The sequence below is a fragment of the Staurois parvus genome, unplaced genomic scaffold, assembly GCF_062004578.1.
Source record: "Staurois parvus isolate SC_StPar_1 unplaced genomic scaffold, SC_StPar_1.0 ptg003175l, whole genome shotgun sequence".
In the NCBI taxonomy this organism is placed as follows: domain Eukaryota; kingdom Metazoa; phylum Chordata; class Amphibia; order Anura; family Ranidae; genus Staurois; species Staurois parvus.
The window spans coordinates 1-55,674 of NW_028320971.1; the positions used below are offsets into that span (position 1 = coordinate 1).

The following is a 55,674-nucleotide window of genomic DNA, read 5'->3' on the forward strand; positions in this document are numbered from 1 at the left end:
TTGCAGTCTGTCCAGCGTTGCAGGAGAGTTTCTTGCTGTTGTGTCTTCCTGCTGCTTGAGTTCAACTGCTGTGTTTAACTGCATCGCACTCGTTCAGCGCAGCACTCAATCAGAAGCAGCACCCCCATCAGTGACTGTGCCCCCCCATCAGTGATCTGCCCCCCATCAGAGACTTGCCCCCCATCAGTGATCTCCCCCCATGAGCTGATATAAATTTATAGGGAGATGCTCAAATGAGCATTCAACTCCACCCCAATTAGAAGCTGATCAGGATCACATGAATAGTGGGGGATGGTTCTCAGGGAACAGGCTACAGTCATAAACTGGGTGCAGCTGGAGGTGAGGACTGGTCATCACACAGATATAAATACATTATACATGGTACATTCCCGGGATCTGCGGATCTCTGGTACATTCCCGGGATCTGCGGATCTCTGGTACATTCCCGGGATCTGCGGATCTCTGGTACATTCCCGGTATCTGCGGGGAACTCGGGTATATTGGTGTGTTTGGTGTCAGACGTGGGACTCACCAGGATGGCCAATCCCGTGGACAACGTGTGGATTCTGCGAAGTTCGGCCGGATTGGCGATTCCAGGCGGATATTCGGCTTCGGAACTTTTCAGGAAGGTGGAGCCCAAAAAGATGAGAATACAAAGGGAAAGCCCCGCCGCAGGCAGCAGGAGCAGCAGCATGGCCTCCACCGGCCTCCACCGTCCTCCTCTGTCCTCCACCGTCCTCCTCTGTCCCTCCACCGGCTTCCACCGTCCTCCACTCCAGCCCCTGCAGTCACCTTCCTGGAGCCGCACCTACAGAGATGTCACATGACCTTCCTGTCGGGTCACATGAGTGTCACACGTGTGTCTTCTGTCATGTGTCTGGGAGCATTCCTCACATATTAGCTGCATGCTCTGCCATGTCCTGTACATGCTGTATATATACTGTGCTCTGTGTATACATTGTATCATCCATGGCTCAGCTGGAGGGACTTTGGTCTTTTTTTCAGCCCGGACCAACCATGTAACAATGTAACTCTGTAACTCTGTAATCATGTAACTCTGTAACTCTGTAATCATGTAACTCTGTAACTCTGTAATCATGTAACTCTGTAACTCTGTAACCCTGTAACAATGTAACTCTGTAACTCTGTAATCATGTAACTCTGTAACTCTGTAACCCTGTAACCCTGTAACAATGTAACTATGTAACTCTGTAACTATGTAACTCTGTAACTCTGTAACTATGTAACTCTGTAACCCTGTAACTATGTAACTCTGTAACAATGTAACTCTGTAACAATGTAACTCTGTGACTCTGTAACTCTGTGACTCTGTAACCCTGTAACAATGTAACTCTGTGACTCTGTAACTCTGTAACAATGTAACTCTGTAACCATGTAACTCTGTAACTATGTAACCATGTAGCTCTGTAACTATGTAACCCTGTAACTATGTAGCTCTGTAACTATGTAACCATGTAGCTCGGTAACTATGTAACCATGTAACGCTGTAACCATGTAACCATGTAACTCTGTAACCATGTAACTCTGTAACCCTGTAACTCTGTAACCCTGTAACCATGTAACTCTGTAACCCTGTAACTCTGTAACTCTGTAACCATGTAACCATGTAACCCTGTAACCATGTAACCATGTAACTCTGTAACCATGTAACCATGTAACTCTGTAACCATGTAACTCTGTAACTCTGTAACCATGTAACTCTGTAACTCTGTAACCATGTAACTCTGTAACCCTGTAACCATGTAACCCTGTAACCATGTAACCATGTAACTCTGTAACCATGTAACTCTGTAACCCTGTAACCATGTAACCATGTAACTCTGTAACCATGTAACTCTGTAACCCTGTAACTCTGTAACCCTGTAACTCTGTAACCCTGTAACTCTGTAACCATGTAACTCTGTAACCCTGTAACTCTGTAACCATGTAACTATGTAACTCTGTAACTCTGTAACCCTGTAACCCTGTAAATATGTAACTCTGTAACTCTGTAACCATGTAACTCTGTAACCCTGTAACCATGTAACCCTGTAACCATGTAACTACCATGTAACCCTGTAACCATGTAACCATGTAACTCTGTAACCCTGTAACTCTGTAACCATGTAACTCTGTAACCATGTAACTCTGTAACTCTGTAACCATGTAACTCTGTAACTCTGTAACTCTGTAACCATGTAACTATGTAACTATGTAACTCTGTAACTCTGTAACCCTGTAACCCTGTAAATATGTAACTCTGTAACTATGTAACCATGTAACTCTGTAACCATGTAACTATGTAACTCTGTAACCATGTAACTCTGTAACCATGTAACTCTGTAACCCTGTAACTCTGTAACTCTGTAACTCTGTAACTCTGTAACCATGTAACTCTGTAACTCTGTAACTCTGTAACATGTAACTCTGTAACTCTGTAACCATGTAACTCTGTAACCATGTAACTCTGTAACCATGTAACTCTGTAACTCTGTAACCATGTAACTCTGTAACCATGTAACCATGTAACTCTGTAACCATGTAACCATGTAACTCTGTAACCATGTAACTCTGTAACTCTGTAACCATGTAACTCTGTAATCTTGTAACCATGTAACTCTGTAACCATGTAACCATGTAACTCTGTAACATGTAACTCTGTAACCATGTAACCATGTAACTCTGTAACCATGTAACTCTGTAACCATGTAACTCTGTAACCATGTAACTCTGTAACTCTGTAACCATGTAACCATGTAACTCTGTAACCATGTAACCATGTAACTCTGTAACCATGTAACTCTGTAACCATGTAACCATGTAACTCTGTAACCATGTAACTCTGTAACCATGTAACTCTGTAACCATGTAACTCTGTAACTCTGTAACCATGTAACCATGTAACCTGTAACCATGTAACTCTGTAACTCTGTAACTCTGTAACCATGTAACCATGTAACTCTGTAACCATGTAACTCTGTAACTCTGTAACTCTGTAACCATGTAACCATGTAACCCTGTAACCATGTAACTCTGTAACCTGTAACCATGTAACTCTGTAACCCTGTAACCATGTAACTCTGTAACCCTGTAACCATGTAACTCTGTAACTCTGTAACTCTGTAACTCTGTAACCATGTAACTCTGTAACCATGTAACTCTGTAACCATGTAACTCTGTAACCATGTAACTCTGTAACCATGTAACTCTGTAACCATGTAACTCTGTAACTCTGTAACCCTGTAACTCTGTAACCCTGTAACTCTGTAACTCTGTAACTCTGTAACTCTGTAACCATGTAACTCTGTAACTCTGTAACCATGTAACTCTGTAACCATGTAACTCTGTAACCCTGTAACCCTGTAACTCTGTAACCCTGTAACTCTGTAACCCTGTAACTCTGTAACCCTGTAACTCTGTAACTCTGTAACTCTGTAACTCTGTAACCCTGTAACTCTGTAACTCTGTAACTCTGTAACTCTGTAACCATGTAACTCTGTAACCATGTAACTCTGTAACCATGTAACCCTGTAACTCTGTAACCCTGTAACTCTGTAACCCTGTAACTCTGTAACCCTGTAACTCTGTAACTCTGTAACTCTGTAACTCTGTAACCCTGTAACCATGTAACTCTGTAACCATGTAACTCTGTAACCCTGTAACTCTGTAACTCTGTAACTCTGTAACCCTGTAACTCTGTAACCATGTAACTCTGTAACCATGTAACCATGTAACTCTGTAACCATGTAACTCTGTAACCCTGTAACTCTGTAACCCTGTAACTCTGTAACCCTGTAACTCTGTAACCCTGTAACTCTGTAACCCTGTAACTCTGTAACCATGTAACTCTGTAACTCTGTAACTCTGTAACCATGTAACTCTGTAACCCTGTAACCCTGTAACTCTGTAACCCTGTAACTCTGTAACCCTGTAACTCTGTAACCCTGTAACTCTGTAACCATGTAACTCTGTAACTCTGTAACCATGTAACTCTGTAACTCTGTAACTCTGTAACCATGTAACTCTGTAACCCTGTAACCATGTAACTCTGTAACTATGTAACTCTGTAACTCTGTAACTCTGTAACCATGTAACTCTGTAACCATGTAACTCTGTAACCATGTAACTCTGTAACTCTGTAACTCTGTAACTCTGTAACTCTGTAACCATGTAACTCTGTAACCATGTAACTCTGTAACTCTGTAACCATGTAACTCTGTAACCATGTAACTCTGTAACCATGTAACCATGTAACTCTGTAACCATGTAACTCTGTAACTCTGTAACCATGTAACTCTGTAACCATGTAACTCTGTAACCATGTAACTCTGTAACTCTGTAACTCTGTAACCATGTAACTCTGTAACCATGTAACTCTGTAACCATGTAACTCTGTAACCATGTAACTCTGTAACCATGTAACTCTGTAACCCTGTAACCATGTAACTCTGTAACTCTGTAACTCTGTAACTCTGTAACCATGTAACTCTGTAACCATGTAACTCTGTAACCATGTAACTCTGTAACTCTGTAACCATGTAACTCTGTAACCATGTAACTCTGTAACCATGTAACTCTGTAACCATGTAACTCTGTAACCCTGTAACCATGTAACTCTGTAACTATGTAACTCTGTAACTCTGTAACTCTGTAACCATGTAACTCTGTAACCATGTAACTCTGTAACCATGTAACTCTGTAACCCTGTAACCATGTAACTCTGTAACTCTGTAACCATGTAACTCTGTAACCATGTAACTCTGTAACCATGTAACTCTGTAACTCTGTAACCATGTAACTCTGTAACCATGTAACTCTGTAACCATGTAACCATGTAACTCTGTAACCATGTAACTCTGTAACCATGTAACTCTGTAACTCTGTAACCATGTAACTCTGTAACCATGTAACTCTGTAACCATGTAACTATTCGGAGACTTTGGATTTCTCGATTCGGTCACTTATCTATTCTCTCTGTATGGATGTCAGTGGGGAGCGGCTGATGGTCATAGATGGGAATGGCAGCCAATCAGATTGATATCTTCAGCTTATCCAGTTAACCCCTCCCCCTCCAGAGGATCCCCCCATTCCCTCCAGAGGATCCCCCCCCCCTTGCCCACCAGAGGATTTCCCCTCCCTCTCCAGAGGATTCCCCCCCCAGAGGATTCCCCCCCCAGAGGATTTCCCCCCCCCAAAGGATTTCCTCCCCCCCCCCCCAGAGGATTTCCCCTCCCCCTCCAAAGTCTTCCCCCCCCCAGAGGATTTCCCCTCCCCCTCCAGGTAATCCCCCCCCCCCCAGAGGATTTCCCCTCCCCCTCCAGGTAATCCCCCCCCCCCCCCAGAGGATCGAATGTTAAAAGCAATTGACAATTTTCATACAACTTTCATCCATTCATCGAATGTTTACCCAATTTTCGGACGACTTTCCTCGCACACCCTGACATGCACACGCGTGTGCCGGATTCGCATTCTCCCCTCAATGTGTCAACAGAATTGAAAGTTCCAGGAAATGTAACAAAATCTTTTATCTCCTCCAATCAAAACAAATCGATCTTCTGCAGCCCATAGATGGCACCAAGAGGATAAATGACCGATTCCTCCAATCACACACTCCATGTGGACGGGGAATCCCTCCCACCGATCTATGATAGTGTGCCAGTGAGGAGACTCCCACCATCACAACACATCGATCAGCACTGCAGGCTGTATCCAGCGGCATGGATCTGACAGGCTGGTTGTACAGAGATCGATCGGTAAATTCAGTGGCCATACATGGCTCGATATTCGTCCGGTCTCTGCTGAGCTGGCGGGGGTTCGATCCGTCTATGGCCGGCTTTAGTTGTGTCCACCGGGAGTTCGCTCTCCCCCCTCAGCCTCTCCTCAGGTCCCAGAATTCGCTCTCCCCCTCGGCCTCTCCTCAGGGCCGGGAGTTCGCTCTCCATCCTCGGCCTCTCCTTCTCAGGACCGGGAATTCGCTCTCCCCCCTCGGCCTCTCCTCAGGACCGGGAATTCGCTCTCCCCCCTCGGCCTCTCCTTCTCAGGACCGGGAATTCGCTCTCCCCCCTCGGCCTCTCCTCAGGACCGGGAATTCGCTCTCCCCCCTCGGCCTCTCCTTCTCAGGACCTGGAGTTTGCTCTCCCCCCTCGGCCTCTCCTTCTCAGGACCGGGAATTCGCTCTCCCCCCTCGGCCTCTCCTTCTCAGGACCGGGAGTTCGCTCTCCCCCCTCGGCCTCTCCTTCTCAGGACCGGGAGTTCGCTCTCCCCCCTCGGCCTCTCCTTCTCAGGACCGGGAGTTCGCTCTCCATCCTCGGCCTCTCCTCAGGTCCCAGAATTCGCTCTCCCCCCTCGGCCTCTCCTCAGGACCGGGAGTTCGCTCTCCCCCCTCGGCCTCTCCTTCTCAGGACCGGGAATTCGCTCTCCCCCCTCGGCCTCTCCTCAGGACCGGGAATTCGCTCTCCCCCCTCGGCCTCTCCTTCTCAGGACCGGGAGTTCGCTCTCCATCCTCGGCCTCTCCTCAGGTCCCAGAATTCGCTCTCCCCCCTCGGCCTCTCCTTCTCAGGACCGGGAGTTCGCTCTCCCCCCTCGGCCTCTCCTTCTCAGGACCGGGAGTTCGCTCTCCATCCTCGGCCTCTCCTTCTCAGGACCGGGAATTCGCTTTCCCCCCTCGGCCTCTCCTTCTCAGGACCTGGAGTTCGCTCTCCCCCCTCGGCCTCTCCTTCTCAGGACCGGGAATTCGCTCTCCCCCCTCGGCCTCTCCTCAGGACCGGGAATTCGCTCTCCCCCCTCGGCCTCTCCTTCTCAGGACCGGGAGTTCGCTCTCCATCCTCGGCCTCTCCTTCTCAGGACCGGGAATTCGCTCTCCCCCCTCGGCCTCTCCTCAGGACCGGGAATTCGCTCTCCCCCCTCGGCCTCTCCTTCTCAGGACCTGGAGTTCGCTCTCCCCCCTCGGCCTCTCCTTCTCAGGACCAGGAGTTCGCTCTCCCCCCTCGGCCTCTCCTCAGGACCGGGAGTTCGCTCTCCCCCCTCGGCCTCTCCTTCTCAGGACCTGGAGTTCGCTCTCCCCCCTCGGCCTCTCCTTCTCAGGACCGGGAATTCGCTCTCCCCATTCGGCCTCTCCTTCTCAGGACCGGGAGTTCGCTCTCCCCCCTCGGCCTCTCCTTCTCAGGACCGGGAGTTCGCTCTCCCCCCTCGGCCTCTCCTTCTCAGGACCGGGAATTCGCTCTCCCCCCTCGGCCTCTCCTCAGGACCGGGAATTCGCTCTCCCCCCTCGGCCTCTCCTTCTCAGGACCGGGAATTCGCTCTCCCCATTCGGCCTCTCCTTCTCAGGACCGGGAGTTCGCTCTCCCCCCTCGGCCTCTCCTTCTCAGGACCGGGAATTCGCTCTCCCCCCTCGGCCTCTCCTTCTCAGGACCGGGAGTTCGCTCTCCCCCCTCGGCCTCTCCTTCTCAGGACCGGGAGTTCGCTCTCCATCCTCGGCCTCTCCTTCTCAGGGCCGGGAGTTCGCTCTCCCCCCTCGGCCTCTCCTTCTCAGGACCGGGAGTTCGCTCTCCCCCCTCGGCCTCTCCTTCTCAGGACCTGGAGTTCGCTCTCCCCCCTCGGCCTCTCCTTCTCAGGACCGAGAATTCGCTCTCCCCCCTCGGCCTCTCCTCAGGACCAGGAATTCGTTCTCCCCCCTCGGCCTCTCCTTCTCAGGACCGGGAGTTCGCTCTCCCCCCTCGGCCTCTCCTTCTCAGGACCGGGAATTCGCTCTCCCCCCTCGGCCTCTCCTTCTCAGGACCGGGAATTCGCTCTCCCCCCTCGGCCTCTCCTTCTCAGGACCGGGAATTCGCTCTCCCCCCTCGGCCTCTCCTCAGGACCGGTGGGAGGTGCAGTTTTGGTTGCACACCTTCTTGGTTGGGCCGTTAGTAGTCGGGTGTGATGCACGTGAACCCAACATACGTGGCACAAACATACCAACACAAGTGACATGTGCCACGTGAACCCAACATACGTGGCACAAACATACCAACACAAGTGACATGTGCCACGTGAACCCAACATACGTGGCACAATGGATGTACAGACCCGAGTGGACCCAACGCCAGCAGGAACACCGTTCAGGATCCAGGACAGCTGGAGCCCCAATGAGGGGGGGGGGGGGCCCTAGAGACGTGTAAGCTGTCCTGGATGACGATTCTGCTGGCGTTGGGTCCACTCGGGTCTGTACATCCATTGTGCCACGTATGTTGGGTTCACGTGGCACATGTCACTTGTGTTTGTATGTTTGTGCCACGTATGTTGGGTTCACGTGGCACATGTCACTTGTGTTTGTATGTTTGTGCCACGTATGTTGGGTTCACGTGGCACATGTGTTGGTATGTTTGTAGCTCGTCATACGACCGATGGACCCGCGGGGACAATGCATGCGGCTGCTGCGCCTTTCTGTGCAGTAATCTGGTCTCCTCCGGCATGCAGATCCCCCGCCTGCCTCCTGCGCTCTCACTGACCTCTATGTTGCCCCCCCCTCTCTGCATGCCTGCTGGGGGGGGATGGGAGCCAAGTATTGTAAAAATCCAAATCCTCAGCAAGTGGCTGGAGATTTGGATTTTATCCCCCCCCCCCCTCCCCCTCCCGCGGTGCCCTGAGCTGCCCTATGCCGGCCCTGCTGGTAGACGCTTTATTTCGGCTCATCATCTGTCCAGAGCGTGGGGGGGGGGAGGGGAACCGCGGTTGGGGGGTTCAGCCCGGGACGGCCGCTTCAGGTAAATGCGATTTGAAGTTTTTAAATCAAAGATTGTCTCCCAGAAGTCTGTGGTTCCTCCTGCCGTCTGACGCCGAGTCGTCCAAACATGAGCCTGAAAAGACGGGATTACTGACGTCCAACCAAGAAGTCGTTCACCTGAGTGAACAAATCTGCTCCGCCTGTCCTGAGAGCGAATTTCCAGCCCAGACTGCGGGCGCACCCCACACAGTCCGCAATCGGGTGTCAGACAGGCGGCCCCTTTACATGGGACTCCCCACAGAGGAGAGCGAGCTGAGTGCGCACAAGGCGCCTTCACACCTACGCAGTTTCATCCATTTCTGCAGAGCGTTTTTCATGCGTTTTTGACGTATTTTCTGTGTTTTTGGGGTTTTATTTCAACTTGTCGCTGGGCAGAATAAAACACAAAATGCATCAAAAACGCACTTCATGCTTTTCTGCATTGAAGTCTATAGAAACAAAAACGCAATGTTTGTGTTTCAAAGAAGGCCCCGCCCCTTTCCAGAAAATGCAGCGGGTGAAACGCAGCACACTCCTGAACCCTGCGCTCCGTACGCACCGCACCCCTGAACCCTGCGCTCCGTACGCAGCCCACTCCTGAACCCTGCGCTCTGTACGCACCGCACCCCTCAACCCTGCGCTCCGTACGCAGCCCACTCCTGAACCCTGTGCTCCGTACGCACCGCACCCCTGAACCCTGCACTCCGTACGCAGCGCACCCCTGAACCCTGCACTCCGTACCCACCGCACTCCTGAACCCTGCACTCCGCACGCAGCGCACCCCTGAACCCTGCACTCCGTACGCACCGCACCCCTGAACCCTGCGCTCCGTACGCACCGCACTCTACAGCCGTGTCCTCAGATCTTGTTTATTTGTAACCGCTCCCCTTTTACTGCATGGCACTTGAAGTCAAAGCTGCATTGTTTCAAAACGGGGTCGGGGTGGAGCAAGGGGAGGGGCCAGGGGTGTGTCCAACGGCAGAGCCATGAGTAAGGTTGAGGGTAGAGGGGCCCCATCATGTAGGCAGTATGGGCCCCATGATTGGCACACTCCCTGGAGTGTCAGCAGAACGCCTTTCTATTGCCAGCTCTGAGCTCTCCCTATGTCTGTATGAAGGGAAGATCGGAGCCATTCCCGGGGCCAGTGACTCTGATACACCGGATTGACTGGATGGAAGACCAGGGAGCCCACTTTTCACCCCCCCCCCCCCCGTTTTACTGTTGCTGTTGTCTGATCTGTAATATTCTGTATGTTCTGTTTTCTTACGTTTCACATGGGGGGGGCCACCAGGAGGCGGGATCTGCTGAGCAAGTGGATGACAGGTCTGTATCTGCACTCTCCTGTATGGGCATCACATGTACCCACCTGTCCACTGACTACCACCCCTCTGTCCAAGTATACCTCGTCCCCCGCCACCCCTCTGTCCAAGTATACCACGTCCACCACCACCCCTCTGTCCAAGTATACCACGTCCCCCGCCACCCCTCTGTCCAAGTATACCTCGTCCCCCGCCACCCCTCTGTCCAAGTATACCACGTCCACCGCCACCCCTCTGTCCAAGTATACCACGTCCCCCGCCACCCCTCTGTCCAAGTATACCTCGTCCCCCGTCACCCCTCTGTCCAAGTATACCTCGTCCCCCGCCACCCCTCTGTCCAAGTATACCACGTCCACCGCCACCCCTCTGTCCAAGTATACCACGTCCACAGCCTCCCCTCTTTCCAAGTATACCACATCCACAGCCACTCCTCTGTCCAAGTATACCACATCCACAGCCACTCCTCTGCCCAAGTATACCACGCCCACCGCCACCCCTCTGCCCAAGTATACCACGCCCACCGCCACCCCTCTGTCCAAGTATACCTCATCCCCCGCCACCCCTCTGTGCAAGTATACCACGTCCACCGTCACCCCTCTGTGCAAGTATACCACGTCCACCGTCACCCCTCTGTCCAAGTATACCACGTCCCCCGCCACCCCTCTGTCCAAGTATACCACGTCCAGAGCCACCCCTCTGTCCAAGTATACCACGTCCAGAGCCACCCCTCTGTCCAAGTATACCACATCCACAGCCACCCCTCTGTCCAAGTATACCACGCCCACCGCCACCCCTCTGTCCAAGTATACCACGTCCACCGCCACCCCTCTGTCCAAGTATACCGCATCCACCGCCACCCCTCTGTCAAAGTATACCGGGTCCCCCGCCACCCCTCTGTCCAAGTATACCACGTCCCCCGCCACCCCTCTGTCTAAGTATACCACATCCACCGCCACCTCTCTGGTCCAAGTATACCAAGTCCACCTCTATCCCTCTGTCCAAGTATTCCACGTCCACAGCCACCTCTCTGTCCAAGTATACCACACCCACCGCCACCCCTCTGTCCAAGTATTCCACGTCCACAGCCACCCCTCTGTCCAAGTATTCCAGGTCCACAGCCACCCCTCTGGCCAAGTATACCACGTCCACCGCCACCCCTCTGTCCAAATATACCACGTCCACCACCACCCCTCTGTCCAAGTATACCACGTCCACTGCCACCCCTCTGTCCAAGTATACCACGTCCACCGCCACCCCTCTGTCCAAGTATACCACGTCCACCGCGCCCCCTCTGTCCAAGTATACCACGTCCACTGCCACCCCTCTGTCCAACTATACCACGTCCACAGCCACCCCTCTGTCCAAGTGTACCACGTCCACTGCCACCCCTCTGTCCAAGCACACCATGTTTGTAACTTTGACCGTAAGCCACATAGGTTTGATTTTTAGCCTTTTATACTTGTTGCCACGGGGATATATTCTGCAGTGTGGTCACATACAGTATTTATGAAGAACTCCCATTTCTGTGTCGTGTTCATCGATGCCAATATTCCCTCCCAGTCTAAGTCTTGGAGAGCTGCGCTGAGCCTTGGAGAATTAGCTCTCTTAAAGTTGAGCATTTTTATTTTCCCCGTATGTACTCGCTGTGTACAGCTAACAATGAATGAAATCATGTTATGGTCACGGCTACCCAGATGTTCTATATATGGACATTCGTAATAATCTCTGCATGGTTGGAGATGACCAGGTCCAGCAGAGCATCATTCCTAGCTGGGGCCTCTATGACCAGGTCCAGCAGAGCATCATTCCTAGTTGGGGCTTCTATGACACAGGTCCAGCAGAGCATCATTCCTAGTTGGGGCCTCTATGACACAGGTCCAGCAGAGCATCATTCCTAGTTGGGGCCTCTATGACCAGGTCCAGCAGAGCATCATTCCTAGCTGGATCCTCTATGACCAGGTCCAGCAGAGCATCATTCCTAGTTGGGGCCTCTAGGACACAGGTCCAGCAGAGCATCATTCCTAGTTGGGGCCTCTAGGACACAGGTCCAGCAGAGCATCATTCCTAGTTGGGGCCTCTATGACCAGGTCCAGCAGAGCATCATTCCTAGTTGGGGCCTCTATGACCAGGTCCAGCAGAGCATCATTCCTAGTTGGGGCCTCTATGACACAGGTCCAGCAGAGCATCATTCCTAATTGGGGCCTCTATGAACTGAAGCATACAATTGTCCTGTAGTAGGTTTATACATTTTTCCCCTTTAACTGTTCCTGCAGTCCCATTACTCCAGTCACTTTCCGGGTCGTTACCATCCCCCATTATTATCACTGTCCCAGCCCTTGCAGCCCTTTCCATCTGTGGGAGGAGCTGAGTCTCCACCTCCTCATTAACACTGGGAGGCCTATAACAAACTCCAATGATGACCTTTGTAGTACCGCCCCCCATGTGCAGCTCCACCCATAATACTTCAGCCTCATCACACTCTCCATCACCTAGGTCCTCTAACACTCGCTGAGATCACTTCTCACATAGAGACAGACTCCACCTCCTTTCCTGTTCCAGACTCCACCCCCTTTCCTATTTCCCCCGTCTCTCGGAAAGAGAACCTAGCCAGGAATATGAATGGCCCAGTCATGTGAGGAATGAAGCCAAGATTCAGCAATACCAATCCAATCCTAGTTCTCTTCATTCACCAAACCTTCCAACTCACCTATTGTGCTGGGCACACTTCTGGCATTGGGGAACAAACACTTCATTCACTGACACCTTGTTCATTCACTGACACCTCCTTCATTCACCGACACCTTGTCCATTCACCGACACCTTGTCCATTCACCGACACCTTGTCCATACACCGACACCTTGTCCATTCACCGACACCTTGTTCATTCACCGACACCTTGTCCATTCACCGACACCTTGTTCATTCACCGACACCTTGTTCATTCACCGACACCTCCTTCATTCACCGACACCTCCTTCATTCACCGACACCTCCTTCATTCACCGACACCTCCTTCATTCACCGACACCTCGTCCATTCACCGACACCTTGTCCATACACCGACACCTTGTCCATACACCGACACCTTGTCCATTCACCCACACCTTGTCCATTCACCGACACCTTGTCCATTCACCGACACTTTGTTCATTCACCGACACCTTGTCCATTCACCGACACCTTGTTCATTCACCGACACCTTGTCCATTCACCGACACCTTGTTCATTCACCGACACCTCCTTCATTCACCGACACCTCGTCCATTCACCGACACCTCGTCCATACACCGACACCTCGTCCATTCACCGACACCTTGTCCATTCACCGACACTTTGTTCATTCACCGACACCTTGTCCATTCACCGACACCTTGTCCATACACCGACACCTTGTCCATTCACCGACACCTTGTCCATTCACCGACACCTTGTCCATTCACCGACACCTTGTCCATACACCGACACCTTGTCCATTCACCGACACCTTGTCCATACACCGACACCTTGTCCATTCACCGACACCTTGTCCATTCACCGACACCTTGTTCATTCACCGACACCTTGTTCATTCACCGACACCTTGTCCATTCACCGACACCTTGTCCATTCACCGACACCTTGTCCATTCACTGACACCTCCTTCATTCACCGACACCTTTTCCATTCACCGACACCTTTTCCATTCACCGACACCTTGTCCATTCACCGACACTTTGTTCATTCACCGACACCTTGTCCATACACCGACACCTTGTCCATACACCGACACCTTGTCCATACACCGACACCTTGTCCATTCACCGACACCTTGTCCATTCACCGACACCTTGTCCATACACCGACACCTTGTCCATTCACCGACACCTTGTCCATACACCGACACCTTGTTCATTCACCGACACCTTGTCCATTCACCGACACCTTGTTCATTCACCGACACCTTGTCCATTCACCGACACCTTGTTCATTCACCGACACCTTGTCCATTCACCGACACCTTGTTCATTCACCGACACCTTGTTCATTCACCGACACCTTGTCCATTCACCGACACCTTGTTCATTCACCGACACCTTGTCCATTCACCGACACCTTGTCCATTCACCGACACCTTGTCCATACACCGACACCTTGTCCATACACCGACACCTTGTCCATTCACCGACACCTTGTCCATTCACCGACACCTTGTCCATTCACTGACACCTTGTTCACACGGATTTTATGTATTTTTTATTTTCATACAAATGGTACCAATTCCACGGGTTGTTACTAACATGGGAACCTTCTTACCACCTGCCAAAGCCCTCCCCCCATCTTCCCCCATTCCCCCCCAATAAGTACTGACCCCGGTCTGATCCGTCTACCCCATTATAATCGAATGTTCCCTCCCCCCTCCATCCTCACAGTCCAGGACACACCTCAGGCATCTTTTATGAAGGCCACAATACTGTCCATGGCCCGTACCCCCGATGGGCAGTCCCACTGGTCGTAGACGCTGATGAGCCCATGGAAGCCATCTTTGACATGGTCCCAGGTGACGGACACCCCATTGTCCTCCAGGCGTTTCTTGTAGAGGATCCCCTCATCGCGGAGAACATCGAACTCACATGTTAGGATATAAGATTTGGGGAGCAGGCGAAGGTCGGCGTCCTCGGCCAACAGAGGAGAACATGGAGGTTCAAAGACTCGTTTGAGCTTCTCATACAGATTTTTGTCGAAGGCGGCCATGGCATGCGGCGTGTAGCCCGCGTTCCTCATGTACCCCGCAACCTCCTCCGGGATGTGACCCTCACTCAGCCACTTGGAGAACTTCTTCCTCACATCCGGGGGGACATGGCTGCCATTCAGCATGGCTCTGGACACAGACAGGTCTCCCCCTACATAGGTCAGGAGGTAGAACAGGGTGCGGTCTCGCAGTAGGAGGGGCACGGCGCGGTTCTGTTGGTAGGAAGGTAAGTTGAAGTCCACCATCTGGACTACGGGGTAGATCATCATCTGGGCCAGAGGTCTGGGAATATCCTGCCTGGTCACCAGAGCTTGGGACACCCCAGCCGTGAGATTCCCACCGGCACTGTCCCCACCAAGGATGACAGACGCGGGATCCACACCGAACTCCAGCGCCCTCCTCAGGAAGTGGATGGAAGCCTTCAGGCAATCTTCATATGCAGCCGGGTAGAGGTGCTCCGGGGCCAGGCGGTACCTAAAGAAACGTCAGAGAGTTATGAAGGACTTCAGGGTGTCATCATCACCCAAAGACTGTGCGCAGGGGCCCTTCCAGGGGACATTCCAGGGGACCTTCCGGCAGATAGATACTGTTTATGTCTGGGTCCCTGCCGGGTGTCTACTACCTCCCACAGCCCCCCCCGACTATGCCGCCACCTCTCTAGAAGGATGGCACCATCTTTGTTTAGGCATCATCCACAATCACCATCTACTTCCTGGACTCAGAGATGACGCAATCATGGGAATGCTGGTGCCTGTGCAGCTCACAAATGTCTGACACAGATCAGCCCCTGCTGCAGCTTCCCACCTCGTGACTTGCTATAGTTACAATCTACAGTCTGATCACTGGGGGAGGGGAGACTGAGGAAATGACTCCTCCTACTTCTACAAGGTTACAATGTACAGTCTGATCACTGGGGGAGGGGAGACTGAGGAAATGACTCCTTCTCCTTCTACAAGGTTACAATGTACAGTCTGATCACTGGGGGAGGGGAGACTGAGGAAATGACTCCTCCTACTTCTACAAGGTTACAATGTACAGTCTGATCCAGGGGCGGACTGACAACTCATGGGGCCCCCAGGCAATAGGGGATCATGGGGCCCCTGTGTCCTTGCCCAAAATCAAAAAAGCCTATGAAAAAGGTACCAGGGGCATCTCGTGGGACCCCCTACTGACCCCAGGCCCTCGGGCAGTGCCCAAGTTTCCAAATGGTCAGTCCGCCCCTGGTCTGATCACTGGGGGAGGGGAGACTGAGGAAATGCCTCCTCTTCCTTCTACAAAGTTACAATGTATAGTCTGATCACTGGGGGAGGGGAGACGGAGGAAATGACTCCTCCTCCTACAAGGTTACAGTGTACAGTCTGATCATCCCAGAGCACCACACCGAGTGCAGTGCAGAGGGACTACGTGTAAAGTTGGGTCTGTAGTAGGGAGTCACATAGGCCAATTCCTCCTCTCCTGTCCCATGCTGGGTGACACCACCTGCACCCCACCTCTTATCCCGTCTGGGGGTCTCCAGAGTGGTGCCAGCAGCAGGAAAGAAGAGATGTGCAGGTCAGTGTGAAGCCAGGCATCGGGCATAATAGTACAGGGCTGCTTTCACACTGACCTGCTGCGGTCTACCCACATTGCGGGTGCAGGGTACCAGCGACTTTCCTGGGTTGGCTGCGCTTTGCCATAGACGTGTATTATGTCCTGCGGGTTTGTCGCACTTTGTTCTAGCGCACCAAATCTCCTGAATACAGAAAGAGCGCCACCCGCAGGACATAATACACATCTATGGCAAAGCGCAGCCAACCCAGGAAAGTCGCAGGAGCGCCGCGCTGAACCCGCGACGCAGGAAAACCGCAGCACAGGGGGCTCAGGACAGTAAGGGTTCACTTACATTTGCAGTTTAGGGGGTGGTAAAACACCATAGTTAAGATTAGTTTTTACTACCCCCACCACAACCGCACCCCCTTTAGCCACACCTCCAAACTTCTGAGATGGGAATGAGGGACACCTATTAGCAAATATTTGTAGGCTTAGGACACACCCCCTGCCACGCCCCCTTAAAGGAGAATTATACAAAATAATTGATTTGTTTTTTCTACCAATTCATTTCCTTTATACCAGAGAGAGGAGGAGGAAGGCGGGCCGAGGGGCTGTCCACCCAATCAGGGACAGCATGACTTTATACGCCCCGTCATGGCTGGAGGGTGAGCTATACGCCCTGTCGTGGTCGGTAGGGGGAGTTATACGCCCCGTCATGGTTGGCGGGGGAGTTATACGCCCCGTCATGGTTGGCGGGGGAGTTATACGCCCCGTCATGGTCAGTGGGGGGAGTTATACGCCCCGTCATGGTCGGTGGGGGGAGTTATACGCCCCGTCATGGTCGGTGGGGGAGTTATACGCCCCGTCATGGTCGGTGGGGGAGTTGTACGCCCCGTCATGGTCGGTGGGGGAGTTATACGCCCCGTCATGGCTGGTGTGGGAGTTATACGCCCCGTCATGGCTGGTGTGGGAGTTATACGCCCCGTCATGGCTGGTGGGTGAGTTATACGCCCCGTCATGGCTGGTGGGGGAGTTATACGCCCCGTCATGGCTGGTAGGGGAGTTATACGCCCCGTCATGGCTGGTGGGGGAGTTATACGCCCCATCATGGTCGGTGGGGGAGTTATACGCCCCGTCATGGCTGGTGGGTGAGATACGCCCCGTCATGGTCGGTGGGTGAGTTATACGCCCCGTCATGTTCGGTGGGTGAGTTATACGCCCCGTCATGGCTGGTGGGGGAGTTATACGCCCCGTCATGGCTGGTGGGTGAGATACGCCCCGTCATGGTTGGTGGGTGAGTTATACGCCCCGTCATGGACGGTGGGGGAGTTATACGCCCCGTCATGGCTGGTGGGGGAGTTATACGCCCCGTCATGGCTGGTGGGAGAGTTATACGCCCCGTCATGGCTGGTGGGTGAGTTATACGCCCCGTCATGGCTGGTGGGTGAGTTATACGCCGCGTCATGGTTGGTGGGTGAGTTATACGCCCCGTCATGGTTGGTGGGTGAGTTATACGCCCCGTCATGGCTGGTGGGGGAGTTATACGCCCCGTCATGGCTGGTGGGGGAGTTATACGCCCCGTCATGGCTGGTGGGGGAGTTATACGCCGCGTCATGGTCAGTGGGGGAGTTATACGCCGCGTCATGGCTGGTGGGGGAGTTATACGCCCCGTCATGGCTGGTGGGGGAGGTATACCCCCGTCATGGTTGGTGGGTGAGTTATACGCCGCGTCATGGCTGGTGGGGGAGGTATACCCCCGTCATGGTCGGTGGGTGAGTTATACGCCCCGTCATGGCTGGTGGGGGAGTTATACGCCCCGTCATGGCTGGTGGGGGAGTTATACGCCCCGTCATGGCTGGTGGGGGAGTTATACGCCCCGTCATGGTCGGTGGGTGAGTTATACACCCCGTCATGGCTGGTGGGGGAGTTATACGCCCCGTCATGGTCGGTGGGTGAGTTATACACCCCGTCATGGCTGGTGGGGGAGTTATACGCCCGTGAAGTGAAGTGAATGAGGCTGCTCTGCGATGTTGTACAGCCCGGCACACAAGGGGTCACACAGACAGCGTTGAGTTGTTTTCTCACCACCTGCTGTAACCTCTTGGACCCCGCAGAGGCATGCAGTTGTGGGGCGCTTGCAGAGTGACCCCATTTACTTCAATGGGTCTGCTTGGCCGGCGGTAGCACCCACCAACAGCAACAGAGGGCGTCATTCCGGCTGCAGCATTCCTGCTTTGGCTGCTGCCTCAGCAGATAAAGGGGGTAGGGATTGGGGGCGGTAAAACAGTGACTGTCGGTTTGTGGCCATATTTTGCTGCATAAACAGTGGCTAAGAAATGAGGACTTCTCACCCGACTGACACCAGCACAACTCCGGCCGTCTTCGAGATGTGTCGGCAAATCTTGTCATAGTGATCTACAACAAATGAACGATCGTGAGATGAGGAGACCATTACAATTCACAGCAAAGGAGTAAAAGGAAGTCGAATCGCCACACGAGGTGGAAAATCGGAAAATTCCATGTCCCTGGAGAGAAGATACAAAATAATTACCTCTCCTGCCACCTACATCACAGATACCACCAACACTACTGACTGCCACCAAGGACACCAACACTACTGTCTGCCACCGAGGACCCCAACCCTACTGACTGCCACCGAGGACACCAACCCTACTGACTGCCACCGACATCACAGATACCACCAACACTACTGAGTGCCACCGAGGAAACCAACATCACCGACTGCCACCGAGGACACCAACATCACCGACTTCAACCGAGGACACCAACACTACTGACTGCCACCGAGGACATCAACATCACCGACTTCCACCGAGGACACCAACATCACCGACTTCCACCGAGGACACCAACATCACCGACTTCCACCGAGGACACCAACACTACTGACTGCCACCGAGGACACCAACATCACCGACTTCCACCGAGGACACCAACACTGCTGACTGCCACCAAGGACACCAATCCTACTGACTGCCACCGAGGACACCAACCCTACTGACTGCCACCGACATCACAGATACCACCAACACTACTGAGTGCCACCGAGGAAACCAACATCACCGACTGCCACCGAGGACACCAACATCACTGACTTCAACCGAGGACACCAACACTACTGACTGCCACCGAGGACATCAACATCACCGACTTCCACCGAGGACACCAACATCACCGACTTCCACCGAGGACACCAACATCACCGACTTCCACCGAGGACACCAACACTACTGACTGCCACCGAGGACACCAACATCACCGACTTCCACCGAGGACACCAACATCACCGACTGCCACCGAGGACACCAACACTACTGACTGCCACTGAAAACACCAACACCACCCACTGCCACCAAGGACACCAACACCACCGACTGCCACCGAGGACATCAACATCACCGACTGCCACCGAGGACACCAACACCACCGACTGCCACCGAGGACACCAACATCACCGACTGCCACCGAGGACACCAACACTACTGACTGCCACCGAGGACACCAACATCACCGACTGCCACCGAGGACACCAACACTACTGACTGCCACCGAGGACACCAACATCACCGACTGCCACCGAGGACACCAACACTACTGACTGCCACCGAGGACACCAACACTACTGACTGCCACCGAGGACACCAACATCACCGACTGCCACCGAGAACACCAACATCACCGACTGCCACCGAGAACACCAACATCACCGACTGCCACCGAGGACACCAACATCACCAACTGCCACCGAGGACACCAACATCCCCGACTGCCACCGAGGACACCAACACTACTGACTGCCACCGAGGACACCAACACTACTGACTGCCACTGAGGTCACCAACACCACCGACTGCCACCGAGGACACCAATACTACTGACTGCCACTGAGGACACCAACACTACTGACTGCCACCGAGGACACCAACACTACTGACTGCCACCGAGGACACCAACATCACCGACTGCCACCGAGGACACCAACATCACCGACTGCCACCGAGGACACCAACACTACTGACTGCCACTGAAAACACCAACACTACCCACTGCCACCGAGGACACCAACATCACCGACTGCCACCGAGGACACCAACATCACCGACTGCCACCGAGGACACCAACACTACTGACTGCCACCAAGGACACCAACACTACTGACTGCCACCGAGGACACCAACACTACTGACTGCCACCGAGGACACCAACATCACCGACTGCCACCGAGGACACCAACACTACTGACTGCCACCGAGGACACCAACACTACTGACTGCCACCGAGGACACCAACACTACTGACTGCCACCGAGGACACCAACATCACCGACTGCCACCGAGGACACCAACACTACTGACTGCCACAGAGGACACCAACACTACTGACTGCCACCAAGGACACCAACACTACTGACTGCCACCGAGGACACCAACATCACCGACTGCCACCGAGGACACCAACATCACCGACTGCCACCGAGGACACCAACATCACCGACTGCCACCGAGGACACCAACATCACCGACTGCCACCGAGGACACCAACACTACTGACTGCCACCGAGGACACCAACACTACTGACTGCCACTGAGGTCACCAACACCACCGACTGCCACCAAGGACACCAATACTACTGACTGCCACTGAGGACACCAACACTACTGACTGCCCCGTGGACACCAACACCACCGACTGCCACTGAGGACACCAACACCATCGACTGCCACCGAGGACACCAACACCACCGAAAACACCAACACCACCGAGGACACCGACTGCCACCAAGGACACCAACACCACCGATTGCCACCGAGGACCCCAACACCACCGACTGCCACCAAACACAAACACCACCGAAAACACCAACACCACTGACTGCCACCGAGGACACCAACACTACTGACTGCCACCGAGGACACCAACACTACTGACTGCCACTGAAAACACCAACACCACCCACTGCCACCGAGGACACCAACACTACTGACTGCCACCGAGGACACCAACACTACTGACTGCCACTGAAAACACCAACACCACCCACTGCCACCAAGGACACCAACACCGCCGACTGCCACCGAGGACACCAACACTACTGACTGCCACCGAGGACACCAACACCACCAACTGCCACCGAGGACACCAACACCACCGACTGCCACCGAGGACACCAACCCCACCGACTGCCACCGAGGACACCAACACTACTGACTGCCCCGAAGACACCAACACTACTGACTGCCCCGAAGACACCAACACTACTGACTGCCACTGAGGACACCAACATCACTGAAAACACCAACAGCACCAATTGCCACCGAGGAAACCAACACTACTGACTGCCACTAACAACACCAACACCACCAACTGCCACCGAGGATGCCAACACTACTGACTGCCACTGACACAACCAACTGCCTCTGAGGACACCAACATCACAGGTAAAACAAACAACCACCGAATGCCACCAACACCATGGACTACACCAATGCCACAAACTGATAATGATGAGTGTAGGCAGGAGCTAATTTTGAGCTCTTTTTAATTTTTGGACACTCCCGTTTTGTCATATCTTCTGGGTTGGCCCCGCCCTCTGCCTATTTAAGGATTGGTGGTATAAGGAGGTGGAGTGTGTATCCCCCACTAAAGGATGGTGCCCCCTGTGCCCCAGAGGAAGCCAGGAAAGAACCAGTGGAGGCCTGTGGCCTATGGGGGCATAATCAGTGTGCCTGGAACTGTTTGAAGTGGCCACTTGGCATCCTAGATGTGGTGGGATGCTTCTATCTATTACCATTGCTCTGGACTGTTCAGTGTGACACCATACTGAAGGAAGTCCGACGTGTGGTGTCATGTTTCCCATGACTGACATATAGGTGTTTCTATATCTTGTCTCGGCTCCTCCCTTTCCTTTGGTTTAGTTCATGCTGTATAGATAGCCCCACCCCCTTTCCCAGAGATGCATTGCAGCTCTAGCCTCATGTCATGCAGCAGGACACAGTATGATCCTTTGACCTATCGAATGTTCATTGTTGTAAGATTCTCTCAGTTTATGGAATAAACTTCACAAGATCTACAAGATGTCGTCTGGATCGAGTCACTGCCTGTGATGTCCAGCTGAGGTTGAAGTTATCGTGATCTCATCACAACTGTAAGTCCCAGAGATCCTACCATCAATGCTTAGATTGGAGAGACAGAACATGTGGAGAGAAGATAGCGGCCCGTTCTCTATAAATATCCCCTAAAATGTGATTGGTTTTGGATTTGCATTAACTCTGTGGCAGCAATGATACATTGTAACCAACAGGGAAATGGCAGTTGGTGTCTCACCGGAAGTATTGTCTCTTCTGCTTACCAAAATCTCCAAAGACGAAGCCTCCTCCATGGAAGAACAGGACTCCTTTCCGGCCTCCGGCAGAGGGCTCTCTGGGCTGGTAGACCCTCACAGGCACACCTTCAAATTTTACATTCCTAGTGAAGAGCTCGGGATCGTCTTCTGATTTTATGGGACTCAATTTTGCCAAAATGTGGGAGAGTCTGATCTCTGTGCAAATACCGAACCTTTCCAGAGTGCGGCCCTAACCCAAGGAAGAGAAAACAGCAATCAACACGTTAGAGGACACAAATTATCGCACCAACTCAGATGGACATGTCTTGGTTTAGAGATTGGATTTATTTCAGTGAATGTTCTTTAAAATTGATTTTAGATATATAGACACTATATGACCAAAAGTATGTGAACCCCCCTCCCAATGATGGAGATCAGGTGTCCCCAGTGAAGGGTCCGGGTAATCCTCCATCATACAAAGACAATGGAGACAATTCTGCTCTTCCAGCCTTGTGGTAACAGTTTGGTGAAGACCCTTTCCTGTTCCCCCATGACTGTCCCCTGTGTACAAAGCCAGCTCCATAAAGACATGGATGACCAGTTTGGTGAAGACCCTTTTCTGTTCCCCCATGACTGTCCCCTGTGTACAAAGCCAGCTCCATAAAGACATGGATGACCAGTTTGGTGAAGACCCTTTTCTGTTCCCCATGACTGTCCCCTGTGTATAAAGCCAGCTCCATAAAGACATGGATGACCAGTTTGGTGAAGACCCTTTTCTGTCCCCCATGACTGTCCTCTGTCTACAAAGCCGGCTCCATAAAGACATGGAGGACCAGTTTGATGTGGAGGAACTCCAGTATCCCGTACTGAACCCAGACCTCAACCTACTGAACACTTTTGGGTTGAATTAAAACACCAAGAGTGACCCAGGTCTCATCTAACACCAGTCCTGCTCTTGGAGGCTCATTATAAAAATAACTACCAATAATGAGAATAGGAGCATACCACTCCAAACTGATCCACTATATGATCCAAAGTGTGTTGACCTTCCGCCATATCAGGGTTCAGGTGTCTCCAGTGAGAGGCCTGGTAATCCTCCATCATACAAAGACATTGGAGACAATTGTGCACTTCCAGCCTTGTGGTAACAGTTTGGTGAAGACCCTTTTCTGTTCCCCATGACTGTCCCCTGTTTACAAAGCCAGCTCCATAAAGACATGGAGGACCAGTTTGGTGTGGAGGAACTCCAGTGTCCTGTACAGAGCCCTGACCTCAACCTACTGAACACCTTTGGGATGAATTAGAATGCCGATGGTGAACCAGGTCTTCTCCAACATCAGCACCTGACCTCACAAATGGGCTTAAAATATCTTGTGGAAAGTCTTCCTAGAGCAGTGGAGGATGATATAGGCTGAAAGGGGAACTCCATATTAATGACCACGGCTTTGGAATGGGATGTCCTACAAGGTCATATAGGTGTGATGGGTGGAGGAACTGGTGTCCTTCAGAGCCCTGATCTCAACCCTACTGAACACCTTTAGCATGGTTGGAGTGCCGATGGTGAGCCGGGTCTTCTCATCCAACATCAATACCTGACCTCACAATGGGCACAAATTCCAAAGTTCTTGTGAAAAATCTTCCCAGAACAGGGAAGACCATGTGGTTCTATAAGAGGGCCAGCCCCTCCAACTGAGGGATTGTTGGGAGGTATGCTTCCCAACTGTAGGAATCTGCACCGAAAAGCTCTCCCAGTGGAGGAAGTGGAGACAACTCCATATTAATGGTCATGGTTTTAAGATTGTCCAACAAGCTCAGAATTCCCACCTCAACCCGACTGATCATCTTTGGGATGAATTGGAACCCCGATGGAGATCTGGGTCTTCTCATCCAACATCAGTACCTGACCTCACAATGGGCACAAATTCCCACAGACCCCCTCCAACATCTGGTGGAAAGTCTTCCCAGAAGAGTAAAGGATGTCAAAGCTACAAAGGGGGGGGGGGGGAGACTCCATATTAACAGTTGTGGGAGGAAGCAACTCCATAGTAGTGGCGACAGGGTGGGGGGCAACTCCATATTAATGGCCATGGGGGGGCAACTCCATATTACTGGCCATGGGGGGGCACCTCTATATTAATGGCCATGAGGGGGCAACACCATATTAATGGTAATGGGAGGCAACTCCATATTAATGGCCATGGGGGGGCAACTCCATATTAATGGCCATGGGGGGGCAACTCCATATTAATGGACATGGGGGGCAACTCCATATTAATGGATGTGGGGAAGGGGTAACTCCATATTTATGGTTATGGCGGGCAACGCCATATTGTTGGGCATGGGGGGGACTTCATATTGTTGGGCTTGGGGGGGACTCAATATTGTTGGGCATGGGGGGGACTCCATATTGTTGGGCATGGGGGGGACTCCATGTTAGTGGCCATGGGTGGGGGACGTCATATTAATGGCTGTGGGGAAGGGGCAACTCCATATTATTGACCATGGGGGGTCAACTCCATATTAATGGCCATGGGGGGGCAACTCCATATTAATGGAGGTGGGGAAAGGGTAACTCCATATTATTAACCATGGGGGTCAACTCCATATTTATGCTTATGGCGGGCAACGCCATATTGTTGGGCATGGGGGGGGGACTGCATGTTAGTGGCCATGGTGGGGGGACTTCATATTAATTGGTGTGGGGGAGGGGGGTAACTTTCATACTGGTGGCCATGGGGAGGGGGGGAACTGCATATTACCAGCCGTGAGGGGAACTACTCCATGGCCACGGGGGGGGGGCAACTCCATATTAACGGCAATGGGGGGGCAACTCCATGTTAATGACCACGGGTGGGCAACTGTATATTATTGGCCATAGGGGGCACCTCCATATTAATGACCATGGTGGGAGGGACAACTGTACATTATTGACCATGGAGAGGCAACTGCATATTAATGGCCATGGGGGGGGGGGGGGGGGTAACTCCATAATAATGGCTATTTGGGGGCAACTCCATATTATTGGCTGGGGGGGCTCCATATTAGTGTTCATGGGGAGCTCCATGTTAGTGTCCATGGGGGGGCTCCATGTTAGTGGCTGTGGGGGGGCTCCATGTTAGTGGCCATTGGGGGGCTCCATGTTTGTGTCCATGAGGGGGCTCCATGTTAGTGTCCATGGGGGGGGCTCCATGTTAGTGTCCATGGGGGGGCTCCGTGTTAGTGTCCATGGGGGGGCTCCGTGTTAGTGTCCATGGGGGGGCTCCGTGTTAGTGTCCATGGGGGGCTCCATGTTAGTGTCCATGGGGGGGCTCCATGTTAGTGTCCATGGGGGGGGGCTCCATGTTAGTGTCCATGGGGGGGGGCTCCGTGTTAGTGTCCATGGGGGGGCTCCGTGTTAGTGTCCATGGGGGGCTCCGTGTTAGTGTCCATGGGGGGGCTCCATGTTAGTGTCCATGGGGGGGCTCCATGTTAGTGTCCATGGGGGGCTCTGTGTTTGTGTCCATGGGGGGGCTCCATGTTAGTGTCCATGGGGGGGCTCCATGTTAGTGTCCATGGGGGGGCTCCATGTTAGTGTCCATGGGGGGCTCCATGTTAGTGGCCGTGGTTTTGGAAGCTCATACATGTGTATATAGAGGGCGTATATAGAGGGCGGAGTTTAGATGGGTGGGGTTGATTCTTTTGAGTGCAGTGAAAGCACAGCTGTGAGGAGGGAGGGGCATATTGTAGGAGTGGGCGGAGCTAATATTACCTGGAGAACAGGTGCTTCCACTCCTCTGCAGCAAAGCCAAGGCTCTGCATCCGCCCAATCAGATCGCAGCTTCTCATTGGCTGACTGGCCACAGAACCGGCTCCTCCACAAACATCTGACACCAACCCTCCCCCGGGGCCACCCGGGGCCACCCAGGATTTCCTGTATACTCCGCACATTATCATTCTGAACCGCAGAGCTGACAATCTATCATCATTCCTCTACAGAGGTTCCCGCAACCCCAGAGAGAACATGCAAACTCCATGCAGACGCTGTCCTTGGAATGTGAACCTCACCCCAACATTCTACATACAAACCCCATGCAGATGATGTCCTTGTTGGAGTGTGAACCTAACCCTAACATTCTACAAACTCCATGCAGACGCTGTCCTTGTTGGAGTGTGAACCTAACCCCAGCATTCTACAAACTCCATGCAGACGCTGTCCTTGGAATGTGGACCTAACCCCAACATTCTACATACAAACCCCATGCAGATGTTGTCCTTGTTGGAGTGTGAACCTAACCCTAACATTCTACAAACTCCATGCAGATGATGTCCTTGTTGGAGTGTGAACCTAACCCTAACATTCTACATACAAACTCCATACGGATGTTGTCCTTGGAGTGTGAACCTAACCCCAGCATTCTACACACAAACTCCATGCGGACATGTCCTCATTAGAGTGTGAACCTAACCCTTCAAGACTACAATGCCAATTAGTAGGGCTCCCTCTGATTACACTGATGACCCGCCAAGGCTTTCCTCCTCCATGCAGCTCCTGTAGAAGGCAGGAATATTACAGATTTTCCACTGCTGGTCCCTCGGCAGAAGGAAAGGGGATTCCACCCATGAAGGTGCTCAGAGTCACATGTACGAACATGGAGCCCGGGGGGGGGGGGATTATTTACAGTCCACCCAATAGAGACATTTTATTGATGGGTGGAGTCAGCTCCTGGCTTCCTTGATGTCTGGGGGCCCCAGCAGTGACAGAATCCCCAACTCTGTTTTTGTCCACATGGGAGTTTTGAGTGCCCCACCCACCTCTGTGTCCCCGCCCATCTGTGTGTGCCCCCACCCACCTGTATGTGCCCCAGTCTACCTGTGTGTACTCCGCCCACCTGTGTGTCCTCGCCCATCTGCATGTGTCCTTGCCCTCCTGTGTGTGCCCCACCCACCTGTATGTGTCTCCGCCCACCTGTATGTGTGTCCCCGCCCATCTGGATGTGTCCCTGCCCACCTGTATGTATCCCCACTCATCTGTATGTGTCCCCACCCACCTGTATGTGTGTCCCCGCCCACCTGTATGTGTCCCCGCCCACCTGTATGTGTGTCCCCGCCCACCTGTATGTGTGTCCCCGCCCACCTGTATGTGTATCCCCACTCATCTGTATGTGTCCCCACCCACCTGTATGTGTGTCCCCGCCCACCTGTATGTGTGTCCCCGCCCACCTGTATGTGTCCCCGCCCACCTGTATGTGTCCCCGCCCACCTGCGTGTTTCCCCGCTCACCTGCGTGTGTCCCCGCCCACCTGCGTGTGTCCCCGCCCACCTGCGTGTGTCCCCGCCCACCTGCGTGTGTCCCCGCCCACCTGTATGTGTCCCCGCCCACCTGTACATGTCCCCGCCCACCTGTGTGTGTCCCCGCCCACCTGCATGTGTCCTCGCCCACCTGTATGTGTCCTCGCCCACCTGTATGTGTCTCACTCACCTATATGTGTCCCTGCCCACCTGTGTGTCCCCGCCCATCTGTATGTGTCCCCGCCTAGCTGTGTGTCCCCCACGCACCTGTATGTGTCCCCGCTCACCTGTATGTGTCCCCGCCCACCTGTGTGTGTCCCCGCTCACCTGTATGTGTCCCCGCCCACCTGTATGTGTGTCCCCGCCCACCTGTGTGTCCCCGCCCACCTGTATGTGTGTCCCCGCCCACCTGTGTGTCCCCGCCCACCTGTGTGTCCCCGCCCACCTGTGTGTCCCCGCCCATCTGTATGTGTCCCCGCCCACCTGTATGTGTCCCCTCCCATCTGTATGTTTCCCCACTCACCTGTATGTGTCCCCGTCCACCTGTATGTGTCCCACTCACCTGTATGTGTCCCTGCCCACCTGTGTGTCCCCGCCCATCTGTATGTGTCCCCGCCTACCTGTGTGTCCCCCACGCACCTGTATGTGTCCCCGCCCACCTGTATGTGTCCCACTCACCTGTGTGTGTCCCCGCCCACCTGTATGTGTCCCCTCCCATCTGCATGTGTCCCCGCTCACCTGTATGTGTCCCCGCCCACCTGTATGTGTCCCACTCACCTGTATGTGTCCCTGCCCACCTGTGTGTCCCCGCCCATCTGTATGTGTCCCCGACTACCTGTGTGTCCCCCACGCACCTGTATGTGTCCCCGCCCACCTGTGTGTGTCCCACTCACCTGTGTGTGTCCCCGCCCACCTGTATGTGTCCCCTCCCATCTGTATGTGTCCCCGCTCACCTGTATGTGTCCCCGCCCACCTGTATGTGTCCCACTCACCTGTGTGTCCCCGCCCATCTGTATGTGTCCCCGCCCACCTGTATGTGTGTCCCCACCCACCTGTGTGTGTCCCGGCCCACCTGTGTGTGTCCCCACTCAGCTGTATGTGTCCCACTCACCTGTGTGTCCCCGTCCACCTGTGTGTCCCCGCCCACCTGTGTGTGTCCCCACCCACCTGTATGTGTCCCGCTCACCTGTTTGTCCCCACCCACCTGTATGTGTCCCGGCCCACCTGTGTGTGTCCCCACTCACCTGTATGTGTCCCTGCCCACCTGTGTGTGTCCCCACTCACCTGTATGTGTCCCACTCACCTGTGTGTCCCTGCCCATCTGTATGTGTCCTTGCCTACCTGTGTGTCCCCCATGCACCTGTATGTGTCCCCACGTACCTGTGTGTCCCCGCCCACCTGTATGTGTCACCGCCCACCTGTATGTGTCTCCACTCACCTGTATGTGTCTCCGCCTATTTGTGTGTCCCCCTACCTATGTGTGTGTCCCGCCCACCTGTATGTGCCCCACCCACCTGTGTGTGTCCCCGCCCACCTGAGTGAATCCCTGCCTACCTGTTTGTTCCTCCGTCCACCTGAGTGTATCCCCACCCACCTGTGTGCATCCCCGCCCACCTGTGTGTCCCGGCTCCACCTCCCACATTCAGTGAGACAGTGAGAGCGCCCCCAGCAGACGCTTCCCAGAACCTGGGATCTCCCCAGTAGAAGATAGCAGAGTCTCCGGAGGCGCCATCCACCAAAAAGCGGAATCTCCGTTCTGGGTGGAGTGCGACTTTCAGGCGACTTTCAGGAACTCACCAGGACTGAGACAGCACTGAGGATTCTGTGGAGACTTCGGAGTTCTGCCGGACATGTCATTCCTGGAGGATATTCCGCCTTGGAGGATTCCAGGAACACCGAAACCAGAAACAGCAACGTGCCGAGGAAAAGGAAGACCCCGAAAACAGAGAGAAGAGGCAACATGGCTGCCAACCGTCCAACTCCAGATCAACGACCGTCCAACTCCAGATCAACGCCAGATCAACGCCACCGCCCCGGGCTCTGCACCGCGAACTTTACACTTTGTCCTTTCCACGATCCAACGCCATCGCCACCTACCAGACAGAGACCAGTACTGCAACTTATCTCACCCCAACCAGCCAATTACAATGTGTCATCCATCCAACCATCCCTCCATCCATCCCTCCATCCATCCATGTCTCCATCCATCCATCCATGTCTCCATCCATCCAACCCTCCATCCATGTCTCCATCCATCCATCCATGTCTCCATCCATCCATCCAACCCTCCATCCATGTCTCCATCCATCCGACCCCCCATCCATGTCTCCATCCATCCATCCATCCATCCGACCCTCCATCCATGTCTCCATCCAACCCTCCATCCATGTCTCCATCCATGTCTCCATCCATCCAACCCTCCATCCATTCATCCATGTCTCCATCCAACCCTCCATCCATCCATCCATGTCTCCATCCATCCATCCGACCCTCCATCCATGTCTCCATCCAACCCTCCATCCATGTCTCCATCCATCCCTCCATCCATTCCTCCATCCATGTCTCCATCCATCCATGTCTCCATCCATCCATCCATGTCTCCATCCATCCATCCATCCATCCATCCATGTCTCCATCCATCCATGTCTCCATCCATCCCTCCATCTATCCCTCCATCCATCCATCCATCCATCCATCCATGTCTCCATCCATCCATGTCTCCATCCATCCGACCCCCCATCCATGTCTCCATCCATCCATCCAACCCTCCATCCATGTCTCCATCCATCCCTCCATCCTTGTCTCCATCCATCCATGTCTCCATCCATCCATGTCATCCATCCATCCATGTCTCCATCCATCCATGTCTCCATCCATCCATCCATCCATGTCTCCATCCATCCATCCCTCCATGTCTCCATCCATCCCTCCATGTCTCCATCCATCCATCCATGTCTCCATCCATCCACCCATCCATGTCTCCATCCATCCATCCCTCCATCCATGTTTCCATCCATCCCTCCATCCATGTCTCCATCCATCCATCCCTCCATGTCTCCATCCATCCCTCCATGTCTCCATCCATCTATCCATGTCTCCATCCATCCCTCCATCCATCCCTCCATCCATCCATCCCTCCATCCATCCATCCCTCCATCCACCCATCCATGTCTCCATCCATCCATCCATCCCCCCATCCACCCATCCATGTCTCCATCCATCAATCCCTCCATCCATCCCTCCATCCATGTCTCCATCCATCCGACCCCCCATCCATGTCTCCATCCATCCATCCAACCCTCCATCCATGTCTCCATCCATCCCTCCATCCTTGTCTCCATCCATCCATGTCTCCATCCATCCATGTCATCCATCCATCCATGTCTCCATCCATCCATGTCTCCATCCATCCATCCATGTCTCCATCCATCCATCCATCCATGTCTCCATCCATCCACCCATCCATGTCTCCATCCATCCATCCCTCCATCCACCCATCCATGTCTCCATCCATCCCTCCATCCATGTTTCCATCCATCCCTCCATCCATGTCTCCATCCATGTCTCCATCCATCCATCCCTCCATGTCTCCATCCATCCCTCCATGTCTCCATCCATCTATCCATGTCTCCATCCATCCCTCCATCCATCCATCCCTCCATCCACCCATCCATGTCTCCATCCATCCATCCATCCCCCCATCCACCCATCCATGTCTCCATCCATCAATCCCTCCATCCATCCCTCCATCCATGTTTCCATCCATGTCTCCATCCATCCCTCCATCCATGTCTCCATCCATCCCTCCATCCATGTCTCCATCCCTCCATCCATGTCTCCATCCCTCCATGTCTCCATCCATCCATCCCTCCATCCATCCATGTCTCCATCCATCCCTCCATCTATCCCTCCATGTCTCCATCCATCCCTCCATCCATCCCTCCATCCATGTCTCCATCCATCCAACCCTCCATCCATGTCTCCATCCATCCATGTCTCCATCCATCCATCCGGCCCCCATCCATGTCTCCATCCATCCATCCAACCCTCCATCCATGTCTCCATCCAACCCTCCATCCATGTCTCCATCCATCCCTCCATCCTTGTCTCCATCCATCCATCCATGTCTCCATCCATCCATGTCTCCATCCCTCCATCCATCCCTCCCTCCATCCATCCCTCCATCCATCCATGTCTCCATCCATCCATCCCTCCATCCATCCCTCCATGTCTCCATCCATCCCTCCATCCATCCATGTCTCCATCCATCTATCCATGTCTCCATCCATCCCTCCATCCATCCCTCCATCCATCCATCCCTCCATCCACCCATCCATGTCTCCATCCATCCATCCCTCCATCCACCCATCCATGTTTCCATCCATCCATCCCTCCATCCATGTTTCCATCCATCCCTCCATCCATGTCTCCATCCATCCCTCCATCCATGTCACCATCCATCCCTCCATCCATGTCTCCATCCATCCCTCCATCCATCCATCCATCCATCCATGTTTCCATCCATGTCTCCATCCCTCCATGTCTCCATCTATCCAAGCCTCCATCCATGTCTCCATCCATCCATGTCTCCATCCATCCAACCCTCCATCCATGTCTCCATCCATCCCTCCATCCATCCATGTCTCCATCCATCCATCCATGTCATCCATCCATCCATGTCTCCATCCATCCATCCATGTCTCCATCCATCCCTCCATCCACCCATCCATGTCTCCATCCATCCATCCATCCCCCCATCCACCCATCCATGTCTCCATCCATCAATCCCTCCATCCATCCCTCCATCCATGTCTCCATCCATCCGACCCCCCATCCATGTCTCCATCCATCCATCCAACCCTCCATCCATGTCTCCATCCATCCCTCCATCCTTGTCTCCATCCATCCATGTCTCCATCCATCCATGTCATCCATCCATCCATGTCTCCATCCATCCATGTCTCCATCCATCCACCCATCCATGTCTCCATCCATCCATCCCTCCATCCACCCATCCATGTCTCCATCCATCCCTCCATCCATGTTTCCATCCATCCCTCCATCCATGTCTCCATCCATGTCTCCATCCATCCATCCCTCCATGTCTCCATCCATCCCTCCATGTCTCCATCCATCTATCCATGTCTCCATCCATCCCTCCATCCATCCCTCCATCCATCCATCCCTCCATCCACCCATCCATGTCTCCATCCATCCATCCATCCCCCCATCCACCCATCCATGTCTCCATCCATCAATCCCTCCATCCATCCCTCCATCCATGTTTCCATCCATGTCTCCATCCATCCCTCCATCCATGTCTCCATCCATCCCTCCATCCATGTCTCCATCCCTCCATCCATGTCTCCATCCCTCCATGTCTCCATCCATCCATCCCTCCATCCATCCATGTCTCCATCCATCCCTCCATCTATCCCTCCATGTCTCCATCCATCCCTCCATCCATCCCTCCATCCATGTCTCCATCCATCCAACCCTCCATCCATGTCTCCATCCATCCATGTCTCCATCCATCCATCCGGCCCCCATCCATGTCTCCATCCATCCATCCAACCCTCCATCCATGTCTCCATCCAACCCTCCATCCATGTCTCCATCCATCCCTCCATCCTTGTCTCCATCCATCCATCCATGTCTCCATCCATCCATGTCTCCATCCCTCCATCCATCCCTCCCTCCATCCATCCCTCCATCCATCCATGTCTCCATCCATCCATCCCTCCATCCATCCCTCCATGTCTCCATCCATCCCTCCATCCATCCATGTCTCCATCCATCTATCCATGTCTCCATCCATCCCTCCATCCATCCCTCCATCCATCCATCCCTCCATCCACCCATCCATGTCTCCATCCATCCATCCCTCCATCCACCCATCCATGTTTCCATCCATCCATCCCTCCATCCATGTTTCCATCCATCCCTCCATCCATGTCTCCATCCATCCCTCCATCCATGTCACCATCCATCCCTCCATCCATGTCTCCATCCATCCCTCCATCCATCCATCCATCCATCCATCCATCCATGTTTCCATCCATGTCTCCATCCCTCCATGTCTCCATCTATCCAAGCCTCCATCCATGTCTCCATCCATCCATGTCTCCATCCATCCAACCCTCCATCCATGTCTCCATCCATCCCTCCATCCATCCATGTCTCCATCCATCCATCCATGTCATCCATCCATCCATGTCTCCATCCATCCATCCATGTCTCCATCCATCCCTCCATCCATCCCTCCATGTCTCCATCCATCCATCCATCCCTCCATCCATTCCTCCATCCATCCCTCCATCCATCCATGTCTCCATCCATCCCTCCATCCATCCATGTCTCCATCCATCCCTCCATCCCTCCATCCACCCATCCATCCATGTCTCCATCCATGTCACCACCCATCCATCCCTGTCTCCATCCATCCATCCCTGTCTCCATCCATCCATCCATCCATGTCTCCATCCCTCCATGTCTCCATCCATCCATCCATGTCTCCATCCATCCCTCCATGTCTCCATCCATCCATGTCTCCATCCATCCATGTCTCCATCCATCCCTCCATCCATGTCTCCATCCATCCCTTCATCCATGTCTCCATCCATCCATCCCTTCATCCATGTCTCCATCCATCCATGTCTCCATCCACCCATCCATGTCTCCATCCATCCCTCCATCCATCCATCCATGTTTCCATCCATCCCTCCATCCATGTCTCCATCCATCCATGTCTCCATCCATCCATCCCTCCATCCATCCCTCCATGTCTCCATCCATCTATCCATGTCTCCATCGATCCATCCACCCATCAATGTCTCCATCCATCCATCCCTCCATCCATCCCTCCATCCATGTCTCCATCCATCCCTCCATCCATCCATCCATTCATGTCTCCATCCATGTCTCCATCCATGTCTCCATCCCTCCATGTCTCCATCCATCCCTCCATGTCTCCATCCATCCATGTCTCCATCCATCCATGTCTCCATCCATCCATCCATGTCTCCATCCAACCCTCCATCCATGTCTCCATCCAACCCTCCATCCATGTCTCCATCCATCCATCCATGTCATCCATCTATCCATGTCTCCATCCATCCATCCATGTCTCCATCCATCCCTCCATCCATCCCTCCATGTCTCCATCCATCCCTCCATGTCTCCATCCATCCATGTCTCCATCCATCCATCCATCCATCCATCCATCCGTGTCTCCATCCATCCATGTCTCCATCCATCCCTCCATCCATGTCTCCATCCATCCATCCCTCCATCCACCCATCCATGTCTCCATCCATCCATCCCTCCATCCACCCATCCATGTCTCCATCCACCCATCCATGTCTCCATCCATCCCTCCATCCATGTCTCCATCCATCCATGTCTCCATCCATCCATGTCTCCATCCATGTCACCATCCATCCATCCCTGTCTCCATCCCTCCATCCATCCCTCCATCCATGTCTCCATCCACCCATCCATGTCTCCATCCATCCCTCCATCCATGTCTCCATCCATCCATGTCTCCATCCATCCCTCCATCCATGTCACCATCCATCCATCCCTGTCTCCATCCCTCCATCCATCCATGTCTCCATCCACCCATCCATGTCTCCATCCATCCCTCCATCCATGTCACATCCATCCATCCATGTCTCCATCCATGTCTCCATCCATCCCTCCACCCATCCATCCATCCATGTCTCCATCCATGTCTCCATCCCTCCATGTCTCCATCCATCCATGTCTCCATCCATCCAACCCTCCATCCATCCATGTCTCCATCCATCCATCCAACCCTCCATCCATGTCTCCATCCAACCCTCCATCCATCCCTCCATCCATCCCTCCATCCATGTCTCCATCCATCCATCCATCCATCCATCCCTCCATCCAACCCTCCATGTCTCCATCCATCCCTCCATCCATCCATGTCTCCATCCATCCCTCCATCCATGTCTCCCTCCATCCATGTCTCCATCCCTCCATCCATGTCTCCATCCATCCATGTCTCCCTCCATCCACCCATCCATGTCTCCATCCCTCCATCCATGTCTCCATTCATGTCACCATCCCTCCATGTCACCATCCCTCCATCCATCCATGTCTCCATCCATCCATCCATGTCTCCATCCATCCCTCCATGTCACCATCCATCCATCCATGTCTCCATCCATGTCTCCATCCATCCCTCCATCCATGTCTCCATCCATCCCTTCATCCATGTCTCCATCCATCCCTCCATGTCTCCATCCATCCATCCATCCATCGTCTCCATCCCTCCATCCATCCATCCATGTCTCCATCCATCCATGTCACCATCCCTCCATGTCTCCATCCATCCATCCATCCATGTCTCCATCCATCAAGGGTTGGGGGCGAGCAGCAAATCCACTAGGAATGGGGACTGCGGACCTTTGTGGAGGTGAATGTTTGTTTGCAGAGATCACAGATCCCAACACCCGGCGCTCTGTCATCCTCAGTAGATTTTCTCGGTTTATGGCCACATTAGTCTTTGCAATCCCGTGTACAGCAGGGCTCGGGGGGAGCAGCACAAGGTCTCAATCAGGTGTGTTGAGGTACAAGAAGCATTCTGATAGGAGCAGAGGGATGACCTCATCAGTCTGCTGCTTCTGTGTCCAATCATAGGGTGGGTAGGAGACCTGCAAGTGAAAGGGCAACTGCAGGGGTGAAAGGTCAGGTCCCCTGCCATGCAGCAGAGCTGAGGCTCCATGCCTGTGTGTGATGCGGTGGATGCGTTCCTTCCTGCGTCGCACAGGATTGCCTGTTACTTTGTATTGTGCGATTTCTATGCCATTGCTTCTTCTGGGCATCCAACCCACCCAACACACACATTGAACACGTGTTGCGTCACGCCGCCACGGGAACCTATGGTAACTTATTGTATTGGTATGTATTGCGTCACACGCCATCACGGGACTCTGCGGTAACGCATCCCATTGGTATGTATTGCGTCACACGCCATCATGGGACCCTGCGGTAACGTATCCCATTGGTATGTATTGCGTCACACGCCATCATGGGACCCTGCGGTAACGTATCCCATTGGTATGTATTGCGTCACGCCATCATGGGACCCTGCGGTAACGTATCCCATTGGTATGTATTGCGTCACACGCCATCATGGGACCCTGCGGTAACGTATCCCATTGGTATGTATTGCGTCACGCCATCATGGGACCCTGCGGTAACGTATCCCATTGGTATGTATTGCGTCACGCCATCATGGGACCCTGCGGTAACGTATCCCATTGGTATGTATTGCGTCACACGCCATCATGGGACCCTGCGGTAACGTATCCCATTGGTATGTATTGCGTCACGCCATCATGGGACCCTGCGGTAACGTATCCCATTGGTATGTATTGCGTCACACGCCATCATGGGACCCTGCGGTAACGTATCCCATTGGTATGTATTGCGTCACGCCATCATGGGACCCTGCGGTAACGTATCCCATTGGTATGTATTGCGTCACGCCATCATGGGACCCTGCGGTAACGTATCCCATTGGTATGTATTGCGTCACGCCATCATTGGACCCTGCGGTAACGTATCCCATTGGTATGTATTGCGTCACACGCCATCATGGGGCCCTGCGGTAACGTATCCCATTGGTATGTATTGCGTCACACGCCATCATGGGACCCTGCGGTAACGTATCCCATTGGTATGTATTGCGTCACACGCCATCATGGGACTCTGCGGTAACGTATCCCATTGGTATGTATTGCATCACGCCATCATGGGACCCTGCGGTAACGTATCCCATTGGTATGTATTGTGTCACGCCATCACGGGACCCTGCGGTAACGTATCCCATTGGTATGTATTGCGTCACACGCCATCACGGGACTCTGCGGTAACGTATCCCATTGGTATGTATTGCGTCACACGCCATCACGGGACCCTGCGGTAACGCATCCCATTGGTATGTATTGCGTCACACGCCATCACGGGACCCTGCGGTAACGTATCCCATTGGTATGTATTGCGTCACGCCATCATGGGACCCTGCGGTAACGTATCCCATTGGTATGTATTGCGTCACGCCATCATGGGACCCTGCGGTAACGTATCCCATTGGTATGTATTGCGTCACGCCATCATGGGACCCTGCGGTAATGTATTCCATTGTTATGTGTTGTGTCCAGGGGAGGACTGACAACTCATGGGGCCCCCGGGCAATAGGGGATCATGGGGCCCCTGTGTCCTTGCCCAAACTCAAAAAATCCTATGAAAAAGGTACCAGGGGCATCTCATGGGGCCCCCTACTGACCCCGGGCCCTCGGGCAGTGCCCGTGTTTCCAAATGGTCAGTCCGCCCCTGGTTGTGTCACACTGCCACGGGACCCTGCAGAAACGTATCGCCTTGGTATGTGTCGGGTCACGGTACAATTTAAATAAAAAGGGTCATGCATGTCTTTGGAGCGATTATTGCAATGCTCTGTGACATGCGTGATAACAAGGAGCGACACGCATGAACTGGCACCAGGCACAGATGGGCGGAGCTGTATAAATGTCAGGACTGGATGGACACGCCACGTGAACAGCTCTTTGCCCGGAGTTCCTTTGTAATAAGAGCCGTTTGTAAACGCTGAGATAAATCTGACCGCGAGCGCGTACAAGTCTCTTCATCCTGGAGGGCGGGAGGGTGCGCCGTGACGCGTGGCCCCTGGATGAGGGCCCCTTATATAAGGAGGAATGTCTCCTCTCAATGTGCGTTTGTTCCGAGGATCCGGGGAAAGAATGCGATTTTCTGCAGATTCCGGGGAAGGGAACAATGCGACTTCTGTTTCCAGACGGAATTAAAATATTTCCCGGGATTTATAACTTCCCCACAGCAAAATCTCCTCCCCGCCCCCCTCTGGCCGCCTCCCACTTGGATCGAAGTTTAATTAAAGGGAATTAAGGTCCAGGCCTGGAATGTGGAGATGAGGGGGATCGGCACCACCACCTATCTGAGGGGGATCGGCACCACCACCTATCTGAGGGGGATCGGCACCACCGCGGATCTGAGGGGGATCGGCACCACCGCGGATCTGAGGGGGATCGGCACCACCGCGGATCTGAGGGGGATCGGCACCACCGCGGATCTGAGGGGGATCGGCACCACCGCGGATCTGAGGGGGATCGGCACCACCGCCTATCTGAGGGGGATCGGCACCACCGCGGATCTGAGGGGGATCGGCACCACCGCGGATCTGAGGGGGATCGGCACCACCGCCTATCTGAGGGGGATCGGCACCACCGCGGATCTGAGGGGGATCGGCACCACCGCCTATCTGAGGGGGATCGGCACCACCGCGGATCTGAGGGGGATCGGCACCACCGCGGATCTGAGGGGGATCGGCACCACCGCGGATCTGAGGGGGATCGGCACCACTGTGGATCTGGATCTGTCTGTGTGTGGAGACGGGAAGGAGATCAGATTCAGCTGAAGTCCCGGGCTGATCCCGCTTTCCCTGATAAAGTCATCCATTATTATTATTATTATTATTATACAGTATTTATAAAGCCCCCATAGTTGGCTCAGCGCTGTACATTACAGAGGGGACAGAACATGTGACAGAACAATACCAATACAATGTGATACACGAGGGGATCGAGGGCCCTGCTCCTTGGAGCTTACAATCTAGGAGGGAGGGGGTGGTGGCACAGGAGGAGATAGCTGTGGGGGATGGGGTGGTAGGAAGAGTGGAGGAGGTCGGCAGGTTAGCAGGGGGTGGGGAGGGCTTCCCTGAAGAGATGGGTTTTCAGGGTGCGTCTAAAGGAGAGGAGAGTAGGTGATAGTCTGATGGGTTGGGGTAGGGAGTTCCAGAGGATGGGTGACACCCTGGAGAAGTCCTGGAGGTGGGCATGGGAGGAGGAGACCAGGGAACTAGAGAGAAGGAGGTCTTGTGAGGAGCGGAGTGTGCGTGTTGGGCGGTACTTGGATATTAGGTCAGTGATGTAGTTCGGGGCAGTATGGTGGACGGCTTTGTACGTCAGTGTAAGGATTTTGAATTTGATCCATTGGGCAATCGGAAGCCAGTGGAGGGATTGGCAGAGGGGGGTGGAGGACACTGAATGGAGGCCAGTGGAGGGATTGGCAGAGAGGGGTGGAGGACACTGAATGGAGGCCAGTGGAGGGATTGGCAGAGAGGGGTGGAGGACACTGAGTGGAGGCCAGTGGAGGGATTGGCAGAGAGGGGTGGAGGACACTGAATGGAGGCCAGTGGAGGGATTGGCAGAGAGGGGTGGAGGACACTGAGTGGAGGCCAGTGGAGGGATTGACAGAGGGGGGTGGAGGACACTGAATGGAGGCCAGTGGAGGACACTGAATGGAGGCCAGTGGAGCCACAGTCTATGGTAGCCCTCAGTAATCAAGCCCGGCTCCTCTGATAACACAAGATATGTCCTAGCAGCCTAATCTACTCCAGGAGGGTGCAATGGGGGGGGGGACATACCAATGCAAGGAAAAATCTTTTCAAAAATACCATTCAGTGGGGGGGGGGACTTTTCAAATAACCTACTTGGGAGTTCCCTTAAAGTTGCATCATGCTGTTGTGGAACAGTGCAGTGTAGTCCTTTAAAAGCGACATAAAAAGAGGGGCGGCAGACCCTTCTCTGGGGGTGCAACCTGGGTGCCCAGGAAAGGGGGGGCAGTGAGCATCCGGTCCTCCCTTCCTGAAGCAGACCCACGTTGGGAACAGAACATTGAAAGGCTGAGGATGTGGGAGTGCGTGGCGAGACTTCTAGGAGTCCTGAAGCCCCCATGTAAGGACCCCTTACGTATTCCCACTAAGAGTTAAAAGACACCCTCAGTCCTTTTTTTGCCAACAGAAAGTAAATAATGTCCCGTGTAAATCCGTCATCAATCAGATCATGTAGCCATGTAGAGTCATCATCAATCACGATTACCCAACGCATGACGGCGCTTCCCTTCCGCCACTAAATGACAGAATCCCCGGCCCTGTCCTAATGGAACGGCGATCCTGGGTGGAGTCATTCACCAAATATGGATCCTTGGATCCTTGACTCTGTTCTTTACATTCTAGCAGTTGGGAATTCGGACGGCTACCTGGTCCCATATGGTCAGATTTCTTGGTGACCAAACTTGAAACAGGCTGGGCTGTGGGCCAATGTGAACTCGAATCTTCTCACCATTTACCAATAAAGAGACTCGAAACGGAGGGCCAAGCTCAACTTTTACAGCAAAAGAGTGTTGGCTTCTTCGGTTCCATTCAGATATCCGGTCTGGACATTTTAAGGGCTTTTAAACAAAGTGAGTTGACTTGATGGCAAAACACAACGTTCTGATGAATGATTTTTCTACAAAAGATTGAAGTGAAAGGTAACCGTCTATGGCCAGTTAAAGCCCCAACTAGGGTGGACTATCGATGGCTCAAATTTAAACTGTTTCCTGCTGAAAATTTGGAGATGTAGCGGGCCTATCAGCACCCCCCAGCTCAACAAAAGTCAGTTTGAAGATTAGCAACTGAAGAGAAATAATCGAGCTGTGTATGGCTAGCTTTACCCTGAGCCTACAGAGGACTCCATTAGGATTCGGTTCCAGTGTCAAATGAGGTCCAAATAATACCCAGACCTGAGCATATGTTGATCCCGCTTCTGTCCCTCGACTTGTCCTTCAACCGCCATCTGATCCCACTTCTGTCCTCTGACTTGTCCTTCAACCGCCATCTGATCCCACTTCTGTCCTCTGACTTGTCCTTCAGCCGCCATCTGATCCCACCTCTCTTCTCTGACTTGTTCTTCAACCTCCATCTGATCCCACCTCTCTCCTCTGTCCTTCAACCTCCATCTTATCCCACCTCTCTCCTCTGTCCTTCAACCTCCATCTGATCCCACCTCTGTCCTCTGACTTGTCCTTCAACCTCCATCTGATCCCACCTCTCTCCTCTGTCCTTCAACCTCCATCTGATCCCATCTCTCTCCTCTGACATGTCCTTCAACTTCCATCTGATCCCACCTCTCTCCTCTGTCCTTCAACCTCCATCTGATCCCACCTCTCTCCTCTGTCCTTCAACCTCCATCTGATCCCACCTCTCTCCTCTGTCCTTTAACCTCCATCTGATCCCACCTCTGTCCTCTGACTTGTCCTTCAACCTCCATCTGATCCCACCTCTCTCCTCTGTCCTTCAACCTCCATCTGATCCCATCTCTCTCCTCTGACATGTCCTTCAACTTCTATCTGATCCCACCTCAGTTCTCTGACTTGTCCTCCAACCTCCATCCCACAGGTTGGACTTCAAGCATGTCTGCCTGTGTTCTTCTTCATTACATGGGGGATTGATGGGAGTAGTAGTTTATACATTGTGGATAAGATTATATGTGAAGTGTTTTCAGCTCACAGGAAGTGACAGGGGCACGGCATTTCTGGCAGGATCAACAGCTATCTTCTGTACTTGCTTCAAAGAGCAAAGCGGGAAATGAATGCGGTTGCGGTGTCTATGGACTGGTAAGCTGTGATGGATCAAGGCGGAAGGCAGGTGCTGCCAGGTGGGAGGGTTTCTGGCAGAGAAGATTGTGAGTCTTTGCCATCAGAGATCCATCTGCCCTCCTGTCAGTGCGCACTCTGTGACTGTACACTGAAATGCACATGACACAGTGAGGGAGGAACATCATCCCAGCCTGGCCAATCAAGCGACAGAAAACCTGAAGTAGACCAGATGCAGGTGGAAATATTCACCATGGAGGGGAGTGTGGAACTCATGGACCAGGAAGAAGGGCAGACATTGGGGGGGGGTGGAGGAAGGGCAGGCATCAGGGGGCTAGAGGAGAGTGTGGCTCTCAGGGGGCTAGAGGAGAGTGTGGCTCTCAGGGGGCTGGAGTAAGGGTGGACATTGGGGAGCTGGAGGAAGGATAGACGGGGCTGGAGGAAGGGCAGGTATCGGGGAGCTAGAGGAAAGGTAGACATCGGGAGGCTAGAGGAAGGGTAGACATCGGGGGGCTAGAGGAAGGATAGACATCGGGGGGCTGGAGGAAGGGTAGACATCGGGGGGCTGGAGGAAGGGTAGACATCGGGGGGCTGGAGGAAGGGTAGGCATCGGGGGGCTGGAGGAAGGGCAGGCATCGGGGGGTTGGAGGAATGATAGACATCGGGGGGCTGGAGGAACTATAGACATCGGGGGGCTGGAGGAACTATAGACAGACATCGGGGGGCTGGAGGAAGGGCAGGCATCGGGGTGCTGGAGGAAGAATAGACATCAGGGGGTTGGAGGAGAGTGGGGCCCACAGGGGACTGGAGGAAGGGCAGACATCAGGGGGCTGGAGGAGAGTGTGGCCCTCAGGGGGCTGGAGTAAGGGTGGACATTGGGGGGCTGAAGGAAGGATAGACATCTGGGGGCTGGAGGAAGAGTAGACATCGGGGGCCTGAAGGAAGGGCAGGCATCGGGGGCTGGAGGAAAGGCAAACATTGGGGGGCTGGAGGAAGGATAGACATCGGTGGGCTGGAGGAGAGTGGGGCCCACAGGGGACTGGAGGAAGGGCAGACATCAGGGGGCTGGAGGAGAGTGTGGCCCTCAGGGGGCTGGAGTAAGGGCGGACATTGGGGAGCTGGAGGAAGGATAGATATCGGGGGGCTGGAGGAAGGGCAGGTATCGGGGGGCTGGAGGAAGGATAGACATCTGGGGGCTGGAGGAAGGATAGACATCTGGGGGCCTGGAGGAAGGGCAGCCATTGGGGGGCTGGAGGAAGGGCAGACCTGGGGGCTGGAGGAAGGGCAGACCTGGGGGAGGGTTGGAGGTGATGGTGGACTTGGGGTGGCTGAAGGGGAACTGTGGAGATGATTGGCAGACACTGGGAAGTCAGGGATTGGACAGGTTAGAACGATGTGCTGTTACTATGATTTCCCCTCTGATAAGCCATCCGGGTCCATCGCCACCCTCACCACACAACTGATGGCCGTCACAACTGATGGCCGGGGAACACAGGCATCTGAGGGCCAATGGGCCCCGTGTACGTTCTATTATACAGGATTTATATTGCACCAACAGTTTGCTCAGCTCCTTGCAGCATGACGGCCCGCAGACCAGCTCCAGTCCAATACAGGAGGAATCAGAGGGCCCGGTCCGGAGAGCTTACAATCTAAAAACATTGCACTGCCCTCTAGTGTCCATGGCCTGATTATAGCATGTGGAGGGGGGGAGGGGGGTCAATGGACAACAGGCTCCCCTGAATCTCTATAGGGGGCCCTGGACACCCAAAATCTGGGCTTCACCCTAAATCCGGGGCTGAGGGGTGGTGAAGGTATTCTGTATGAACACCACTGGGGGGCGATATAATCCTACATTCCAAAGAAGACCATTGTGGGTGTCCTGTTAGGGATCCCCAACCTGAAGAAGTGATGACATACAGAATACACGGGATGGTTACATACAGAATACACGGGATGGTTACATACAGTATACACGGGATGGTTACATACAGAATACACGGGATGGTTACATACAGAATACACGGGATGGTTACATACAGAATACACGGGATGGTTACATACAGAATACACGGGATGGTTACATACAGAATACACGGGATGGCTACATACAGAATACACGGGATGGCTACATACAGAATACACGGGATGGTTACATACAGAATACACGGGATGGTTACATACAGAATACACGGGATGGCTACATACAGAATACACGGGATGGTTACATACAGTATACACGGGATGGTTACATAAAGAATACATGGGATGATTACATACAGAATACACGGGATGGCTACATACAGAATACACGGGATGATTACATACAGAATACACGGGATGGTTATATACAGTATACACGGGATGGTTACATACAGAATACACGGGATGGTTACATACAGTATACACGGGATGGCTACATACAGAATACACGGGATGGTTACATACAGTATACACGGGATGGTTACATACAGAATACACGGGATGGTTACATACAGTATACACGGGATGGTTACATACAGAATACACGGGATGATTACATACAAAATACACGGGATGGTTACATACAGAATACACGGGATGATTACAGTATACATGGGATGATTACATACAGAATACATGGAATGATTACATACAGTATACATAGGATGGTTACATACAATATACACGGAATGATTACATACAGTATACACGGGATGATTACATACAGTATACACGGGATGATTACATACAGTGTACATGGGATGATTACATACAGTATACACGGAATGATTACAGTGTACATGGAATGATTACATACAGTATACACGGGATGATTACATACAGTATACACGGGATGATTACATATAGTATACACGGAATTATTACAGTGTACACGGAATGATTACATACAGTATACACGGAATGATTACATACAGTGTACATGGGCTGATTACATACAGTATACATGGAATGATTACAGTATACACGGAATGATTACATACAGTGTACATGGGATGATTACATATAGTATACACGGAATGATTACAGTGTACACGGAATGATTACATACAGTATACACGGGATGATTACATACAGTATACACGGAATCATTACATACAGTGTACACGGGTTGATTACAGTGTGCATGGAATGATTACATACAGTGTACACGGGATAATTACATACAGTGCACACGGAATGATGATATATGTAGTACAAGGGGGTCCCAGCACAGGGAGCTGACTCTTCATGTGACCGGGGCCCTCCCTGCACGCTATAATCGCTGAGTGACACCATGGAGGAGGAGGAGATCTGTCCTGATCTCTTCATATATACAACACGTATGACACTGAGGCTCAGCACACATGATGAGAATATCGGACAAACGATCGGCAGTTTTGGGTTTTTTGCGTGTTCGTCTCGTATAGAAAATGCAGCATTTACTAAAGTGCGGGAAATTCTCGATCGTCAGAATACAGAGAGACGTGACGTCACGCATGTATCCTTTTGTTTCCACGCATGTGCCGCCTCGGTCACTCCATGTTTCTGAACCGATTCCATGAAAATTGTTCTGATATCTTGTGGGATATTTGTGTGTTCTTCCCTTCAGGCACAAACCTTCGTGATCCGCCGACTACCAATCAGATCATCAGACGATCGATACGAACGCATCATGTGTGCCGGGTAGGAGGCGGGGTCACCACTCATCGACCTTCTCAGAAAACGGGGATCCCTGGCTGCCATGAACCCACAAAACACGTTCCAGCCCCCCAACTGCATCATCCCTGTCTGGCCAGCTGTGTGTAAGTGAACCCCCAACTTTACTGACCCCCAACATTACTGACCCCCAACTTTACTGACCCCCCACCTTCAATGACCCCACCATTACTGACCCTCCACCTTCACTGACCCCCAACTTTACTGACCCCCCACCTTCAATGACCCCACCATTACTGACCCTCCACCTTCAATGACCCCACCATTACTGACCCTCCACCTTCAATGACCCCACCATTACTGACCCTCCACCTTCAATGACCCCACCATTACTGACCCTCCACCTTCAATGACCCCACCATTACTGACCCTCCACCTTCACTGACCCCCAACTTTACTGACCCTCCACCCTCACTGACCCCCCCAACTTTACCGACCCCCACCTTCACTAACCCCCCAACTTTACCGACCCCCCAACTTCACCGACCCCCCAACTTTACTGACCCCCCACCTTCACCGACCCCCCAACTTTACTGACCCTCCACCTTTACTGACCCCCCACCTTTACTGACCCTCTACCTTCAATGACCCCCCCCCTCCCCCACCTTTACTGACCCCCCCACCTTCAATGACCCCCCACCTTTACTGACCCTCCACCTTCAATGACCCCCCACCTTTACTGACCCTCTACCTTCAATGACCCCCCCCTCCCCCACCTTTACTGACCCTCCACCTTCAATGACCCCCCACCTTTACTGACCCTCCACCTTCAATGACCCCCCCTCCCCCACCTTTACTGACCCCCCACCTTCAATGACCCCCCACCTTTACTGACCCTCCACCTTCAATGACCCCCCCTCCCCCACCTTTACTGACCCCCCACCTTCAATGACCCCCCACCTTCAATGACCCCCCACCTTTACTGACCCTCCACCTTTACTGACCCTCCACCTTCAATGACCCCCCACCTTTACTGACCCCCCACCTTTACTGACCCCCTACTTTCAATGACCCCCCACCTTTACTGACCCCCCACCTTTACTGACCCTCCACCTTTACTGACCCCCTACTTTCAATGACCCCCCACCTTTACTGACCCCCCACCTTTACTGACCCCCCACCTTCAATGACCCCCCACCTTCAATGACCCCCCACCTTTACTGACCCCCCACCTTTACTGACCCTCCACCTTCAATGACCCCCCACCTTTACTGACCCCCCACCTTTACTGACCCCCTACTTTCAATGACCCCCCACCTTTACTGACCCCCCACCTTTACTGACCCTCCACCTTTACTGACCCCCTACTTTCAATGACCCCCCACCTTTACTGACCCCCCACCTTTACTGACCCTCCACCTTTACTGACCCCCCACCTTTACTGACCCCCCACCTTTACTGACCCTCCACCTTCAATGACCCTCCACCTTCAATGACCCCCCCACCTTTACTGACCCCTGTCTACAGTGACCCCCCACCTTTACTGACCCCCGTCTACAGTGACCCCCCACCTTTACTGACCCTCCACCTTTACTGACCCCCTACTTTCAATGACCCCCCACCTTTACTGACCCCCCACCTTTACTGACCCCCCACCTTTACTGACCCTCCACCTTTACTTACCCCCCACCTTTACTGACCCCCCACCTTCAATGACCCCCCACCTTTACTGACCCCCCACCTTTACTGACCCTCCACCTTCACTGACCCCCCACCTTCAATGACCCCCCACCTTTACTGACCCCCCACCTTTACTGATCCTCCACCTTTACTGACCCCCCACCTTTACTGATCCTCCACCTTTACTGACCCCCCACCTTCAATGACCCCCCACCTTTACTGACCCCCTACCTTCAATGACCCCCCCACCTTTACTGATCCTCCACCTTTACTGACCCCCCACCTTTATTGACCCCCCACCTTTACTGACCCTCCATCTTCAATGACCCCCCACCTTTACTGACCCTGCATCTTCAATGACCCCCCCCCCACCTTTACTGACCCTCCACCTTGAATGACCCGCCCACCTTTACTGACCCCTGTCTACAGTGACCCCCCACCTTTACTGTACCCCTACCTTCAATGACCCCCCCCAGCCTTTACTGACCCTCCACCTACAATGACTCCCCACCTTTACTGACCTCTCACCCTTATTGGCCCCCCACTGTTACTGACTGCTCACCCTTATTGACCCGTCTTCAGTGACCCCCCACCTTTACTGACCCCCTACTTTCAATGACCCCCTATCTTTACTGACCCCCTACCTTCAATGACCCCCCACCTTTACTGACCCCCCACCTTTACTGACCCCCCACCTTCAATGACTCCCCACCTTTACTGAACCCCACCTTTACTGACCCCCCACCTTTATTGACTGTTCACCATTACTGATTGTCTGACCCCTCAACTTTACTGACCCCCCACCTTTACTTACCCCTGTCTACAGTGACCCCCCACCTTTACTTACCCCTGTCTACAGTGACCCCCCACCTTTACTGACCCCCCACCTTCAATGACTCCCCACCTTTACTGACCCCCCACCTTTATTGACTCTTCACCATTACTGTTTTTCTGACCCCTCAACTTTACTGCCCCCCCTCCCCATTCTTTACAGACCCCCCCTCAGATGATTATCTGGGTGTCTGCTGGGAATGGAAGGCCCCGGTTGTATGGCGATCGCGGTTTGATTGCCCCGCCCCCCTTAATGGCTGACAACCGCCCACATACAGTATATAGATGGCATTTATTTCCATTATTCATTAATAACCCCCCCCCCCCCCCCGAATCGTCACATTGACCACGCCCCTCTGCAGGGAATGTAATGGAAACTCTGATGAATCGCCGTCTGTTCCCGAGACGTGGAAATCGTGACGCCTTTCCGCCATCTTCCCAACAAGGAGGAATAATTACCAAATGTTCAGCTTTAAAGTGACTCCATCATCCGCACGGAAAAAGGATTCGCCGCAAAGAAGACGCGGAATACGCATCAAACCAGGCGACCAGCAGGAGGAACAACGGCGTGCAGCCAGGAAATTGGCATTCCCGGAGTATTCGCTGCCTTCTTCAGCACCTTTATCTACGATTTTGTATTTTAGGGGCGGAGTCACATTACAGCTGGACGGCTGGGAGCAGATCCAAGGACCAATGGATGAAGTTTTACATTCGATAAATAAAGTGCGTTATAAATACAGCCGCTGTACAGCGTCACGCAGACCGCAGGAGGGAGGGGCAGAACAGGGAGCCAATAAGGCCTCTGCTGTGCTTACAGTGAGCATGCTGACAGGAGGAGAGAGCATTGCTTTATTGTCTCCCCCTCCCCCACCCAGTCTGGATTCTATTCTATAGATTTGTATGTAATGTGTATATGGCGGCTCTTTTATATTTATCTGCAATTCTGCCCCTCCCCCATAACAACCCCCCCCCCCCCCCGAGAATCATCCGAAAGGTGCCCTTCCCCCAATTCTGATATCATAGGAAGCCCACCTGGGAGACTCCTCCCACCTCTGACCTCACTTGCATATATCAGCCTTCCGGGGTCTATCGTTACTCCTCCCCCCACATTCCGGGGGCTCTAATATGGAACCAACGACTCCATGGAAGAAGTCAGGGCTTGGCACATTGGGGGCGCATTCGCAGGTACGGGGACGCATTCGCAGGTACGGGGACGCATTCGCAGGTACGGGGACGCATTCGCAGGTAACGGGACGCATTCGCAGGTAACGGGACGCATTCGCAGGTAGCGGGACGCATTCGAAGGTACGGGGACGCATTCGCAGGTACGGGGACGCATTCGAAGGTAGCGGGACGCATTCGCAGGTACGGGGACGCATTCGCAGGTACGGGGACGCATTCGCAGGTAGCGGGGCGCATTCGCAGGTAGCGGGGACGCATTCGAAGGTAGCGGGGACGCATTCGCAGGTACGGGGACGCATTCGCAGGTACGGGGACGCATTCGCAGGTAGCGGGGACGCATTCGCAGGTAGCGGGACGCATTCGCAGGTAACGGGACGCATTCGCAGGTAACGGGACGCATTCGCAGGTAGCGGGACGCATTCGAAGGTAGCGGGACGCATTCGCAGGTACGGGGACGCATTCGCAGGTACGGGGACGCATTCGCAGGTAGCGGGACGCATTCGCAGGTAGCGGGGCGCATTCGCAGGTAGCGGGGACGCATTCGAAGGTAGCGGGGACGCATTCGCAGGTACGGGGACGCATTCGCAGGTAGCGGGGACGCATTCGCAGGTAGCGGGGACGCATTCGCAGGTACGGGGACGCATTCGCAGGTAGCGGGGACGCATTCGCAGGTAGCGGGACGCATTCGCAGGTACGGGGACGCATTCGCAGGTACGGGGACGCATTCGAAGGTAGCGGGACGCATTCGCAGGTACGGGGACGCATTCGCAGGTAGCGGGACGCATTCGCAGGTACGGGGACGCATTCGCAGGTAGCGGGGACGCATTCGCAGGTACGGGGACGCATTCGCAGGTAGCGGGACGCATTCACAGGTACGGGGACGCATTCGCAGGTAGCGGGACGCATTCGCAGGTAGCGGGACGCATTCGCAGGTACGGGGACGCATTCGAAGGTAGCGGGACGCATTCGCAGGTACGGGGACGCATTCGCAGGTAGCGGGACGCATTCGCAGGTAGCGGGGACGCATTCGCAGGTACGGGGACGCATTCGCAGGTAGCGGGGACGCATTCGCAGGTAGCGGGGACGCATTCGCAGGTACGGGGACGCATTCACAGGTAGCGGGGACGCATTCGCAGGTAGCGGGACGCATTCGCAGGTACGGGGACGCATTCGAAGGTAGCGGGACGCATTCGCAGGTACGGGGACGCATTCGCAGGTAGCGGGACGCATTCGCAGGTACGGGGACGCATTCGCAGGTAGCGGGGACGCATTCGCAGGTACGGGGACGCATTCGCAGGTACGGGGACGCATTCGCAGGTAGCGGGACGCATTCGCAGGTAGCGGGACGCATTCGCAGGTACGGGGACGCATTCGAAGGTAGCGGGACGCATTCGCAGGTACGGGGACGCATTCGAAGGTAGCGGGACGCATTCGCAGGTACGGGGACGCATTCGCAGGTAGCGGGACGCATTCGCAGGTACGGGGACGCATTCGAAGGTAGCGGGACGCATTCGCAGGTACGGGGACGCATTCGCAGGTAGCAGGACGCATTCGCAGGTACGGGGACGCATTCGCAGGTAGCGGGACGCATTCGCAGGTAGCGGGACGCATTCGAAGGTAGCGGGACGCATTCGCAGGTAGCGGGACGCATTCGCAGGTAGCGGGACGCATTCGCAGGTAGCGGGACGCATTCGCAGGTAGCGGGACGCATTCGCAGGTACGGGGACGCATTCGCAGGTAGCGGGACGCATTCGAAGGTAGCGGGACGCATTCGCAGGTACGGGGACGCATTCGCAGGTAGCGGGACGCATTCGAAGGTAGCGGGACGCATTCGAAGGTAGCGGGACGCATTCGCAGGTAGCGGGATGCATTCGAAGGTAGCGGGACGCATTCGCAGGTACGGGGACGCATTCGAAGGTAGCGGGACGCATTCGCAGGTAGCGGGACGCATTCGAAGGTAGCGGGACGCATTCGCAGGTACGGGGACGCATTCGAAGGTAGCGGGACGCATTCGCAGGTACGGGGACGCATTCGCAGGTATGGGGACGCATTCGAAGGTAGCGGGACGCATTCGCAGGTACGGGGACGCATTCGCAGGTACGGGGACGCATTCGCAGGTACGGGGACGCATTCGCAGGTACGGGGACTTATTCGAAGGTAGCGGGACGCATTCGCAGGTACGGGGACGCATTCGCAGGTACGGGGACGCATTCGCAGGTACGGGGACTTATTCGAAGGTAGCGGGACGCATTCGCAGGTACGGGGACGCATTCGAAGGTAGCGGGACGCATTCGCAGGTACGGGGACGCATTCATAGGTAGCGGGACGCATTCGCAGGTACGGGGACGCATTCGCAGGTACGGGGACGCATTCGCAGGTACGGGGACGCATTCGAAGGTAGCGGGACGCATTCGCAGGTAGCGGGATGTATTTGGGATATCAGGTCAGCCTGTCAGATGTGTGACATGGGGGGGGGGGGGAGGGGGGATTGTAGCGCCCCACGCTGGGCGCCCAGCTGCATCACACGCTTCAATTAGTCGCATTTAATGAATTGTTTTTCCAGCAAACAAAGTGAAGTCCGTTCAGCAATCACAGAGCCCAGGGAGCCCCCCTCCCCCCAGGGAGCCCCCTCCCTCCAGGGAACCCCCCTCACCCCAGGGAGCCCCCCTCCCCCCAGGGAGCCCCCCTCCCTCCAGGGAACCCCCCTCACAGCAAGGGCTCTTCACTTCCAATCACAATGTTTGATCAGGATGATGATGATGATGATAGAGATGATGATGATGATGATAGAGATGATGATGATGACGATGGAGATGATGATGGAGATGATCATGATGGAGATGGTGATGATGATGGTGATGATGGAGATGATGATGATGATGGAGATCATGATGGTGATGATGATGATGGAGATGATGATGATGATGGAGATGGTGATGATGATGATGGAGATCATGATGGAGATGATGATGATGGAGAGGATGATGATGATGGAGATCATGATGGTGATGATCATGATGGAGATGATGATGATGATGATGGAGATGATGATGGAGATGATGATGTTGAATTGTTCCGGATAATTAGCAGGGAAAACGAGGTGCTCCATGTTGCTCCGTGATTAGTTGAAGGGTCCACTAGTGGGCGGTGTGGTGACGTCTACTTTCTGATCGCTCTTCATAGGACATCATCAGGGGGCGTCTCTATTCCCTTCCAGTATAAAATCATTTCTTCAGATCAAAACAGATATCACTGAGAACACGCAGGACCCCGAAATGATATATAGAAAAGGCCGACATCTGACATCACATTCCCCGAATATTATATATATAACTCGGGAGAACGTGTGACCCCCCATAGAGAGCACAGCGAGCCAAGGAACCATTATGTCTGATAGAGGTATACGGGGCCCCATATCTACACTATATTGCCAGAAGTATTGTCCCCCCTCTCCCAATCATGTGATTCAGGTGTTCCAATCCCCTCCATATCATGTGATTCAGGTGTTCCAATCCCCTCCATATCATGTGATTCAGGTGTTCCAATCCCCTCCATATCATGTGCTTCAGGTGTTCCAATCCCCTCCATATCATGTGATTCAGGTGTTCCAATCCCCTCCATATCATGGGATTCAGGTGTCCCAATCCCCTCCATATCATGGGATTCAGGTGCTCCAATCCCCTCCATATCATGGGATTCAGGTGCTCCAATCCCCTCCATATCATGGGATTCAGGTGCTCCAATCCCCTCCATATCATGGGATTCAGGTGTTCCAATCCCCTCCATATCATGGGATTCAGGTGTTCCAATCCCCTCCATATCATGGGATTCAGGTGTTCCAATCCCCTCCATATCATGGGATTCAGGTGCTCAAATCCCCTCCCAATCATGTAATTCAGGTGTTCCAATCCCATCCATATCATGTGATTCAGGTGTTCCAATCCCCTCCATATCATGTAATTCAGGTGCTCCAATCCCCTCCATATCATGTGATTCAGGTGCTCCAATCCCCTCCATATCATGTGATTCAGGTGCTCCAATCCCCTCCCAATCATGTGATTCAGGTGTTCCAATCCCCTCCGTATCATGTGATTTAGGTGTTCCAATCCCCTCCTGTCACGGTCTGGGTCAGGTTCAGAGACCAGTTGCTATAGCAGTGTAAGGCTTACCTGAAACCAGAAGGATAGGTACACCAGCGGCCCACCCTGGGAATGACGCAGGCTCACCTGAGGTGCGGGGTCTGAGCATCCACCGATCTTCACCAGAGCTCCTAATGATGGAGATGGATTTGGCTGCGTGTGAATGCCAGGTCACAGATCTCAGGATCCCCCACCAGGGAATGAACAAGCTGGAAACCAAGAGCGGATCAAACAGTTCAGGGATCAAACAGAAGTGGAGTCAGTCACAAGCCAAGGGTCGGTCACAAGCCAAGGGTCGGCCACAAGCCAAGGGTCGGCCACAAGCCAAGGGTCGGCCACAAGCCAAGGGTCGGTCACAAGCCAAGGGTCGGTCACAAGCCAAGGGTCGGTCACAGGCCAAGGGTCGGTCACAAGCCAAGGGTCGGTCACAGGCCAAGGGTCGGTCACAAGCCAAGGGTCGGTCACAAGCCAAGGGTCGGTCACAAGCCAAGGGTCGGTCACAGGCCAAGGGTCGGTCACAAGCCAAGGGTCGGTCACAGGCCAAGGGTCAGTCACAAGCCAAGGGTCGGTCACAAGCCAAGGGTCGGTCACAAGCCAAGGGTCGGTCACCAATGGTAGTAGATAGGATGAGGCAGAATCGTAGTCAGTAGCAGCCAAAGGTCAGTAACGAGGATGTAGACAGCAGCAGGAACAGCAAACGGGATATTGGCTGGAAGGCACTATAATCTGGCAACCAGGAAGTGCAGAGACATGGCTTTTATAGGAAGTTCATGGGAGGAGCAAGGAGTTCAAGGTTCAACAGAAAACAAGGCACAAGGCAGGATCATCCAAGAATTGTCAAGGGAGCTGTCCAGCATCCCAGGTAGCTCAGTGAGAAGAGACATTGCCTCTCACCGCAGAAGGCCCAGGATCGATCCCAGGCTCTGACACCTCTGTATCATGTGATTCAGGTGTTCCCATTCTCTCCATATCATGTGATTCAGGTGGTCCAATCCCTCCATATCATGTGATTCAGGTGTTCCAATCCCCTCCATATCATGTGATTCAGATGTTCCAATCCCCTCCATATCATGTGATCCTGGTGTTCCAATCCCCTCCATATCATGTGATCCTGGTGTTCCAATCCCCTCCATATCATGTGATTCAGGTGTTCCAATCCCCTCCATATCATGTGATTCAGGTGTTCCAATCCCCTCCATATCATGTGATTCAGGTGTTCCAATCCCCTCCATATCATGTGATTCATGTGTTCACATCCCCTCCATATCATGTGATTCAGGTGTTCCAATCCCCTCACAATCATGTGATTCAGGTGTTCCAATCCCCTCCCAATCATGTGATCCTGGTGTTCCAATCCTCTCCATATCATGTGATTCAGGTGTTCCCATCCTCTCCATATACGGGGGGCGGGGACAATACTTGGGGCAATATATATGGGGGGGGCAGGGACAATACTTGGGGCAATATAGTGTATATACGGGGGGGGACAATACTTGGGGCAATATAGTGTATATACGGGGGGGGACAATACTTGGGGCAATATAGTGTATATACGGGGGGGGGGACAATACTTGGGGCAATATATATGGGGGGGGCGGGGACAATACTTGGGGCAATATAGTGTATATACGGGGGGCGGGGGCAATACTTGGGGCCATATAGTGTATATATTCTATCCATGACTTTACATTCACATCAGTCCTTGCCCAAGGAGCTTACAATCTGAGGAGGCGGAGCCATATGTGGGCCCTGAGGTGGGCGGAGCCATTGTATACATTTTGTTTATTGTTTAAATTCT

General features: G+C 53.4%; 1 protein-coding gene across 1 annotated transcript; it reads right to left on the bottom strand.

The window, feature by feature from the left end:
• Positions 1-14,280: 14,280 nt before the first annotated feature.
• On the bottom strand, positions 14,281-29,997 carry LOC149428511 (arylacetamide deacetylase-like 4). The gene is made up of 4 exons (XM_089667319.1): positions 29,728-29,997; positions 22,690-22,912; positions 18,671-18,734; positions 14,281-15,263 (listed from the first exon to the last, which is right to left on the bottom strand). The coding sequence occupies exons 1-4, from the start codon at positions 29,890-29,892 to the stop codon at positions 14,483-14,485; spliced, it is 1,233 nt and encodes a 410-aa protein (XP_089523445.1). The 5' UTR covers positions 29,893-29,997; the 3' UTR covers positions 14,281-14,482.
• Positions 29,998-55,674: the final 25,677 nt, after the last annotated feature.

Coding starts and splice junctions, on each gene's coding strand:
- LOC149428511 (XM_089667319.1), bottom strand. CDS start 29,892: ATGTTGCCTCTTCTCTCTGTTTTCGGGGTCTTCCTTTTCCTCGGCACG. Junction 22,913..29,727: donor TCAGTGCTGTCTCAGTCCTG/GTGAGTTCCTGA, acceptor TCCTTGGGTTAG/GGCCGCACTCTGGAAAGGTT. Junction 15,264..18,670: donor GTTGTGCTGGTGTCAGTCGG/GTGAGAAGTCCT, acceptor ACGTTTCTTTAG/GTACCGCCTGGCCCCGGAGC.